Source organism: Lutzomyia longipalpis, chromosome 2 (genome assembly GCF_024334085.1).
Source record: "Lutzomyia longipalpis isolate SR_M1_2022 chromosome 2, ASM2433408v1".
NCBI lineage: Eukaryota > Metazoa > Arthropoda > Insecta > Diptera > Psychodidae > Lutzomyia > Lutzomyia longipalpis.
In genome coordinates, this window is record NC_074708.1 from 23,099,389 (window position 1) to 23,160,336 (window position 60,948).

General features: G+C 35.1%; 4 protein-coding genes across 8 annotated transcripts; 2 read left to right on the forward strand and 2 right to left on the reverse strand.

Moving 5' to 3' along the window:
* The first annotated feature begins 10,055 nt into the window (after positions 1–10,055).
* LOC129789733 (tRNA (cytosine(38)-C(5))-methyltransferase) lies at positions 10,056–11,275 on the forward strand. The gene is made up of 2 exons (XM_055826756.1): positions 10,056–10,237; positions 10,307–11,275. Exons 1-2 carry the CDS (start codon positions 10,168–10,170, stop codon positions 11,236–11,238), a joined length of 1,002 nt encoding a protein of 333 aa, XP_055682731.1. The 5' UTR covers positions 10,056–10,167; the 3' UTR covers positions 11,239–11,275.
* A 150-nt stretch (positions 11,276–11,425) lies between these two features.
* LOC129789783 (histone H3.3A) lies at positions 11,426–12,734 on the reverse strand. Its single transcript, XM_055826834.1, has 2 exons — positions 12,615–12,734; positions 11,426–12,320 (listed from the first exon to the last, which is right to left on the reverse strand). The coding sequence occupies exon 2, from the start codon at positions 12,300–12,302 to the stop codon at positions 11,892–11,894; it is 411 nt and encodes a 136-aa protein (XP_055682809.1). The 5' UTR covers positions 12,303–12,320; positions 12,615–12,734; the 3' UTR covers positions 11,426–11,891.
* Positions 12,735–14,344: 1,610 nt separating this feature from the next.
* LOC129789571 (espin) lies at positions 14,345–60,572 on the reverse strand. Of its 5 annotated transcripts, none has more exons than XM_055826449.1 (15): positions 60,196–60,572; positions 59,945–60,027; positions 53,129–53,419; positions 52,342–52,659; positions 40,550–40,738; positions 29,736–29,919; positions 28,128–28,310; positions 27,537–28,041; positions 25,656–26,309; positions 24,709–24,972; positions 20,314–20,566; positions 19,922–20,144; positions 15,207–15,464; positions 14,941–15,149; positions 14,345–14,860 (listed from the first exon to the last, which is right to left on the reverse strand). In XM_055826449.1, the coding sequence occupies exons 3-15, from the start codon at positions 53,347–53,349 to the stop codon at positions 14,557–14,559; spliced, it is 3,765 nt and encodes a 1,254-aa protein (XP_055682424.1). In that variant the 5' UTR covers positions 53,350–53,419; positions 59,945–60,027; positions 60,196–60,572; the 3' UTR covers positions 14,345–14,556. The 5 variants fall into 5 exon arrangements, with proteins under 5 accessions (XP_055682424.1, XP_055682425.1, XP_055682426.1 ...); XM_055826450.1 differs by having other exon boundaries at positions 52,507–52,659; positions 60,196–60,275; XM_055826451.1 differs by lacking the exons at positions 52,342–52,659; positions 53,129–53,419; positions 59,945–60,027; positions 60,196–60,572 and adding an exon at positions 42,457–42,473.
* On the forward strand, positions 53,852–55,652 carry LOC129789758 (uncharacterized protein C9orf85 homolog). The gene is made up of 3 exons (XM_055826804.1): positions 53,852–54,083; positions 54,150–54,379; positions 54,445–55,652. Exons 2-3 carry the CDS (start codon positions 54,165–54,167, stop codon positions 54,908–54,910), a joined length of 681 nt encoding a protein of 226 aa, XP_055682779.1. The 5' UTR covers positions 53,852–54,083; positions 54,150–54,164; the 3' UTR covers positions 54,911–55,652.
* Positions 60,573–60,948: the final 376 nt, after the last annotated feature.

A 60,948-nucleotide genomic window follows, 5' to 3' on the forward strand; every position in this document is an offset into this window, starting at 1 on the left:
ATGGTGGCAATTCATCCCCAATGCAAGTTAATATAAGAGGATGGACCTAGGAGCGAGAAAAAGAGTCACCACGACAAATCCTCCATTGGGGGGTGGAACATTGCAAATTTGCTCTTCGACTGTGTGCTCATGTATGGAAATGGCACACACACAGGGTGGTCACACCGGCCTTTTAATTACTCATTCGTCACTCTCATGGATACAACAACCTTTCAATCAACTGGAAAATACCATCACTTTTCCGAAGCACTATATGCTGGTTCAACGGCACCTTTAGTTCAGGAATTTTCCCACACATTTATGGAAAATTTTCACATAGAGACAAATCTTTACAATCACCCAGTCTGTGGAAGGGGGGTGGAGATGTGGGAATGAAGAAGAGTTGAATTCTGGAATTGACTGAACGAACCCTTGGCCACTTCCGGTCGGCCAATTTTGTCCACATTGACTCACCACTCGGTCCTGAATAGAGTAACGATGAAAGAAAACGAGAAAAATTCCTACATGCTCCACATTTCTCATCCTTATCCCTTCTGCAGAATAATGTCAAATCAAACACATTCAAATTCTATTCGCACATCTACTTGTGAATTTTCTCACATTTGATGAACTTTCAAGGCAATTTCTTCGGAGTAGAGCAAGGGGTGATTAACTATGGTCTATCTAAGGTGAACCAAAAAACGCAATGCAATGCAACAATATGTATGGAACCTGCACTATGAACACATCATTCCCTGGTCTAATATGATTTTAAGTCTAAATGAGATGATTTTATGTAGACTTGATGAGATAATGACAATATTTAATGGAAATCTGACATTAATTCTTGGATGGATGACATTACTTTATGGATGCGTGACTGGTTTTTTTATGCATGAAATTGGATTTTTCGATGCATGACATTAGTTTATAGATGCATGACATTAGTTTATAGATGCATGACATTGGTTTTTGTATGCATGACACACATGACATTAGTTTTTTGTATGCATGACATTTTTTTTGTATGCATGACATCAGTTTTTGTATGCATGTCATTAGTTTATGAAGCATGACAGTTTTTCGGTGCATGACATTGGTTTTTTGGATACATGACATTGATTTTGGATGCATAACTTAAGTTTTTGGATGCATGACATTAATTTTTGGATGCATGACATTGGTTTTTGTATGCATGACGTTGGTTTTTATATGCATGACATTAATTTTTGGATGCATAACATCAGTTTTTGGATGCATGACATTGGTTTTTGAATGCATAACGTTGGTTTTTGTATGCATGACATTATTTTATGGATACATAACATTCGTTATTTTGATTCACAGAATCAGTCAGAAAGAAAAACAGAAAATTTCTAAGCCACAATTTTTGCGAAAAATGTCTTTTGTTGGGAAATTTCCCCTCAAAAATATTTTTGCTAAATTGGACTACAATAGATTTCTTGCGGTTCTTAAAGGGTTAACATAGAGGTAAAAAAATATAAAACTATGTTATTACACATATCTAACTTAAAAAATTTAAATAAAGTCCGGTGTTTTTTGGGTCTTTCTCAAATAATCTCCAGATTTCCTAAATGAAACATTGGATTCGAAAAATATGCTTTCTCCTAATCCATCTTATACGTAATTACATACAAAAGCCGTCCAATTGTTACCAAATAACACACAACTTGTGTGCAAATTGGGCGAAAAGAAATGGTTCGAAATCTCGTGGAGAGATTGTGTAATTATGTGTTAAAATCTGCCTGTAGGATCAAATTACTCCTTCAATATACGAGGATTTCCTTAAGGAGCAAAGGAGAATGCAAAAAATCGCAATATTGCGTGTATGTACTGAAAAAAAAGGGAGCGAACTGTGAACGAAACCAAGAGAAGAGATTTATTTAGGAGATATCCGATTTGTGATAGGAAATTGAGTGGACAAGGATTCTTTTTTTTTCTCCTTTGTTCGGGGCGAGGGAATTTGAAATTGGAAATAGAAAGGAAAAGAAAAAAAAACGTAGCAGCAAATATACTCGTTGGTTTGTCCCTTATCTGGCCACTTTGCTCAAGAGAAAATTGAGTAAGATCATGTCGATTGATACTTGAGCCCTCAAACTATTCCTCAATGCTGGGGGAGGAGAAACCAAAAAAAGGGACACAACTCAAATAAATCTCCTGGATTTTGAATGCAGCGAAAACATTGAATCATATTTCATCTAAAATATGAAAAACTTTTATTTAGGCTTGTTTTGCATTGACGCCCTTCCTTGGGATTCTTATTAAAGCTTTCTCCACGATGGAAGCAGTAGAGTTGAAGAAAAATGCGAACAAGGACAGGGTTGGTATGTTATCCTTAATCATCGGTTGAATGTTGTTTTTACGCTCAATTGATTGCAACATTTTTGCCAGACAATTGAACAATAAATAATATAGCATGATACAAGTCATATTTTCATTCGCGCTCAACTAAATTCCCCAACGATTTTCCACCCAAAACACATTATGTTGGCAGATTTTTCCAACCAATGAAGTATCCTGCCTCTCTTTATATACAAAATAAAATATGTGTCTTTTTCATTTCTTTAATGAAAAGTATTTAAAAAAATTAATTATTTAAAATTCTTTTATATTAACATAAAAAAAAAAGATTTCTTTTATACGTCATAGTTTTCCCTGTCTTTTGTAAATAATCTTAATAATTGAATAATTTATCAAATTTTTTTTTAGGAAATTAGAAATTGTAGAAAAAGAATGTATATAATCACGAAAAGGATGTGAATACGATGAAAGCAATCACTGGTGAATGTGCATGAGAAAAATTTTCCCCGCGGAATCGCATTTTGTTCTTCCTCTGTCTCTCCCTTTTTTCCTGGAGTTACATCCGCCACATCATACCCAAAATAAACCCCCGGCACACGGAACGGAGAGAGGTGAGTTAAATCCAGATTGTTTTGGCTTTACTCCTCATCCCTTCTTTCCTATATACCAACAGCTCCATACACCATACCCCTTGCATGTGATCGTTCACCCAAATCCGGATATATTGCACAAATATGACGTTCCCAAAAACGACTGCAATCGCGGATGGACCGTGCAAAGGGTATGGGGGTAAGCGAGAGACACCCATTCATTTGAGTTTGGTGTTTTGTGGATTTTCCTGTGTGCGTTGTTATCCGGATTTAGAGGCTTGGGGTGGGTTTTTGTAGCTATATAAAACGCTACTCTCTATGGTATTGCGAAATGTATCGTGTGTGCACCTTTGGCTGGATTAATGCACAAAATCATACATATAACTATATATGTATGTATATCCCAAATGGGAACAAATACTATATAGATACATAAAGTATAAGTAAAAAAAAACTAACATCCTCATTCTGATGGAGAGAATAGAAAAAAATAGAACATGAGAAATATGTTCCGGTCTTTATACCTATCATTTTTTTTCAAAATATTGTATTTTTTGTCCACCCTAATCTGAGCTAATAAATATATATTTTTAACTAAAAAATGCTCTCTCTATTGTTAAAAAATTATCCGCACTCGAGGCCACATTGGGGTAAAAAAACGCACACACATTTCTGGCGATTTAGTGGAGGAAAGAGGCAGAAAAAAGTGAAAAATAAGGGAAGTAACAGAAGCTCCGGGACAAGGACTAGAAGAGATCGCATATCAATCGAAATAGATCCGATACCTATGATAAAGTTAATCCCTCCATAGAAAATGGACCCTTCTCTATTTCCCTTTCTCCTTATGTCCTTCGTCTCAATTACACGGCAATATTGTACAATTTTATTGTGTTAAAACATGCTTTTTTGCACCCTCAATTCTCTTTTTTGCCGCTCAAAAAAATTTGAGAAATTCCAATGAAAGTAAATCGATTTTTTTTTAATTTCATAAAATTTTTCATGATTTTCACAAATTCCTCATATTCAAAAAAAAATTGATCAATATATGTTTTTTTTTTCAAATAAACAAACGAAAACTTCATAGACAATATCTCACGTAAAACAAAAAAAGGACACATAAAACTCACTCAATCCTTTTAAGCTCCACCTCCATACTAAATATCCCTCAATTCTCCATACTATATACTGAACTCCAATCCACCCCATTCTCATTCGCAACTAACTAAGCAGTTTAAATCGCAAATTAGCTCTCATCCCATAATATTGTGGGGCCTCTGTGGCCATAAGGTTGGCTCGGTTGGCTACCACATATACCCAGCTTATGCTTGGGAAAGTTCAGTAGGAGAAAAAGGTCATCGCTACTTGAAAACAGTCAGAGGCTCGCCTTTTTTGCAGAGTGCAACTGAGAAAAAATGCCAAGCATAAGGGTGGCAAAAAAGTGAGCAGGAAGAACATGTGATAAAATTACCAACCCCATTGAATGGGGTTTAATGTGGGTGGATTGGGGAGGTTAAAAACATGCTAATATCTTTTGTTAACACACTGACGACGGGTAAAATACTTCCCAAAGATTTTTTACGCGACATGTAACAATTATTCACTGGCGTCCAGAAATGTTACCCGGTGGGACCAGTGTGCTTATGTTCTTCGCACGTTATCAGAAAATATTTATTTGAGAGAATACACACTTAACACTCGGAGGACTTTACTGGTAATTGGTACCAATTGAAACCTTAATATTGTCACAGAATAAAATCTATTGGACTTATCTCGATGAATTTAGCATCTATGTGTAGGGAATTTTAATTACTTTAAGATAGCAGAAAGAAAATCTCGAGAAAAGTCTTTTCTTTGGAGGATAATTGAGGTCAAAGTCAGAATCCAACGCGGAGGATCAAATTGGTAATCATTACCAGTCAAATTCCCATACATTTTTGGCATGGTTTTGAGGTTATGTTTCCCCACATTTCCCAAATAAAGTACTCTTGTTCACTTTTCCTCGGTAAAAAACATTAATGTGGACTAATTTTATTGCCGGAAGTGATTAAAAAGTTACTTAAAGAATCAAAGTTTGTGATTATTTAGGCGCAATAATAAATTATGTAAAATTGTAGCTAAAAAAGTCGTTTCAATTGGCAATTTTGCATCGATTCTACGTAATTTTTTTTCAGTGACGATTTTCTAAATTAAATATTTAGTAATTCGGTGTAGGAATGCTTGAAGGAGATTGAGAATTAGTGAAACTTTCGATCCTTGTTCATTAAACTGATTAATAATTAATTATTGAGCATATTTTATCAGCTGGTACTTATTACCAATTTGATCCTCCGCGTTGTGCCAAATGTTGGGTCCTCCAAGTGTTAAGTGAAACACAAATATTCTCTTAATATAAAATAATCGAAAACAAAACAATAAAAAAAAGAATAATATTCAAATTAAAATACAATTTAAATTTCAAAAATCTTTCTTTAAGATTTCACTAACTGTTGTATGTTGAACATCAAATTCAAGCTCACAAAACAGTCAGAGGAATAGTTTAAATGGTATGATATTGGTGAAGAGAATTTTTTGGACATATTTGGCATTTTTTTCTCATTCCAACATAACCGCACTTTTATATTTACGTGGGAAAAAGTCAGATTTATGGGATAATTTCAGTGAAAATCTCTCAGACGAGTTCCCTTTTTGCTATTAAACATTATGTAGCATTTTTTTATCACAAAAATTAAATTGAGGTTATGTAAAAGGAAAATTTTCTTTTCGCAAAATATATAACCTAACTCACCCAAAAGTTTTAAGCGATGAAGATTTTCCGCTAAAAAACACTTAAAATTAAATTTAAATGTAAATTTTCAGCTGAAACTTAATCAATAGCATAAAAGCAAACTTCTGGAAGCTTTTCTTTGCTAATTTATTCCATAATTCTCACTTTTTTCGGGCACCAGAATAAAAATTAGGTTATGTTGAAACGAGAAAATATACCAGATATGTCAAAAAAAAATGCTTCGCCATCCGTTCTGAACCATTTTGAGAATTTTCTTTACATTAGGTACTTTATATTAAAAATAAATGGTAATGATAACGTGAACGAGCAGGTTGATTTTTTTGTTCTAAAAATTCTGAAAACTTCACAATACATGTATTTAGCTAAAATCTAATCTGTGACAGAGCAATTTAAAAAAAAAAACTAGAATATTCTAAATATCCTTCTACTTATTTCTTGTTTTTTTTTTTAATTTTTAAAATTTTATTTCTCCTGACATATTTTTCATATTTTTTCTTTATAGGATAATAATATCTAAGAATGTTTTATTCGTTCTATTGTCAATGTCAAGATTAATAGAATAGAATATTCTAGATTTCCATTTTCTTGTCACTATCAATCTCAAATAATTTCAAATTGATTCCAACACATTTCAGAAATTTAATAAATAAAAATTTATTAGGGGAGAGCGGGGTTAAAAAAGTCACTTAAGGGTTTAGAAAAAGCTCAAAATATCATATTTCCCAGAAAGATAAAACGAAATGAATATCTCATTTCTTTAGGAGATTAACTGCCCTACAACTCTTTCTCAGATCATTTTGTTCTATCTAGCTAGGAAATATGATATTTTAAGCTTTTTCCAAACCCTTAAGTGACTTTATTAGCCCCGCCCTCCCCTACATATATATACATAATGAACACCTTACGAGTCAGCAATCAAAATTGGCTGAAAAAATGTTGGAGAAGTTTTCCTACCGGGTAAATGTCAAACGCAAAAAGAGTGGCAAATTGTTACAGCGTACAGAATTGAGAACTGTCAGTGGACGCCGATGTGCGTCAAGCCGTCCTGGATGTGTTAAATACCCCCATTTAAGTAACCTAAGTACACTCAGGTAATATAAGAACCGTGATACACCCAGGAGACGGGAAAGTGAGACAGGAGATGGTGGAGATATACTGTGGAGGGAAAAAAAGAGGATAAAATACTCGAGTCATTCTCCCACACAATAAAGGGGTAATTCAACCAAAAAGACCTTTTGTCAAACAAAGGGAAAAGGAGAACACTGACAGGATTTAAATTGACAGTACAGTCCATTAAAATTAACTTATTTTTAAATAGTTTTAGTGAACTTCGATGACTAACTTTGAACTTTCTTTTAATTCATTTTAAAATTTATTGTATAAAATTCCAAACCACTTAAACGTCGCTGTATATCCTTCTGAAATGGCTTAAAATTCAGATCCTCGAATGAATGCATAAAATATTCCTTTCACCAACTGTTCGTATTGCAAAGTGAAAAGAGGATGCTTCGAATTTTCAAAGTGAAGCTCCATGAAATTCTCTCCTCTTGACAATTTTCCAGCAATCCTTCTCGTGAATAGTCTCTCTTGGTATTTTCCATGGCAAAAAGAACACACACACCATGCTTTTCTCGTGATATGTGGGAGTTTTGTATTTGAGATCACTTTTATGCACAAGAAGAGAGGAGATTCTTCATTTTCTCGAGTATATTTTAACAAAATCAAATTAAAATACCGTTACACATCCGAGGGAAAAGTGGTCTCACTTTGCACACATCTCATTTTCATGTTGGACACACCGTAGGGAAAATTAATGATGAAGTGTGTGCTAAATTATCAATGAGATGGATGTAAAAACTCACCTTCAAAAGTTTTTGTGCACTTCTCGTATCCTTCCATCCAAGCGGGTAGAGGGGAACCCTCGTGCGTTGGTGCCTGTGTGTTAAAGAGATGGCGAAGAATGAATGCCAAAGCGACATTAATAAATTGACACCGTGTCGAACACAGCAGGAGGAACAGGATTAAAAGATGATGACAATCCCTCCAGGCTCTCTGACCGATGTTTGTTTAATAAAGAAGCACCCGGCGAATTTTTTTGCCATTGTACGCGACGAAGAAATTAATAAGTAATTTGGCATTGGATGGGTTTTTCTGAAAATTTTGAAAATACAGGGGGACATAAACAACATTGCATACTTATATAGCTAAACTTTTATGATTTTCGTTTTATATTCACTTTATTGTTTGATTTGAAATTATTAACCCTTCGGCGTTCATCTATTTCACATTTGGGTCTGCATATGACGCAATGGACGCGAAAGTGTTTACAGGGACAAGAATTGCAATGGTGACGTAATTCTTAATATTTTTGCTAAAATCTCACTGAACTTTTTTTAATCTAGTTTTAATTTTTATGGAAAATCTGTTTGATTAAATCTTTTTTTTATATTCTCTTGAAGCTCCCCTATCTTAAAATTATCGTTTCATATTTTAATTAGAAAATTAATCATTTAAAAAATCAGTTGTCTAACATTGGAATTATTAAAGAATAAATCGTAAGAAAAACAATCAATTCTCTGTGCCCTGTCTAATATATTTTCACGTAAGTAATTTTCAAAATCAAGTTCAACTGGTTTTCCCCTCGGGCGTATCACCTTTTCTAAATATATACATATGCGCCTTTGTTGCCCAAATGAGGGGTTAAAAATAATAGAATTGTTTGTGATATCATCATTGAAAATTGTGGAAAAGGGTTGACAAATCCTTTGTTACCCCTCCCTCCTTGAAAGGATTCAATTCGCAACCTGGGTTGAAAAAAAAAGTCCGCCTCGCTCCCAGGGGATTCTTTAAGAGTCTGGTGTGGCCACAAAAATCTCTGCCAAACCAAACAACACTTCCGTCTCATTGTTGCGTCTCTCCAACTCGACATTTTGCCCCTTGGAACAGTCATGGGATTCCGTGTGCATCTAATTTCCCTGTGCTCTATTATCATGCTAAATTCTCCCATTTTAAACTTCGCCAGCAGTTGTTTCAGCGCCCATTCTCGCGCCTGAAAATCTGTCTGGTTTGTGAGTTGAAATTCAGTTGACATCTTAATATTTCTCTCGACCGTGACCATTTGAGGTACCTATACGTGGCGTTAATCTCGACAACACGCAGAAATGCACGATATCACTCCCTCTGCCACCAAATCCGCAGGTGATTAGTACGTCTTCTTCGAGCTCCTGGAATTGGTCAATTAACTGCTATTATTGCGTGAAATCATCACCAATCTTTTCATAGATCTTTTCAAATTTAACAAAGCCCATATTAAAGGGATTCTCAGGACAAAAGTCTGTCACACGTTTGATGGAGATTTTTTAAGGGCGTCCGGATGAAATAAATTAACTTTCAATGAACACATTTCTGAAAGAAACGTTAGAGAAGTGATTCAAAATATTGGCGGGAAATTGTATAGTAGTGCCATCTTCAAAGCGATTTAACCATTCTGTTATATGCATTACGAGATGGCATGAGAAAAATACTTTTCTCTCACTCTGGCATTTTGTGTAGGTGTGATAGTGTGCGTGACGTTTGTTTGTAGTTGTGAGGAAAAATTTAAAAAAATTAATTTTTCTGGGAAAAACTCATTTTTGGGGCGCCAAAAGTTGGCGGGTAGCTCAGGGGGGCCCAAAGTATGTTCAGTAAAAATTTGGTGGCGCAACTCGCCGGATTTTTTTGGGGAATTTGCACGACTTTTTCTGGCGCGGATTTTGAGAGTTTTGAACCAGGGGTACCAAACGACGCGGCGTCGCTTCCTGGTCACAAAAAACGCACTTTCGCTGGGAAATTCGGCGGAAAACGCGAGAAAACTGCGAAAAACTGAATGTGGGAGGGAGACAGTATCAGTGACGTGCACTGTCTCGTTTTCTCTTATACAAAATGTACCAAAAAATAGTAGTGGTGGCTTTAGGAACTAAATTTTTACCGCGCCAATTTCAAAAAGTAGTCAAAAAAGCATGAATTTTATATGGGGGCTATGAGAAGGGGGGCTCTGGGGGGGAAATGAATGTCGTTGGTAAAATCCGCCTGGTATCAGGAGTCTCTGTACCAAATTTCATCGCGATCGGACCAACGGTGTAGATTTGTATAGCTGTACAGACACGAAATTTTTTAATTATTAGGGGAGACCGGGGTTAAAAAAGTCACTTAAGGGTTTAGAAAGAGCTCAAAATATCATATTTCCCAAATAGATAAAGCGAAATATATAGCTTATTTCTTTAGGATATTTACCGCCCTACAACTCTTTCTCAGATCATTTTGTTCTATCTAGCTAGGAAATATGAAATTTTAGGCCTTTTCCAAACCTTTATTTACATTATTCCAAACCTGACTTTATTAGCCCCGCCTTCCCCTATATAGATAGAATTTGTTTATACATTTTAGTTTTCATTCTTTTTGCATTTTAGCGCATCTATTCTGCAATAAAGTCATCAAAGTTACTATATAATAATGGAAAAGGACAAGTGGATAGTACTGGAATTATTTAGTGGCATCGGAGGAATGCACCGGGCTCTTGAAGGTAACCATAACCTCAATACATGATGATCAAAGACCTAAAATTTAACATTATGTTAATTTTTTTTCTTAGAAGCTAAGGTTGATTTCACAGTGGTGGCAGCTGTGGACATTAATACCATTGCTAATGATGTCTACCAGGAAAATTATCCTGAAACATCCGTTTGGAACAGGAATATCCAATCAATTAGGCAGGAAGAAATTGATTGCCTGGGTGTGAATACAATCCTCATGTCACCACCATGCCAACCCTTTACGAGAGTGGGTAAAAAGCAAGATCTAGGTGATAGGCGAACAGATGGTTTCATCGCAGTTTGCGAGAAGCTTATAAGTTCTCCAAAAGTTGAGAGAGTTCTCATGGAGAATGTGAAGGGATTTGAAACTTCCTGCGCACGAGAAATGTTCATAGAAAAACTGCAGGAATTAGGATTTCATTGTAGAGAGTTTCTTCTCTCCCCACATTCTGTTGGCATTCCAAATTCTCGAACACGATATTACTGCATCGCCAGAAGACAGAGCTTTCTTGGCCTCATCAATGAAGAGATCACAACAGAATTACCCGGAGATCCTGGTATGAGAGATTTGGTGGATTTTATTGATTCAAATGCAGGAGAAGAATATAAACTTCCTGTGGAGAGCATTGGAAAGAATTGCTGGGTCCTGGATATTGTAACGCCTACGTCGAAAAACTCAATGTGCTTCACAAAAGCATACACGCATCTACTTCGAGGAACAGGTTCAGTTTTTTGTCCAAAAACTGACGAAGAAGTCCGGAATACATTTGAGTGTTTAAGTAAACTTCCACCGGAGAGGGAAGAGTACAAAAAGCTTTTGGAAAGTCTGGAGATGAGATTTTTCACTCCGAATGAAGTAGCTGAGCTCATGGGATTTAAGGGAGGCATCAAGTGGCCAGACAATGTATCAAATCGACAAAAGTACAAACTTCTGGGCAACAGTCTCAATGTTTCCGTCGTACAGGTGCTCATCAATCTTCTGGCCATGTAGCTGTTAATCTGTGATAATAAAGATTTTTGAAGATAAATTGGCTCTTGTATCAGCACTTGTCGTATAAAACGTTTTTTTTTTGACGATCATGTTGCTCTTTTCATTAAATAGGAATATGGTTCATAACACTTGGGCTCAGCGATTTGTTGGACTTTTTGTCTCAGGACCTCCAGTGATAAAACATCCCTTTGGACCCGAACAATAATTTATTGTCCAAAGTCCGTTTTTTACAGTTTTTTTTTTTACATTAAATGCCTACGAAATACACTAAATATTGTACCACACTTACATCTAAGATGAAAATAAAGATAAGATTATTTAAATAAATTTGTCTTAATCGAAATTCCAAAAGTAAAATGGTTAATTGTTATCCAGTTAAAAAAAAAGATATTTATAATGAAATCCATCTTATTTCTACGATATTGAAAAAATAAAGAGAAAAAATGTAATTTAAAAACGCCACTAAATCTACTTGAAATGATTGCAATAAACGCGATTCTTGAGAAAGAAATTCTTGATTTTTCAGAGAAATAATTAATGGAAAAAGTATCAAAATGTTCGGTATGTTGGCTATTATGATGTAGTATACTAATAATGTTTGGGTAAGAAATTTCGCGTGGACATTGATTAAAGGTGCTGATGATGGGGTGTGCTTAGGCGCGCTCGCCACGGATACGTCGGGCCAATTGGATGTCCTTTGGCATGATGGTCACCCGCTTGGCGTGGATGGCGCACAAGTTGGTGTCCTCAAAGAGACCGACAAGGTAGGCCTCGCTGGCTTCCTGGAGGGCTCCAATGGCGGCGGACTGGAAACGCAAATCAGTTTTGAAATCCTGGGCAATTTCACGCACCAAACGCTGGAACGGCAGCTTGCGGATCAGCAATTCCGTGGATTTCTGGTAGCGACGAATTTCACGAAGGGCCACAGTACCCGGGCGGTAGCGATGGGGTTTCTTTACGCCACCAGTTGATGGGGCACTTTTACGTGCGGCTTTTGTCGCCAACTGCTTCCTCGGAGCTTTTCCTCCTGTTGACTTACGAGCTGTCTGCTTAGTACGAGCCATCGTTAAGTATTCTTCTCACTGTTAACAGAAAAAAAAGAATCACAGCTAAAAAAAGTAGTCCCCATGAAGCGCCCCAAATAGAGAACGAAAACAAAAATATGTTTACAAAATATTGAGAAATAGTGACGTCACGGATTCGTCACTGCGAAATACAAAATGGCCGTCATGCACTCTTCGATGGTAGACAAAGCAAAGCTCGAGGATGCCCAAAACTTTCTCGCAAATTTCCCCCCAACCGCCCCAGGTGCGAGCTCCAAAAATATGCAAAAACCCACCACGGCATCCTTAGCCACAAACCCCATGCATAATTACCTGTCGGTGTGCGATATTTCCTGCGGTTTTTCACAAAAAACTCGGGAGCGCCTGATTCACAAGTTCTTCCTGGAGCAAACAAATTCTAAAATGACTAGATGCGTCAAATTGGAGGCAATTAGTGCATCCCGTGGCACCCAGAGATGCAAGAAATTTCCACATTTCACCCCAATTTCCCTCTGGGTCAACTTTGATGACCACCCAAAAAAATGACCCCCATGCTGGGGCTCCTTCAGGGGCCCCATTTGCAGGGTAAATCATCGGAAATCTGTTTAAATGTGCAAAAATATGATTTTGGTGATGAATTGGAGACAAAATTTTTGCATTAGAATTCCTCCACATCCTGTGGATCCTTAAGTGTATTTGCCCCGGCAATCGATGGGGAATTTCATGGAGAAGAAAATGGCATCCACAGATTTTCCCGAATAAAGTCCATTTTCCACAAAATTGGCATTTTTCTGAAAAATTTTCACCTGGAATTTTTTTCATACAAATTTTTGCCCCTTCATCGATTCGTCTATTAGATTCATCGAACTTATCGAACAAATCGATTCACAGTGTATGAGATGCAAGATATGTGATTTATATGTGAAAGAATGAAAGAGATTACTATTTTCTTCTCTTTTTTACACACAAAATTCTTCGTTGCATTTCTCACTCTCTCAAAATATGATTATTTGAACGAGAACGATATATATTTTTGCTTCGCTATCTGTCTCACTCATACTTATTGTTTTTCCCAATGCAGGAAAACTTAGGATTTTCAGACTTAGAAGGCGGACGCCGCTTCAAATGGCGCTAAAATTCAAAAAAGGTTATTTTAATAAAAGAAAAAATGGCACATCCTTTTTATCGGTGATTAATCTCCCCTAAGCTTTCAAAAATTTGGTGAAATGTGTATCGTCCCCACTCTGAGAAAGCTACAATAATAGCGGGAAATATCCAGAAATCGCTAAAGAGCAAAATAATTGATTTTCGCCGTCGCGTAGCCATTTTGTTCGGTGCAGTACTCCAATTATTTTCGCACTAAAAGCACTAAAAGCTCAAAAGCACGCTTTTCTAAAGAAAGAAATATCAGAAAAAAGCGAAAGAGCACCAGTTAAATAGATAAACCCCAGAAAAGCGAAAAAATAGTTTCCAAAATGGAAAGTTGAAAACATTTTCATTATTTAGTATTCATTTTTTAAAAAAAAATCTTTTAGAAAATCCAATGATTAATTCACACAAGAAAGCTAAACCGTTACCCGGCGCTCCCACGGAATTTGCCACCGACACCACGAAGAGCTTTCTAGTGGAAGGAAAAGCGCGAAAATTATATCAAACTTGAGATGATTTAAAAACATTTTCATAAGATTTTTTAAATATTAAAATTTCATTTTGTAAATTAACGAAACTCCAAGGTTTTCAAAAATTATCATCATTTTATTGCAACAAACATACATACAAACTATGTTGTTCATCTTCTACAAAATTACACATCAATATACTGTACCCCACCCAGTTAATAATAGTTGTTGTATTAACAGTATAATTATTCCAAAAAATATATATTTTTTATCGGAAGCCAGTATTCATATACGCTCTATATTACAATTGCTACACTTTTTTCTCTTTAATCTTAATATTTTCTCCCATTAATTATCACTCCCCTCGAGTCATCTGAAAAATTTTAAATCGCTAAATATTTTGCTTTTTTTTAGTAAGTTTATATCAATGGGAAAATCACATAATATAATAATATAATAAAAATGTTTATAAGATAAAAACGGTATGAATAACATGGATTTACAATGTAAAATCTTTCAATTTTCTCTCTTTTCTTTTTTTTCTAACTTCTAGTATTGCAACTTATCTTTGATTTTCATTCTCAATCTCCACAGCAATATTTTTTTTATTATGTATATAAATTTATGTAAATAATAGTGCCCCAATCACAAAGTCTCTATCCAATAAGACTGAGTCGACTGTTGGTTTTTCTTAGCTGCGCTCTCCATGGGATAATGTTCTCATTTTCATCCTGTTGCACTTGCTCCTTGTGCAGATTCTGCTCCACTGATCCATTCATAGAGTTCCCATTGACTGCTGGGGTCTCTTCGTGGCCGTTCGTATTCTCCTTGTTGTTGCTCTTGTCCTCAATTGCGCTGGGCAGGAAACTGATGTTATCAATGGACATGGCCCTCTGGGCTAATCTCCAGTTGTTCGACAGGCGAGAGCTCTCTTCCACTCGTGGCGTGTAAACGGTAGCCCTGAAAGGGTCAACAAGAAAAGAATCCCAGTTAGTTAATTAATTTCTATACAATTCCTAAAATTATAAGGATCCATATACTTTAGTTTATTCTCCGCTTCCTCACGTCTGGCCAGCAGATCTCTCTTCCACTGCGGAATAGCCTGGAGTCGTCGATCTTCTGCCTCACGCGCCATTCTCTCCTCAAATTCCTTCTTTGCACGCTCTGCTGCCTTCTTTGCCAACATCTGACGCTTCCAGTCCGGGATGACGTTCCCCGCCTGATCCTTCTCTGGCACCTGCAAGAATTTCTGCGTAAGTAGCGACCACGTGTCCTTGCATGGGTACACAGAAACACATTCACCAACCTGATCTACAAAATTTGAGGCCGTAAATTGCTTCGAAATATCCATATAGAGTTCCTTCTCGTGACGATCCTCCATTTTGGCACGTTCCACCTTCATCTTCTTAATCCCAGGGATGTCCTTGCTGAGCTTCAGCTCAGCTATGAGGTCCGTCTTCTGTGACAGGAAGGATTCATTTGTGCTCGATAAGCACTGCATACTCATACTCCTGGTGGGAGCTGAAAATGTCTTTCCCAGCATTTTGTCCGATGTTCTGCGCAACTATATTTGAAAAGAATTAAAAAGAAAAAAAAACGCATGTTAATAATTTTTTCCATTCTTTTATCTGTGTCTTCTAATTATCTTCCTATTAAGTTTTCTTTTTGCAATTTGGGATTTTTCGAGATATTTTCGTAATAAAACCTTTTAGGGACCTAAACAACCTCCCTGGACAAACTCCTTACGCGATCTAATTGCGCCAGTTTAGCATATTCAATCCGGCAATTCAATTCAGACTTTAGGATGAAAAATCAGTGTTCAAAGATTACAGTACGATTAAAAAAATTATAAAAAAGATCAATTTTCGATATTTGGGTTGAGGTTTTAACGGTTATTTAATAGAAGCTACAAAGTGTTAGATCTTAAAAGAATAACTTTAATTTTTTTAGCTGTGATTCTTTCTTCAAAGAAGCACAGCTTCTGTGTACACTCTAAAATGCAAAGTCGTCAGATCGGGCTCAAACTTGGGATGAGCACGAATTAGGGTCCCCACATTCCAAAAAACGTATGCGCCAAAATTTTTTCCGTCCGGCCGGCCGTCCGGCCGGCCGTCCGTCCGGAACCTTTTGCTAAATTACAAGAGAACGGTAATAGATAGAGACTTGCGGTCAACGGCAAAGTTCATATATCGGGTGGAAGACATCCGATTATGACGTCAGATCCGACACCCCACCCCCCCGTCCGCCATTTTGAATAACCCCCAAATTTTGTTTTCGCTATATCTCAGTCACTATTATAGCTAGAGGTCTGAAATTTTGATATGTTGTAGGGGCCATCAAGAGCTTTCCAACGATACCTCATTTTCGAAAATCGGCCAAGCCGTTTAGCCAATATGTCCGCCACAATTTTTCATCGAAAATCGGCCATAACTCGAGAACGGCTTGACCGATTTTGATCAACTCGGGCTCAAATGAAAGATATTAATGAGCCCTACAACTGCTCGGAACATTGCAAGTTCAAAAAATGACCGCAAGTGGTGCTAAAATCGAAAACAAAATTTTCGATGAGTTTTCGATGAATATCTCGAGCACCGCTTTATAGAATTGCTTCAAATTTTGATATGTTATAGTTGGCTATAATATCTTATATCATGCCAAAAATGAAGGAAATCTATGTAGCCGTTCCGGAGATATCGCGTTTTAAAGTTAACATGTCATATCTTGAGTTGCATAAGACCAACGCCCCGCGAAGCGGGGCGTTTTATATATACATATATAAAAGTAAAGTAAAAAATATATAAATATAAATATATATATAACATATAAAAATGCAAGATAAAAATTAAATATAGCATGGATGGAACAGTATAAAGCGAAAGAACGGTAAGTAAAACTTACGGGCTGTGATTCTTTCTTTGTCAGTGAAATGTGAAATTGACTGAAAATTGAGGATGGGCAAATTTTGTGGAAGGCTTTTTCGCGTACCGAATCACAGCCAACGCTCACGATTAAGGTTTTTCACATTATTTCTTCGCGATGGCTGTGATTCGGTGCGCGAGAAAGCCTTCCACAAAATTTGCCCATCCTCAATTTTCAGTCAATTTCACATTTCACTGACAAAGAAAGAATCACAGCCCGTAAGTTTTACTTACCGTTCTTTCGCTTTATACTGTTCCATCCATGCTATATTTAATTTTTATCTTGCATTTTTATATAGTAAAATTTATCATTGGTTTATTTGCATATCAGCAAATAACTAAAGAAATACAAATGGAAGATCTTAGAAGAAGGTCACTTCCATGTAAAATATTATAAAAAAGAAAATGCTAGAACTTGATGGTCAAAGAGTTGATATAAATTACATTACATTTTTGGAAACCCAAAAAAAAAAAGAAAATGCAAAAAAAAACTGACAAAGCATTTAAATGAAAGATAAATCTTTTTGTTAAAAAAAAATTAAAAATTAGCAATTGATGAATCCTTGCCAATAAAACTGTTCAACTCAAAAATAAAAACAATTTAAACATAAAAAATAAACGAAAATTATAGTCATAGAGTCACCCAGTTCCATTTAAACTACACAATATAAAAAGTTAACTGTCTGCAAACTATCATAAAAGCTATATGTTTAAAATTTTATCTCCTTTTGCAATCTCGCAATCAATTACACTTTTAATTAAAACTGATCTCTATCGTTTTGATTTAAGTAAAAAAAAAACCTTTTTTATAAAAAAAAATTTCTCTACGAAATTCTTCTCATTTTTTATTGACTTCCTTCACGAGACATGATTTCTAAGCATAAATCTTATCGAAAAAGAAATGTTCCTTGGAGCGAAAACTTTTTATCACACTAACCCATTTGAAATTGTTTATTCTCTTCTCATATAGAAAAGAAAGAAGAAGCAACATTATACGGAAGGAGGAAGAATAAAAAACACACGATCAATTGGCAAAAATGATTTGCAAAAGCATTGTGAATTACATGCAAGTTTTGCACAAATTTCACACCCCACTTTTCAGCAATCGAGAAAGAGAAGATGGTTGGATGTCCGAAAGGAGGATTGCACAATTAGATTCACTTTTCACGTGAAGAAATTGCGAAAAAAATAACAAATTAATTGCAGCCATGTTAGCATTTTTCATGGAATCTCTGGATATATAGCAGAATTTTTTTTTCGTATGTAGGCAAAGAACTGCATTTTTCACGGTTTTGTTAGCACAGTCAGAGAGTGGCTGCAAGAAGAGTTTAACTTCTTTGTGGAGTCAGAAAAAATAAATAATATAAATAAAATATATCAGCACCATCCAACTTCAGAAGCGAGCGCTGTAACTTTTTGCAATGGGGGCCAAACACATACGCCCATTTCTCCTGTATTAAATTTTATTACAAAATTATATTAGTTTAATGTTTAAAAAAAAATTAAAATGTATTGAAATAAAATTGTGATGAGACGATAAAAAATTTTCCACTCGTAAGAAAATCAGAGTGAGAATTTCTCTCTTAAATCAAATAGAAGCGTGCCTGAGGATCATTTAGAAATCAAGATGATCGAAATATTTTAAATATTTTCTTCTCATATAATATAATTTTTTTGCTTAACGCCATCGTCATTTTAAGACATATCACGAAAAGAGGAGGAGTTCAATGAACAAAATGAGATCTTATTTTCTTTCTTTCTTAACAAAAAAAAAAAAGAAATATAAAGTGGCAAGAGAAAACTCACGCGATCGTTAAAATGACGATCAATGTGATTGTTTCAGCGTTTTACCATTGAAATACCATTTCTACACTCTTCGATCCGATCAATGGGTTAATTGGAAAACTACTGGGAAAATGTCTTAAAAATTTTCAAAGTAATCCATAAAATGAAATTAGGAATGCTCCAGAGGAACAATGTTAAATGAATGGACATTGTTGAGATAGTTAATCGATTTTATTATTCAGTGCGAATTGAGAATGTGGCGGAAAATTTTTACAGTAAACATTGTAAAATGTTTATCAATATGATACGATCATGGAGAATTAGCAGACGAAGAGGTATATTTTAAATTTTCAAATTGTTTTTTAATTATATTTTTCTGTATTTGATATTTGTAAAGTAAAACGTCGCTATCATCCAAAAAAGATTTCAAATGTTTTTGATGTTAAATATTTTGAAAACAGTAGAAAATCTAACAAAAAAATCAAAATTTAACTAATAAATCATAGTGATAAAAATATGTAAAACATGCTCAATAAACTACATGATCACTGATATATCGCTTTTTATATCTTTGCAAAAAAAAACTTTCTTCAGCCCCGAGCACTTGTCGCGAAAATTTATGTAAAAAAAAGTATTATCTCTAGAAGGGATCTCTACTTCAGTGATTTATACATCTTATTCCCCCTGGGGTTAGACATTGTAGAAATGTAAGATTTACAAGATAACAATCAAGATTAAATGGCAATCAGTTGCAGTAGTTTTCCTTTATTAAATTCCAAGACAGTATTTTGGTTTTTTGTTTTCCTTCTTTTTTTCTTTAGAGTTAGAGGAAATTTTTATGTTAAGCGTTTGATTTTAGTAATGTTTCATTTTATGGATCAATAAAAAGGGCAAAATGGAGATCACTAAAGCATTTCTGATGATCATAAAAGTGCTTTAATTTTTCTTTTAATTTAACCGGACAAGATCGGTAATGAGATCGAGCGACTTTCTCCGCAACTTATCAATTCGCTTCACACTGTTGGGATTTTTGAGAAAATAACCGAATAAAATTTCAATTAAAAAAGTGAACATTTTGGGAAACTGAATGGCAATTGCTCGACATTTACCCAAATATCATGCACGTAACCGGAATTTGGAGGAAAAGTGAAAGAGATGTATCTTCAGAGTTTAAAATTAATTCTGATTCAATACGACTCATAGAGGTATTGTGATAGATTTTGTAGGAAATTAAAGATCAAAAAATTCCAAAATGAGGTACTATGATATGTAAGTTTTAAAAGAGAAGAGAAAATGATCATAAAGAATGAGTATTTACCTGTACACTGTTGAGATCCTGAATGGAGATCGCCGAGAGGGGTTGCTGTTGTTTCCTCGTAGCTGTATCCTGGGCTGGTTGCGTGGGTGCCTGCTTTGGGGGCACGGCAACCTGCAGCGGTGGCGCCGGTGGTGGTGGCGGTGGCCGCGGTGGATCTGGGACAGCAGATGGCAATGGTGACGTCGTCTGGGACAACTGCATATAATCCTCTGTGTCCGTGGACCTTGTCAGCGCACAACGTAATCCATAATTAATCCTCAATTGACTTTGCATCACACACCACAAATCAATCAAAAAGCACTCGGGAAAATTTTTTTTCACAAAAAATCACTTGGAAAAAGCACAGCGGGGGTTTCTTTTTCTACTACTTTTACGTATGTTTGAAAACTCACCTCGCTGAGGATGCACTGGACCGTTTATCACTGATAGACTTGAGATACTCGGATGGTTTGATCAGGTGATTTGAGCCATCCAACATTGACCCATTAGGGAAACTGGGCGGCACAAATGGCAGCACAAGCTGTTTATTGACGAGATTTGGTCCACCTGGACGCGAGCTGGGCCGTTCACCGCCGAGATGTGAATAACACTGACTCTCCTCGAAGTGGCTGCCGCTGCCGTTGATCAATTTGGCTTTCTTATTTGCTACACACACAGACAATACACAATTATTGTTAGGTGATCTCAGTGGTGGATTATTCTATATATACAAAAATATATATATATATATATATATATATCAGAGTACATAGCAAATCACGACACGAAAGAGAATGAGAGAAATTGTGGAGCATTTTCCACCACTTGACTCCACATATTGCAAGAATCCCTCTATGTTTCTTTCTTTTGTAGGTATCTTAAATGGGGATTTAAAGTTTTATACTGTAAGATAAATACTCTGTGAATTTTTTATTATTTCGTTAGGAAATCTGTGTTCTCTTGTCGACATTTTTTACACCATTTTTTTTTTGGTTTTTGGATTTTCTTCACCACAATAGGAAAACGAAATAATATGTATGTATATATAGCTTGGGAAGACAAAAAATAATCTTAATATTTACAAAAGTTAGCCAATTGTTATTTAAAAAAAAATGATTTCAAAGAATAAATCACAAAAAAAACATCAAACTTTTACAGAATTGAACAAATAAATTTTACATCAAAGTACATCTTTCATTGAGGAAATGTTGTAGGTATATTATGTACTTCTGCACGATCGGGAGCTTTTTAGTGCCAGACACCCAATGGATTTATGAGAGATTCAGTGAGCTATACACCTTCAACTTCCTTCACAAAACTTCACAGATCTTTGGTTGAAAAGGAGGTGGTGCATGAAGATCTGGCTTTACAATAAATTACTTTGAATTGAACAATATATGTATGTGTTTGGTTCTTTGTTCAGAATTACAATATATGTTATATAGAAAGAAGAATATTTGTGTCGATAAAGTTAACCTTTTTGACATAATTTCAACCTAATTCTTCAGACAGAATAATGAATAAATCTTCTTCTACATATTTTGTTTAAAAGAATCATGAAATGAAGGGAAATTCAACGTGAAAATGGAAAGCACCGTTTAGTATATTTTATATATCTTTTCCACTACGTTGTTTGTGTATCTTATTCAATCTAATAAATGTATTACGCCAATAAACGGTTCAATTAAACACGCGACCTGAGTATTCCATTTTTTTCTTCTTCAACATCATCATCCTCTTTTCACCTGGGCAAATGTTCCTCCTCCTATCATCGCGTCTCTTTTTATTCATTTATCCAGAGTGGAAGTTGCGAGTGAAATAAAGAGGATAAAGAAACACACACTAAAATGTAATTCAACTACAATTTACAGTAAATTGAATCTACCAATAAATTTTACACAGAATCTCTTTTTCATGATTTTTTTTGTGTTTACTCTTTCACCATTTCTCTGAATATATTAAGTGGAGTAAAGGTATAAAATATTGAGGTGAATTTAATGTTTTACGGAGCCTTTCTCAAAAAAAAAACAACACATTTTATTCATTTAACACAAATTTGATACGCAGATGCTATGCAAAATATTTTCGTTTAAAAAAAATAAGGTGAGAAATACCAAATGCTTATAAGGTTATTGAGAAAGTGTACAAAAAATTCTTTAAATTACGTGTAATAAACTTAGATTTTCACCCCTATTTTAAGACTTAAAAGAACATATTATTTGTCAAAAATAAATATGTATAATATGGTTTTTGATACCCATCTAAATAATTTCTGAATGCACCAGATTTTCAAAGCACTTCAAAAATTTAATATAATCGGTTTAAAAATTAAAATTTATCAAGCATAAAATTTAATATTCAACCGTTTATGAGCCAATTGATCCCATTCAGTGTTACTTTTTTTTAATAAAGTATTTAAAATCCAAAGAGGAAATGTTATGAAACTTTTTCATACACTTTCTACAGCTTTATTTTTCAAATATCTATAATGTATTAAAATTTAATTGAAATTGTCTAATACAAGTGATCATAGATAATAGATATGTATTAAAACCATGTTTAAAAACTTGTTTTCTTTCAATACATATTATACATTTTAACATTTTATCAGTGATTTTCATTTAGAAACAAAGGGACGAAACTAAATGCAAATAATCGACCATTCACCTGAAGATTTTCTTTCATAAACATTTCCTCACAGAGGAAAGCTATTTTATCATGTTTAATGTATATATTACATATTTTCTTCCTCTTTTATTTTGCTCACTTTACATTGCATTGGTAATTTTTAGAGCTATTCCAGGGGTGTTTTCTTTTTGATTTATGATACAGATAAACCTCAATATAGTGATCAAAAGTGTTATGTTTTATGTGTCTGATGCGGAGAGAATGTTGAACTAACAATTTAAAAGTTCGCAGTATCGTTAACATGCTGAACTTGGCAAATTTTAATTTGCCCACAGTACCGTAACCGCGTGGAAATTTTCCTCTTTTGCACTCAATGTGAATGCAAAAGAAAAAGAAATAAAGGTATTCTACGAAATTTTTATTTCAGCACAATCATCTCCCAAAAGACCACCACTCTGCAAATAAAATGATCTTGATCTGGTCCTCTCATCTGTGACTTTGTTTGCATTTGCATGCTGTGTGCACGAAAAAACTATTGGTATTTTGCATAAATAGCCATGGAGAGGAGAGAATGCAATTGGAATTTGCAGTGGTACATCTCTTTGGGTTTGCATTGGTGTAAACTCATTTAACACATGTGAATAACACACGTAAGACAATATAAGCCACTTGAGCAGTGAGATTTTGATTCATCTCACCCACCAAGTTTAGCTCAAAAGACTATAATGAGAAAGATGAAAACATTTCCATAACGCAGCAAATCTTGTGATTTGCACCAATTACGATAGAGGTGGGAATTAATTACTTTGCCTTATGTGCCTTCTTTTTCTTCTTAATTCAATTCTCCTCATTTTGTGCTTGATGGGAGCATCGTCTCTACATTATATATTTCACAATTTAGAGTTTATAGAGCTGTGACTAAATCTGCACAAAAAAAGGAATGCAACACTTTGGGAAAAAAATATTGACATAGTGCTGTTTGACACGTTATTAATTTACACAAAAATAGAGAGGAGCGCTAATTATTAGATGCTGGTCGGCTTTTTGCTTTAATAATTTTTGAAAATAAGACAAATAATACGGTCCGATATTTAGTTAATTAAACTTCTCTTTTTAGGACACAAGTGATATATATTTTTAATTATAATTGTAATGAAAGGTGACTATATGAAGATAGCTAAACTTAAATAAATCAAATTTTAGAAATTTAGATTTTTGTTTAATCCTCCGTATTCCATAAGGAGTTAGTTACCAACCTCAATGATGTATTTTTGTTATTGCGCAATAATTATGATTAAAACTAATCTTTTGTAAGTAAGTTGGTTGTCGATACACCACAGGACACGTTTTAAAAGAAATACTCAAAGTGGGAATTAAAAAATGGTCGTCCCTTCTTATATTACATAAAATATAATCTATTAAAAAATAATTAAAAAAAAAACTTTTTCAAAATTATTTTTGCGTGTAGACAGAACAGAACACTTCTTGGAGTTTATAAAAAAAAAGGTCAATAAAGCACTAAGGGATCGATCACCCCTGCGATCACCAACATCATGGCATTGCGCGTGGGTGTTTTGTTCTGTGATCAAAGATTATCACTAGCATCTGAAAATGCGGTTTTTTTTTTGAAAAATAAATGTTGGGTGATTTATCATTTAATTTTTGCTTTAAAATAATTCCGAAATTTTACACACTAAACTCATCCATTCTCTTGTATCCTTAAAATACTCCCAAAAAATGTACAACAATAAATTTATGCAAATGGGAATAAAATGCAAAATGTTATTAAAAAGATGAAATGTTTCACTATATTTAATGAAATTTTCAATCCCCAATGTAGCTATTTATAAATTCATTTTCTCTCAAGTGGGTATTGAAGATTGATAAACAAGAGAAATCACAGAGAGCTACCTTTTGGCATCAGATTCACGCCTCCCCACTCAAAATTCATTAATAATCACTCATCTACACGAATTTCATTGAACACACTTTTACGTACAATCATAACACGAGGGAGGATGTTAAAGAGATCTGTCTCATTTGCTATTGTTGAGAATTAAACGTACTCATATCACTCACTTTAATTGATTACTTCGTGATGAACATTTGAAAGAGCCACTCACAAAAAAAGGTCGTGGAACGCTAAAAGTGAAAGATGGTCACAAAATGGAAGGACTTACCAGAAACTGTAGACATGCTGCGATTGTGATTCCCTCGTACAAGATCCGATGGTCTCAGTGTGGGTTCTTCGACAACCTCCAATCCTGAATCCGAATCCGGAGGGCTCGGGACGTCATGCTGTACCGGTTGGTTATCCATGGAATGTGAGGAGCCCGTGGCCGAAGCAGTCGACATGGTGGATGACTGGGAGTTGTTGCTGCAGCTCGTAGTATGGCTGGGTGCCTTGAGAGGGGGTGGAAGTGGTGGCGGTGGAGGACCAACGACTGCAAAAGAAAAAGAAATTTCGCGCCAATTGTTAGAGAAATGCGCCGGATGTATGCAATTCATTTACTTGAGGGCAAGCCCAGAGTTGTATTGTTAGTTTTTTTCTTTCTTTAATGTTTGATATATTACTCATAAACTTCACCATCTATTTTAAATAATTTATTCATAAACTTTCCAATATTAAATTTGAAATTTGTGGTGGAAAAAAAGTCATTGACTTCGATGAGGAAATCAAGCAGAAATTTTAATTTTTCCACCTCTGATGAGACAAATATGCTTAAGAGATTTTTTTTGCATTATTTCCCAACTTCATAAAGATCATTATATTAAATTTTTCGTAAGAAATAATGGAGAAAATTAAGGAATTTAGCTCTTATTACAGGCAAATTAAGTCATAATTTGAAACTCTGAGTAGAAAAACAAAAACAAAATATTATACGGCCTTTAGAAAGGCATCATTGTAAGAAGATTTAAAACATAAATCAATGATCTCTCATTGCATAATTTAGATTATGCCTGTTGGACAAAAAAAAACAAAATACCGAATTGTTTGTCTTGATAGGAGCTAAACTAAATAGGATTTTTTAAACAAACCGACAATCAAAGAAAAAAAATGATTGAAAATCTTAAGATTTAGGTACTAAAGAACTAAAAATTAAAAATACTACTCTACCTAACTCACCTTTATTTTCATTATTGGTAATTGGTGCCGAGACAACCCTTTTCAGGAGTTGTCGTACACCGCTGACATTCCCATTCCCACATGTAGACGCCCCCTTGGCTGCTCCTGTATGCCTCTGGGCCACCTTTAGGCGCTCCTGGGTATCTTCGGGAGCACAAACGCTCTCGTACGTATCATTCTTAAGTACAGGTGAACTGCTATTGCTGCTACAGTAATTCTTAGAGTTGTACACTTCTGTGGTCTTGCGCGGAATATCATACTTTCCCTTGGCAGCTGTGGAATCTTTGAGGATGTTGCGCTTCTTTAGGATATTACTGACCCCACCACTTGAGTACTGCACTACAACATCATTGCTGTGATTGGAACTTGCACTAGCTGATCGGCTGTGTGATCCACTATCGCGTGAACGACTTCTGCCCTTGGACTCCTTTGGGCCATTGGGGCACTTTGTGGGTGTGACCCGGGCCTCCTCTCGCACCAAATAAATATCCTCATAATCATGGTCGTGGCCACTGGCGGCTGTGTTGTTGGCTCCGCCGGAACGATTCAGCGAAGGAATTGCGGGAGCCGTGTCTGAAGCAGACGATGCCACTGATAGACTCTCCTCGGACCCACTTCCAGCTCCACTGCTGCTGGAGTGGACTTCCACTTGGACTGTAGAGAGAAGAGAAAAAGAAAACAATCCAGTATTAGATTTATATTAATTTCATAACGGGCTGTCTGAAGATTAAGAATGGAAACTAATTCAGTGAGGAATTGAAAACAAGAGATGCACATTTGTTAGACTCAAATCACGAGATAACCCATTGAGAAAATTGTACAATACTGTTAACAATTTATTAACAATATCATTATGAGTAATTATGTAAAAAGAAGCATACTTTTGCGTTATTTTATGATAATTTTGAAAGATCTTGAAGTTGTGAGTATACGATCTATCACCAATAATCGGAGATTGATAGAAATTGATAATAATATGATAATTTGCATAATTTCGTAGATTCAATATATCACCACAATCTCATTTCCGGACCTTTTTATTTGCTCACAGGGACTTAGCGACAGATTACAAAATTTGGAAAGTTATAAGAGTGGTTATTAAAGAAAATGTGAATATGTGATAAAACTACTTTTGCTTTCATCATGATTATTTTTATGTTTTACCCACGTCAGTCAGCAATATTTTTTTTTCTAAAGCAATTCAATTTACATATTTCGCTTGAGTCAAATAAAAAAAAATAGTAGGTAACGTCTCTGTTATTTATATGCAGTACATCCATACTTTTACATGGGACAGACGATTTATAATATTTTCAAAACAAAAATATTTAAATGATTTCTATAACATTTTCCTCGTAGTTAGATCTTATACTCAGATTAGTAACTATACATACATAACAGTTTATTTTGACCAAAATAATTATGTTACCTACATAAAATTATGTACCTATTACAAAAAATTAAATCAAACGTAATAGGTGGTATCTCTTCTTTTTGTAGGTAAGAATTAAATGACAAATTAGTTTTTTGAAAGAATTCCTTTAATTTCCATCTTACTGCATATTAGCTCTAAAAAAAAAATTCAACAATAGATTTTTCCAAAATTTCATATTTTCAAAAAGAGTAAGAAACAAACAAAACCCAATTAAAAAAATACAATTTTCTGAGTCCCAAAAACCTCTGTAATAATCCCTAAAATTTCTTTTATGTTCCACTGACTTGCTGATTTTGATAACATGATAAATGTATCAGTTTTTCATATCCGAAGACTAACAAAAACCGTGAAATTTTCGCTAATTGGCTTTGTTCTTATTTTCTTCGTGTGGTCTACATAGAGATGATACAGGCATTTATAATTGAGATTTCTATGTGCTTGCTTACCTGTCAGAGCATTTGGGTGCGTTCCTCCGCCGCCTGTACTGCCATCTTTGTTACTACTGTCCGAATCAAAGAGATCCTTGACTCTGTTGTAAATGACTTCTTGTGGATCGTGAAGGTAGAACGATTCACCAGAAATGCTACCGCCTGGACTGGGTGGTGTGAGGGAGCCATTGCGCATGGGGTTGACGTAGAGACCATCATTGGGCACAACGGGCCCATAGACGGATGACTGATCGGGTGGTGATCGTGACCGCGTATAAACACCGTCGGGACGCACCGTGGGTGGGTGCAAATAGAATGGTTCTGTGTCGGAGCTATGTGCTGATGAGGACTTTGATGTGACTTTGTGGCGCTCCGCGTGATTCTGGCTGCTCGCCATGTGATGTGACGACTGCTTGGCACTGTAGTACCCATTGTTGTATTTCTTGCTTGCTTTCGAGCGGTAATTCCCCTCCGAATTGTGATGATCCGGTGTTGTGCCATGCTGCACGAGAACATTGAGGCACTGCGGAAGAGGAGGGCACCAATGTTATTCCAAAAAATACACGATTGTGGTGGCGCAAATATAACAAGAGAAAGCATTTGACTTACCTCCACCTGCTGATTCTCTGCAGCATCATTAATTGGACTCTTTCCATATTTATCGAGTGACAGACGAGCACCGTGATTCAGGAGCCATCGGACAGCCGACAAGTGACCACGAGAGGCGGCAAAGTGAAGTGGTGTAGCCCCATCTCCATCACGTAAATTTGGATCAACTCCTTGTTCCTCGACCTGTAAGTATAAGCAAAAAAAAAACGATCAAGTTGATCATTAAAGAGACATTTCTGAAAAGTCAAACATAACATGCTTTCCCCGGCTTTCCCTCAATCGTGCATTCTAATCCAGATCAAACGGTTACCAACCCAGCCTGACGTTTCCAATTTGCATTCAATGCATCCCATTGAATGCGATCGCGAGGTGGCAGATCAGCGTACAATCGGTACAATGCAAAACCATTGGTGACCTTCAGTGATCAGCAAGGCCTGATCGAAGATTGTTGCGAGCCGCAAAGAACGGTGAAGTCGGCTTAGAAATCTTTCTCTATCTCTTTAAGTTTTTCCCTCGTGCCGCATTGAGTTAACAAATCGACATATTCCCGAGACATCTTACTAACGGTCCTCACAACATCTTCCTGTGCACCTCTCTCTGACAAATTTCACGCAAACAGCAATAATTTCCCGCGCCTTTACCTAATCCCCCAAAGAAAATCTATAGGTGTATACGCAGTGGGATGGAGTCATCGATATAATTGTGCCAAGAAATAGAGTAAAATACAATGTAGAACAAGTTTTTCCCTCGTTCTCCAATCACCAACCAATCATTTTATTGTCCGTTAGTGTTGAAAGAATTAATAAGATTTTCTTTATGTACCATGGAAAGACGATGAGAGGCAAAAAGCGATCATACCCAAATACGAACATTTTGCACGAGCTTCAAATGCGATTATATCTTGGCAATGTCACGTTCAATATATACGATAGGCAATTGAAATTATCGTTTTAATTGATGATAATTGCTAATCGAACAGAGTACTTCATATCGGATGCATTTCACCTCCTCGAGGCAAATATTTCTGTGAGTTGGTCAGTAGTATTAAAGATGATGAAATGCATAAAGAGGTTGATAAATCTAACAAATTATGCATGTAGATATTTTATAAAATGTATAAAAGTATTGAAAGTTTAGGAAATTAGAGAAATCTCTGAAGAAATAATTAAAGTCCTTAAAAGCAATCAATTAAAAATCAGTGAATAAATGTTGCTTGAAACTTCCTTAATTCGTTATAAAATAAGGGTTTAAGCGTGACCTAAATTTTTTATTGGTATTATACATAAATAAAAACTTACTATTAAAAAAAACTTGTAAGGAAAATCGCATAGGAAAGTGTTGCGTGTCACATCAGAATCTAACTATAAGAAATGTCGCCCATAATTTAATTTATTTCAAAAATAATTTTTACTGAATTCAAATTCATAATCATACAGAATAATTAGATATTAAAATACTAAATTAAATTACAATATAAAAATGTAAAATTCTACCAAGTTTCTACCAAAAAATTGTACTTATTAGCCCCTTTGTGGAAATGTATGTACAATAATATAACATTGATGTACGTACATGGAATGTTTATAAATCACACAATAAAACACTCACCATCCATTTGAGGCAGTCGAGGCAACCCATCTGAGATGCTGCATGAATGGGAGCCATACCATCGCGTGCACGAACATACAGTGACCCCCCGGCTTCGAGAACGAGAAATTTGAGCACCTCCAGGTGACCCTCCTGGGCAGCTAGATAAACAGGAGTCACATCGTTGTCCATCTGTGTATTGGCACTGAAAGCAAAGAGAGATCCATACAGGGTGAGATGACAAGCCATACTGAACATATGGAGCGCAATACTGCCTTGCGATGATTTTATTATGAGAAAAAAAAGAACGCACTTTAAATTTGAGAGTCAACCTTTTTTCTAATTATTAGAGCGAGCAAGAATAAGAAGAGATAAAATGATTAAACTTTTCTGTTTTTTTTTTTACTTCTCTCACTATGGAGCATTTTTGTAGTGTGTTTACTGTTGTAAAAATTTAAAACGAAATTTTAGCCTTGTTTTGTTGAAAATTGATACATGGTTTACTCTCATACAAATTCACGAGATCATCCATGTGGAGAGAAAGAAGTAATAAAAGACGTTTAACACTCTTTCTGATATAAATACATATACCTACAGATTTTTAAGTTATATTTTTGCAGTGAGAAAGGTGAACAGAAAAGCGATTATCCACTGATTTGCCTCAAAAGAAAAAAGTTTAAACTTTAAAATGATCCAAATCTTAATTAATCTATGTGTTACACAAACTTTCACATTAGAATTCACTTTTTCTCATTTCTTCTAATGTCCACATGTCATAGTTTTCCCTCCCCGTTTTTCTTTCTTGAATAGCTTTTCCTGCGCGCAATGTGCTGCAATTTCCTTTTAATTAAAGACCCACCGTGCTTGGCAATTGAGATCACTCAGTATTCCTTTCATGAGCGAAAAGACAAGAAACAGAACACTTTGCTACACATAAATCAATGTCACGAATACAACTCGAAGTTACTGCAGGTCATTTACTAAGAAATGGCTCATACAATAGTCTTGTCTTTAAGGAGGTTTTTAGGTTTTTATAGAATTTTATATTTTGTTTGAAAACTTAGTCAGATGAGCAAAACCAAAATTATCCAAGAGATTTCTTACTCTTTTAATAGCTATACAATAACAACAGGAATTAAAATCAATGACTCCAAAGTCGTACATTTCCATAAGGAAAACCCAAAAGCATATGTGTAGTAAGATTCATGTCTCATCAGCTATATTATTAAGAGATAAATACCAAAGTCAAGCAACTGGATGGCGGCAACCGTTGGACGATTGAGGAAGAAAAAGAACTTTACAGCACTAACCTACTTTGCGATGGACAGAATTTCTTCCTCCAGTGCGCGCAAACTGGAATTCTCAACTTGTCTATCCCGCTCGTTTGCCACATTTTTGATACAATTCTAACCATTTGGCAAAAAACTCAACATTTAATTACCATAAAAACCTATGCTACAGACGCCACAGACGAGTGACGTTTTTTCTTTGCTCACCCAAAAACCAACAGAGCACATTTATTTCTTTTTCTTTTCTCACACTCTTTACAAAAAAAAAAGTACTTTCAGTTTCACGTGTTGTCAATTAAAATTAAACCCATGCAAATTGTAACGAAAAAAAATTTTTGTTTTCTTTCACATAGAGAGAAAGAAAAAAAAAGTGTGCAATTGATTTCTTGTGAATTTCACAATTAAACCGGGGAAGGTTAGTTTAATTTTCATTTCATTCAATTTACACTTTCTTTGAAAGTCACGAAAATATTTTGGTCAATTCCACGCTTAATTGACACTTTCGATTAAAAACGCCATTCACGAAAATAAAGCTTCATCTCACATCCTTGTTTGATCCACATATCGCATCTTTAATTTATAATCCAGGAAATTCAATCGAGTATTCAAATTGGATATTTCACGGACATTTTGGCAAAATGTCAAACTAAATTAAAACAACTTTGTCGTGATCTACTAAAAAAAACAAGCTCATAGAATTTTTATGCATTTTTTTTTGTTGCTCAGTGAAGAATTTAAATAGCCTGGGTGTCTATTGTTAAAAGCGCGAAAGTTAGAAGGCTCGTCGCTACCTAGCGCATTGAAGTCTTTCGTTTCCGCCAAATTGACTTTGTACTTAAAAAAGTAAGAGTTGGTGCGTCTTTTCCTGATTTATATGACTTGTTCGCTATTTTTCATATTAAGACACAATTTTTAATTGCGAATTGTAAAGTGCAGAAAAGGTGAAAGTCTTCTTTTTTTTATTTATTTTCCTCTACAAGACTTTTTATGTGTGCTCTCAAAAAAAACTTATGATTAAAAATCAGGGAGGTTACGGAATTATTGTTTCGATGAAGTTTTTTCAACTTTATTATTATATTTTTGGGAGGGCGGGCAAAATGAAAACGAAGAGTTTATTAATTTAAAAAAAAATGCACGTGCTGTGCTTACCGTGAATTACCTCTTTGTGTGTACCCATCAACACCCTGATATTTGCCTCACATTATAATGCCCACCCATTGAAGACTTCTTTTATCTGACCGTGGCTATTTGAGAGTAAAGCGCCGTTTCGCTTTGATAGTTCCAGTAATCGCGCATAATTAAGTTAATAATAAATGGCTTAAGTAGGAGGAAATTGGTACCCCGTGGGTTCAATTATAAAATTGTTGGTTTTGCACAAAAAAAAAGAATCGCCTTTCGTACCCTTAGCTTGCGACGTGTAAGTGAAATTTGTCATGGAAAGTGCATTGCAGAAACTACGAAAACATGATAAAATTCATGCGGATAAAACTTTTTTTTTTAAATCTTCCAAAACCATCAAAAGGATTGCAAAAGAATGCAATTTTATTAAGCATTGAGTTTTATTGAGCAAAAATAAACTAAACAATCAGAAAATTAAATTGCAAAAATACGCGGCAACATGACGTGACTTACTTTCTTTATTCTCACTATATGGCTTGTATATTTTCATCGCACTTTGATGAGTAATAAAGCCTGCCTGTTTTTTTTGTGTTGTGCGCATCTTAGGGAATGTGTGTAGAGTGAAAGATGTGCGAGAAAAAGAGTCATTTATTTGCTTTTTTTATGGCTTTATGCGGATTTACATTAAATTTGCATACTCCCCTAATTCGAGAGAATGTTGCTGAATTGTTGCAAATAGCGCGCACATAGTTGCTATCACACAATCTCACTGTATTTTCTCAACTTTGAACGATATAGAAACTCCATTAGATGTGCTCAATTGAGGTGACTCTCAAAGAGAGAACGCCACATGCTTTGCTTTGTCTTTAGCCATATGTCCTGAATTTATTAATGATCACGCGTGATTGCTAACAGAAGTATGTAGCTGGAAAATGCTGGAAATATCTCAAAAAGAATGCTTTTGAGATCATTCCAATTTAATTCCATCGCGCAGAAGAAATTCAATATAATCATCCAAAAAAGGTTCACACATTCACCCAAGAAATGCAATTGAGCTTCGATGTTATGTATAAAATAAAGATTATAAGTATTTTAACCCACTGCCTTTCAGTTTACAAAATAACAAACACATAAAAAGAGTCAGAGTTTAAAAGACAACAATATAATATCTTGCATTGCAATAATCATCAATGAGCAACATTTTGATAAAATAAATTGCTTTTCATTTGATCTCACTTTCCAGATATTCTTGCCCCAAATTAAGTGATTAACACAAATTTCCGCGATATTGCAGTTTTTTTTCCTCTCATAGCCTCAAGCATAAAATAAAATTAGCAGCAAAAGCTCCCAAAAAAAAATAATCCTTGTATGGAGAAATTTCCAATTATTAATGCGATTGAATTTGACTTTTTTTTCCATCATAGCACTGGGTATAATATTGTTTTATACTGGTGCAATATGAAGAGATTTTATAGAAGTCAAATATTTACCAAATTGAATTGCATAACGCAAGCTTTTTTGCTTCCCATGCTCACACAAAAAGCCTCCCAATGAATTCCCATGCGAAATAAAAACAATTTTATATCATTTTTGGAGCCGAAAAAAACACTCAAGGGGCACACAAGCGATAAAATAGCTGCATTCGAGCAATTATTATATTTCGCTTTCTTGCCGAATAAATTCGCATGAATTTGTGAAAAGTATTTAATTTCACTTTTTAGTTGCGCAAATATGGATCAATTTTCAAAATATTATTTTTTTTATATCCAACGTTATGTCATGTATCACAATGTGCGGCATCCGTTTTATTATAAATGGCGTTTCCTCTTTTAAAATCTGATTCATATTGTTAAATGTATTAAGGATTACCGACTTTTTATACATTGAAAATTTAAATCCTTAAGACGTAAAGGCTTTTTAAAGAAATCTTAGCTAAATTCTTATTATCTTAATATGCCTGATTTGCATTAATCACAATTTTTCTTAGTTTTCTGCCTTCTAAAATTATTGGTGGCAGATTGAAAAATTGAGTAATTTAAATGAGATAAAAACTAAAAGTCACAGCAATTTTCGGTGGATGGCGATTTAAAGTGAATTTGTGTTTTAATAATGCATTATTTCTTTTTTCCATCTCTCTCTTCCTTTTCTTATGCAAGTTTTGTTTTAATCACGAAGCTGGAAACACACTTTCGTGTCTTTCACTTGAGTGAGAATCGCCGCTTTGGTCTTTTTCGTGTAGAAATACGCGTTAAAATCGTCTGAAAACATGAAATTCCAATTTTATTGAATGATGTGCACGGTGTATTTTATATGTACCCATAATTATCAATTATTCTAATCATTGCAAAAATGCAGTTTGCAGTACCAAGTGAACCAGATAATAAACGCACAAGCCCCCCTACACTGTTGCTGTGTACAACAATTAACAAACTATCCGGAAATGTTGTTATTTTTGTTAAATAATCAAACATGGCGCGATGCGAAATACCACAGAGGTTTATTGACTTTCTATATGGACTTATTAACATTTTTTCTTTGCATTTTTTTTTTGTAAACTATATGGATGTCTCGGTCAGTTGAGAAATTTTCTCCATTCCTTACCTGACAATGTTTGAGACATTCTTGAGTGATGGATTGAATTTATCTTTGTCACCGCTACTGCCAAAATATCCTCCGCGCATTGTAACATTGCTGTTCTTTATACGTCGTCCAGCAGAAACATTTGATATCATCTCAAATGACCTCTTTGGATTATTTTAAACCCCCAATCGGAAGGAACACTTTTTTTTTTTTGGAAGTAATACCACTTTCAATCACACCAAAGCACAGAGTCTCACCCCTTTCACTCATCAAAGACCATCCATTGATGGGAAATGGTGCAAATTGAGGCAATTTTTCACAACGAATCTCAATTTCTGTTGCATACATTGGAAAAGAAAGAAAAATTCTATTGGATTTTTTTTTTATATTGTATAATTATACACCTCTCCTGACATTGTAGGGAAAAGTGCTTTCTCTCTGCCCCACAATCTTTTTTTTTTCTCCAATGTGAACACCCGCGGTACATCGAAAGCACAATGCGGAGAAAAAATGGAACAGAAAAAATGAAAATTTTCAATAGAATCGAAAAACAGAATGTTTATTCCCAAGAGCAATACCAAAAAGATTGTAAAAATTGTTTCATTTACGCTGATGAACACAATGCGCTTTTGCTTCGCCGCAGTGCATCTCTCACAACTCATTTTTTCATCTTTCACCTCCTTCGAATATTATAAATCAAAAGAACAATGAAGATTGCGCAGAGCAGAAAAAGCAGTCCATCACAGAGACCTTGCAGTGATTAACTTTTTTTTTCTTTCACATTTCAAGCAATTGAGTATTGGGATTAGTTATTAAATTTGTTATTAAACGATTAAAAGATGTATATGAAAATAAAGAAATCTTAGATACCTATATTATAAGATGTGGCTTAAAAGATATAAAGATAAAGATATAAAAGAATGTCTATAATGGATAAATAAAATTATTTTTGTAGTTTGTAAATTCTGTGTTTGTTTAATTTTTATATATTTTTTAGTTTATGCATTTTAAAGTCAGTCAAGCAATTCTATATTTAAGTATCTATTTTAATAATTCTTTAAAGATGGTATAAAAGGTCTGATATATTACGAAAGATTTGAAATTATTTTTAAAAAGCTGTGTCTGAAAGAAACACAACTAAAATTAATTTTCTAAAAATAACCTTTTAAACGTCAATTTTGTTTTATTTATTTTTTACAAAATAAAAATAAAAATATTTATTAAAATTGAAAGAATTTTGCCAAATATTGAAAAAAATGTACAAAATTATTTTGAAAAGAAAAAACCGAAGTTTAAGAAGCAAGTTAGGAAAAGCCTTGATTTTTTGTTTTTTGAAAGAACTATTTCCAAATTTAAATAAAATGTCAAACTAGTACAAAAAAACAGAATTATTCAATTCTAATAAGTCATAGCGTGTATTCAACACCTTTTAATATTAAACAATTAAAAAAAAAAACAAAAAAAAAACACACGGGATGCGTGTGGGAGGGGTTTGTTGCAGGCGGTAGAGATACCCAACGAAGGTCGAAGACTCAAGTTCTTGTTGGATTCACCGCATTAGCTATCTAAAACTTGAGGCTGTGTATTAATTAGGGTTAATAAGGTAAAAGAAGGTGTGTTAAATTCTGTATTGGCAGCATGTTTGAAGCTCTCTATAAAAATTGATTTTTTTGTTTCAATTCACTGTGGCCTAAGACTTTAGAGTGCATAAATTGGCACATAAGGTGTTCCTTCTTCTTAAGAACGTGAAAACTAATTTCTAAGGAACATAGTTTATTGGAAAATCTTGGTTTTTTCCTCGAGGCTTTGCCTTGTAAGTGTGGTGGTGTATAAACAATGCCCCAGACCAGTGGAGCCAAAGCTTTGGCGTACAACAAAAAAGCTCGAAAGTGTGATGTTTGTAAAGTTGATGATCAAAGTCTTCAATATATGGTTTGTGAATTTTGTGAAGCCATCTCTCATACAAAATGTCTTAATTATGGCGACAGAGAATACAGAATTTGGTCCACAAAAAATGGAATGTGCTTCATTTGTGAAGAGTGCAGAGAAAGCCCCCAACTGAAGCAGTTTAGGGAGCTTAAAAGGCAGAGTGACATCATTGAGCAATTTATTTACAAGATGGATGAACGCATACAGAGTAATTGTGCAGATACGCTTGTCGTTGCGAATGGTTCAACTTTTCTGTGTGACAATATGAAAATTGCGCTGAAGAAAATTACTGAAGTTGGCGATTTGTTGGCAATCTCAATGAAGGAACTAAAAGAGTGCATCCAATCTGTAGCAGAGAATTCGGTTAATCAAAACAACCTGAGTGAAGCAACGGCATCTTATGCAGGTGCAGTCAAGGCAAAACCGTCGAATAAATCTTTGTGTGTGATTGAGCCAAAAAATGATAAGCAAGACCGTGCGACCACAAAAACTACCGTAATGAATGAGATAGATCCAGTAGACGCAAAAGTATCGGGAATTAGAGGTGTTGGAAAGAGTGGAATTGGAATAGTATGCGAAAACGAGAAAGTATTGGAAAAAGTGAAAGAAATTGCAGAGAAAAAACTGGGAGAGAAATACAGCATCACTGTGCCTAAACCCATGTACCCGAGGCTTAAAATAAGTGGTTTATCTGAGAGCATTGCCAATGAGGAGCTTGTAAAAATGTTGATTGCGCAAAATGAGCTAAAAGTGCAGGAAAATGAAATAAAAGTGGTGACCATACATGCTACAAAAAGGAAGATTTTCTATGATGCTATTGTGGAAGTACCCCCTCAGCTTTACAAGGAATTGTTGCAAAAGGAACGTGTCTACATAGGATGGAGCGCTTGCTACGTCTGTGACGGTGTGAGCGTGAGACGCTGTGTGAGATGCTGTGGCTACGGACATTTAGCTAAGGACTGCAAGGAGGCAACCTACATCTGCCAGTTTTGTTCCGGAAAACATAAATCGGACGATTGTGATGGTTCTGGAATGTTGTGTATAAATTGTAGAAGAGCTAACACAAGATTTCATCTTAAACTTAGTACTAATCATTATGCTGATAGCCCAGATTGTGGTGTTTTTCAAAGAGAGCTGAAACGCTTGAGAGAGAAGATTGTTTTTGTTTAGAAAATTTGAGCATGCTGTTGAAAAAATCTTTGTTAATTAATTTTGAGCATCCAAGGACCCGTACAGCCATTTAGGGCTTGGGTATCCTTTCCTCTCTCTTACTGGCAACCTATTTCTCGCTACACATTGTATTTTTGTTGTACGGGGGGTGGGGAACCATTATGAGATGAATAAACTAAATCTAATCTAAAAAAAAAGATTTGTAAGTGAAATCACGAAATTTCCGACCAAGTGCAAAATTTTCCCTGGCCGAGTGCAAGAAATTGCAGATTTATGTCACATGATTTATCAGAATGGAACAATCGTGTGCCATTGCTTGAAATGTTTTCTTTTTTTGTAAGAGAGAAAGATGCACTATCAGTCTATCTCTATTTTAAGATTTATGATCTTCACACCTACTGACGAAATGTGCGCAAAAAATATTTCCTTTGAAATGTTGGAAAAATATTAAAAATTAAATCCAATAGAATTGTTCTTGGTGCACACAATAATCACACACAAAAGGGAAAAAACACTCTCGGTGCATTCAGAAGGTAATCACAACGGTTTAGCAGCTTATTAGTCAGTCAGGTACATCACAATGGATTCTGGGAAGAACACTTGAAGAACTTTCCACGCTGCGGTGGTGATCTTTCTGCACAAATTTGCATTGAGAGAACACACAGAATGATGATTGGCAAGTGAATGAAAACGTGCGCGCGGTGTTAACGTCTCAAAACGCGAAGTACGAATAAAGGTGGATTCTTCGATTGGGTGCTGTGAGTGAGGTAAACGCGGGAAAGACCACCACTTCTTTCACCTACTGGCTGAAGCGTGTGTCTGAACGTGCGCGCGATCGCAAGGTGATCATCGCTCAAACTCAAGTGCTCCACCGGTGCTCTTGAAAATTTCTTTCTTTGCCCATATTGTGCAAGAGTGTTTGAAGGCAATATAACTACGCGGAGATCCCCTTTGTGGTGGTATGTGGATAAAAAAATGCGATTATTACCTTTAATTTTTAATTCCTCTCTCACTGTGTACACCACCTCTCATATCGATCGAAAAACCACTAAAGCGTTAATTTATTTCTCCATAGTGTTTCAATTTCTTCCACCTTCTTTTTTTTGTTCGTCATCCAATCTTTCTCCTCCTTTCCTGCACCATTTAAACTCAACATGAATCTTAATATATAAAGCTGAAAATGTTTGTTTGTCTGTCTGTGGCACATGAACTCCTCCGAAACGGCTGGGCCGATCTTGATGAAATTTGGTAGGGGGGTAGAGGGGGTCAATACGAGTTGCAAGCGCTATATGGGATTCCGCCCCAACCCCCCTTTATAGCGCCCCCACAGAAAAATTGATTTTTTCCCATTTTCTACCTGTTAAAGGGTCAGATAACGGGAATTTTTTATTTTAAGAATTTTTCGGGGTACCGTATTATTCATCCCCCCTACTAATATACGCCCCCTTTTATAGCTTAAAATGGAGTTTGCTCACACATGATTGGGGGCTCGGGTTGACTAGTTAATTATAATCGAGTTTGTATAAAATCCCAATCGGCACACTAATTAATTAGCAAACACAAAAAAGTACCGAATTATCCAAATAAATTCATGCTATCGCACCACTTTAAATGAGATTTTTCTTTTTCTTTTTTTAATTCCTCCTCCAGAAAATTTAGATTCTCTCTCGCAATCTTAATTCCAGTGACCTAGAAATGCGCGTTGTGCCATTCGTTCATGGTAAATAAACATGGAGCATAATCTAAATTCTATATATTGACTGTGAGTGCTCGACTTATGCCAAATCCCGCTTTGGATGCTTTAATATTCTTATATGTGCAATTAATGTGCACCACTTGACTGTCTTCCTCTTTGTACATACCATGGTCAGCTATATTCGCCGTTACCTTATTTTACAGAGAGACGACTCGCGAGCAATGAGACAAGAAACAGGACTGCAAGAGCCGTTTTCTTTGCATTTTACTTTGCGCGATGCACTAGATAAGAATCTTGCTAATAAGTGTACCAGATGCTGAATTAGGGCATGAAGAAAATTCAATTTAATCCTTTTTTTAAATACTTTTGAAGCACTCTTAGAACGATAAAATTTAATTAGAATTGAAATGAGACTTTGCATTGATAGATCTGTGTTTAGTCCTTATTCGGAGTATATCCAGATTTTTAAAATAATTTTTATGAAGTCTGATTTAAAAATTGTCTAAAAAAGTCAACTATTACCCAAAATTCGAGAAAATTTGCGGAATAGATTCTCAATTTCTTCCTTTAATCGAATCTGTTTATATTTTGGAAAAAATACACTTTTATGCCCATTTTATGCATTTAAAGGCAAAAAACGAAATTTTCCTAGCAAAATAAATAAGTACAATAGACTAATCCAAGTTAAAGGAATTTACATAATTTTGGTAAATAAAGAATAAAAATTACCCCAAGCTTAGTTTGCTAACTAAAAGTCGAAAATTCATCTTATTATAACGTTCAGTTTTAACGCAAAAAGTGCATTTAATGCGAAGCCCTGCTGTATTATCTATGTATCTCCTCTACATACATAGTCGTGAAATAGCGATCTCGTCGGAAAATCTTCGCATTTTAATTATTACCATCTCATCGCGAGACAAGAAATGTTGGTCAATGTGATTACTTGAGGAAGATGGAAAATGGAGAAATTAGACTGACTCGTCTCACTTGACAACAATGTGCGAGGCACGACATTTCACGCTGGAATTTAGTGATTAATGTGCATAACTCACCTGATATCCGGAGTTGCTTCCACGAGAAGGCGGACGCAGTCCAGGCATCCACGTGCCGCGGCATAGTGAAGGGCCAGGGCTCCTCCAGCAGGTCGCTCCACGGACGGCATGGTAGAGGGGGATTGGGATGTTGAGTCCAGATGGGAGTGAGCTCTGGACTCAATTGGTTCGGTGCACCCCACCGTGGTTCTGCAAAGCACAAGAAAAGCAGAAAGCATGAGTAATCGAAGATCAAAGAGTTTGATCGTTGGAATATGATCACAAGTAAATGCCGCGATGTAGGCAATATTGAGTGTTCAAATGCATCAAAGGTAGTATAAATCAGATAATAAATCAGCGTTTTAGTTCCTTCTGCTAAAAAAAAATTAATTGAAAGAAATTAAAACATTATACTTGGTTTTTGTTACCTCAAACAATTATCACATAATTTCCGAATCACTGAATATCCTTCCACTAAATCACTCACTTCCTCAATTTTGAGTGCACTTCCTGCTGCCATGGCGAAAGTATCCACTTTCCATGGAATACAATTGAGAGTCTTTTCGCTATTGAGCACTTTGCAATCCCCACCGGACGTCTGCCACTTCCAGTACTTCTGGCGTTGGCTAAAATACCCCAAGTGGTGGAGGATACGTTTCTCCGAGGATGCCTCCGACCAGGAACTTTCAGACGATGTGTGCTTCCTGTCGAAGTGGCGTGGTTTAATTCTTGCCGGAATGGGAATCTCCTTGGAGCGATTTCTCAACTCCATGGCAATCATAATGCGAATCCGAATGTGTCTCTTAATATTCTTCTCATGCTGCAATCGTCGTTTTAGCTGCCGATGATTGCGTTCTTCCTCAATCTGGTGGCATCTCTTTGCGTGCCGCCGGTCAATCTGGTGACTCCACTCGTGCCCCGAGGAATTCCCCAGCGGTGGCTCCCACGCGATTGTCCTCACAATATCCAGTCTCCGGCGCGTTTGGCGCCAGGGCACGAGTTCAAAGTAGCAGAAACTCTCTCCCGCGCGCCAGGGACGAAAATTGGCCTCATGCTCCGAGTAGCGAAGAATCCAATCGCCATCACAGACTGCCGAGGTGGTCAGCACATTTGGACATCGCACAGCTGGATTTCTGGCACTAGCACGCCTTCCACCGTAGTAGGTGAAGCTCTTACTGTTTTCCTCATTCCATCCACTACCCGTTTCCGTGTCATTTTCACCAAACATCGTGGAATTTTCACTGCTGTCGGAGGCACGCATGCAAATCCTCAACAACACGGTGAAGCAACTCATGCATTCCATTTTCCTGACCCACACACATCACATCCATGCTGATAACACTTTCAGCACTACTTGCGCATATTTTCCCCACAAATTCACAAAACACCGCCGAAGAAATTATGAAATATCTGGGCAGCACTCATTTGGGATTGAATCGATTGAATACACCAAATTCCTCATTAAACTCTCAATGAAAATTCCCAACGATTTTCCTCGTGAAATGCGGATTTTTCTTCCTTGGTGCTTTCACAAAGTTTATATAAAATTTTCAATTAGAAAGAAGTGCACCCAATCGCTGGACAATGTTTATGGGAGACTGTGCGGTGGTGGACTAAAAGTTGGAAAAATGAAAGAGAATAATTCTATGAAAAATTCCACGAATATAGCAAAAAAAGAGCCCACGACAGAGTTGGAGTGAACGTAGATTGTCGTTTAAACTAAAATGTGAGTCTTTGAATTACAAAAAAAAATTGCCGATGCATAGCCGTTCAATAAAAAAAATTATCGAAAGTCTTGCAATAACTTGCCGCTGGTTAAAGAAATTCAAAGTGTTTTTAAAAGAATTAAGAAATGTAAAATTTTTACTCAGAGGTATAAAATAAAATGCATTACATTCACTGATTAAATTATAAATTGGAATACATACTGATGCAATCAGCCGGAAGATAGCATCAAATTAATGTGAATTTATCGAATTACGCATGAACCGAGAAGTGAGAGTCATTTTACAATCTTCCCAAACCCACGTGCTTGTTAATGAAACTGAAACATAAGAAAAGCCAATGAAAGAATTGCATCAAGTTAATTACTTCATAATAGTTAAATACTTTGTTGGATTTGATGACAATGATTTCAATGAAAAGGAGAGAGTCAGAAGGAATTTCTTGGAAAAAAATATTTTATCTAGAAAATAAATTAATTTGCAACTCTCAAACACTCTTTTGCAGAAGAGCGACGCTTTTCAAGTGCCATCAACCATGTCGAGTTCCAAATGGGGGGACTTTTTCCAGTGAATCTCTTTCCAATTTGTATGATTAACTGTGACGCTGACCAGCAATGAGTCCAACTCTGGTATTTATGCGGAATAATTTAGGATGTCCGGCGCATTGAAAAGAAAATCCCACAAAGGGCAGTTTGCATTGAAAAAAAATCGGTGACATTGTACCAATATAGGCTGTGTGAATTGATTTTCGTTGTGCGCAATGGGAAAAAATCTTGGTGCGAATGGTAAACAACAATCGGCAGCAGAAATTCCACTCTTTTTTTCACAATATTCAATTGAGCCATCGCCTGTGTTTGCTTTGTTGAAATTGAAAGGCCGCGAGGGTATGGAGAAAATTGCTGGAAAGTGCATGGTTCAGGTGACTTTTTTATCTTTAAATATAAATGCGTGAATGTCTCCAAGAAGTTTTATTGCTTTTGTATACAATGTGTACATACAAAAGACATTAATGGCAATTTTCCCCTTTTAGCACCCACGTTCATGACATGAAAATTTTTTTGAGCTTCAAGTGATGACACATGGAGCAAAGAAACACGGAAAAGAGAAAGAAGTAATTTTTGCACAAAAGATACATGCAAAATTTATTCACAATTAGAAAGAGCGCTCGCAGAAAATTTCACGGATCGTGAAGTGTGATCATGTAGATGTCAATTGGTAGCAGAAGCTAAATTAGTTATATTTTTCTTTCACTCTCTCACTACAACATCAAACTTTCGCATCATTTGAAAATTGAGTGGATTTATAAAAAAGCCACCTGGATGTCTCTGAAATTACCAGTGTGGTGCTGTGGCTGGAAATGGGAATATTTTGTCTCTTTTATGATTAACAACAAGAAAAAAGAATGAGCAAAGCACGCACATTGACCATGAAGTTGCAATGTTATTAACTTTCTCTGCATATACCCCATCCTGTGTAAATGAGTTGCATTATAAAATGGCAAAAAAAATATATAGTGTGAGTTAAATATAAATACCATTTTAATATCACTCTTCATGTGAATTTCCTCATCATGATGACCTTTCTTCGCATCATCTCATTAGATGCTTCTTATTCAATCATTAAGCATATCTTGAGTAATTTTCTCATCCAATGTTAAATGAGATGAATGAGAGAAAATTCAATGTGGGTCAAGAAGAAAGCATCTCGTTTTTTTTGTGTATAATTTCAATAATTTTTTAAACATTTTTCACTATTCATATTTTCGTATATAGCTGCTCTTTAATTTGAATTTCAGCACGTTAGGAAATGCCGCAATCTGGTAAACGTGAACCATCTGTATGCATTTTCACTGTGTGGAATAAATTTTACGTTTGAAACCTCCACCAAAGTTTGCGTATATTATGTAGATCGTGCTCATATCAATTTTCCAAAATAACTTTCCCATCCATATTTTTTTCCCTAACTGTCGCGTAATTAAAGCGGAAAATGAGACACATTGACCTTGACCTCATTGAAGGAAAGTTGTCGTTTTCCATTTCCCAACAAACTCATTTGCTTAATTTCAAGTGAAAAGACTCAGAAAAAAAATGAGGCAATGCATTCTTTTTTCTTGAGCATTGTCTCAAGTCAATGATGACGAAAGACACCTCCGAAGTCGGTGGAGCGAAAAATTAGGAAAATAATCGACCGCGAAATCATTTGCAAAGAAAAGTGCGGAGGTGAATGGAAATTCTAAGGAAAATTCAGGGAAATGCGTTTTTTTTTTATGAAAAATATAAAATTATTTATCATTTAAAAGAAATGATAAATAAAATGTATTTCTGTATTTTAAATAGGTAAGTTGTGTCCTCATTTAGGAAAAAATATAATGAGTTCCAATCAGTCATTTTAGTGTCATTTCTCCCTCAATTCGATAGAACTCTTAATTTTGCATAAAAAATTGTTTAAATTCGGGGCAAAGGGTAAAGTGTCTAATTTAAATTTTCAGACATAACTTTCTTCGATTTGTCGAAGAAAGATCTCTCAAGCATCTTAAAGTACCATCATTATATTTCATTCTCTATCCTGTGAAAGGTGTAACATTGATTTCGTGGCAATATTGATTTCCTATCTTTTGAAGCTCCTATTATGGTGACAGCTGGAGAAATTGGCAAGACAACCAGACAATTCAATTACATTCATTCCTCTCAATATAATATAAGAAAGAGAGGTGAAGAGATCGAAGACCCTATCTCATCAATCAATCATTTCCACGGCTATTAAAATTGCTTCAATCCAATGAAGTTCAATGTCGCTATTAGTGATCTTCATCTTCCAGCAGTGATTTCTTCTCGCCCACTGGTAGAGGCGGCAAACGCAATTTTCCTACACGTGTTATGGTGTGTCTCTCACAGCGCACAACGACTAAAAATTATCGTTTTGCCAGTGATTTATCAATAAAGCGCCTCGAGAGCTAGCAGTGAAAGTTCCCTTGTTTAAAAATATCATTTCTTTGGATGGCAAGATCACATTAAATATGTACCAGCTGGTTTTCAATATTCAACTTGCATATAATATGATATATAATATATGTATAAGTATATGTATAAATATATGTAGAAAATTACAAAGAAGAAAGTTTATCGATAATGCGACATCAAGAGTTCAACCATCAACTTGCTTAACACGTTTGATAACAATTTTTCCCCACGGCTTTTCACATTTATGTATAAAAACTTGAAATTTGAAAATGCTAAATTGATGAATTTCCTCGCGTCCAATGTATCACCTTTTGCCCAATAATGATCACAATTTTTTGAGAGTGATGGCATTCAGTGTGGATTGCATGTGGTCATTTAAGAAATTTCATATCATTTGAGAGCCCCATAATGAGAGGTTTCCCAGTAATTTTTCAATTTTGCACCATTGTCACTATTTGGGGCTCATTTAGTAGAAAGTCCGCTACATTTTTTCCCGCGTGCAGAAAAATGATTCTCATCAAAACTATAGCAAATGGAGCATTCAAAAAGTCATTTTCATTTGTGGCAATTTCCAGTAAGATTTCCAATGTGGTTTCATCAAGCGAGTATCCCAGTGTGGATGAAATTAAAATCATACTGATTGATGAAACTAGTTTTCCAATATATTTTATGATAATTATATTCGCAAAGCCACACGCATTTATGTTCCATCCACGTTCTTTTTCTGTGCTCTTTTAGGAAATTTATTTATAGAATGTCTTTTCATTTTGTTTTCTGGTGATTTTATAAGGTGATAGACAATATTTTTTTTTCACAAGAACCTAATTGGTATAGAATGTCAATGGAATGAACCACAAAACAACAGAGCAAAGCACAAAGTGGGTCAAAATGAGTAGTGTAGTTCTTTCTTTCGTCATTTTTGACACCATTCTCAACAACAACTAAATATAACCACTGCACTGAGGCATTAAGAAGGTATTTTACATATTTCTTCACGTCAAAAGTGGACATTAAATCATCTAAATGATAACAGTTAATCCACTTGAACGTCTCTTCTAATGTTTTAATGGCATTGCCTAAGGACATTTAAAAATTTCTTCGAATGTAATAGATAAAGTTTGATTTTCAAAAGCTTTTTTAGCTTATCGCAAAAGCTTAAAACACCAAGTAAATAATAAATCATTTTTCATGATAAAAAAATCACAACTGTGGTGAATTTTTTTTTATTTTATGTGTTCTATAACAACAAAAGTAAAAAAGCTTTCCTTTTTATTGGTAATGTAATTTTTTACGTTACATGGTTTGATTTTGGCCATCCTCCCCTAATGATAATCTTCTCAGAGCATTATGTTTCAATAAAAAAATAGCTCTTAAAATCTTAAATATTACCTTTCCATTAACTCGATTTAAAGATACATAGCACCTGGAAAAGACCATCTTAATTTGAGCTAATTTCATTCAATAATTTCTTTGATGGCGTTTTTTCTCTACTATCGTTAAATTTTCTTCTTTTGTCTGCTCTCATACAGTTTTATATCGTTTTTATTTAGTACACTACCCAGAAAGAAAGACATGCTACCATTATTTGTAATTCTTCACCTTCGTTTTATAAACTCAAAAAAATTGGCACAAAAGAATGTTTATAGAAAGACAGAAAAAAAGTACAAACGACCATTGAAAAAAACACACAATAAATTTTATATTGTCTGCACTTTGAAATCCATAACAGGATTTTACATCTTGATGGTTTACTTGATGTATTAGAACCACCCATTTTGCTGTGCTTGTGAATTTTCTTCGCGGGGAAAACTTCTTTTACCTTTTGAAAAGCAATCAAAGAAATGACAGAGATGAGCTGCAAAACAGCTTTCTTCCCCATTTGTGGCAGTATAGATGGAAAATTTGTCACAAATCACCAGTGTATGGCTTCTCAAAGAAAAGCAATCAAGCAATTAAATGGTAATTATTTTCATGTCATAATGCGGTGGGTACGAAAATAAAAAGTTCTTCAGTTTATTCTTTGCGTTTCAAGCAAGAACATCAACAACCGAAATCGGGTGAAGATGCGGTATGAAGAAAATGGCAATTGAAAATTGTGCTTACCGTTAATTGAGAAACTTATGGGTGAGAAGAAGTACAAAAAATGTGTAAGAATTTTAAATCCAAGCGCGTGTTCGGGGTTTTGTATATCAACCACAGTGTTTACGTGTCTTTCACAGAAGAATCCACCAAGAAAATATCTCTTTTCACAGAACTTTTGATTACAACGTGTTTTTCTTATGGGTGTCTTTTCACCTCACAAACCAATTCGTGATCTTCAGTTATAACCGCGTGCTAAGCAATATGAAATATCTTTTTTTCCTTCTTCACATCCAAATATTAAAAAAGTAGAATTTGAGCTAGTTTCTAGCTTCTTTTTAGATGCAAAACTGTTAACACAGTGAGCGCCACAAGAAATTCTCAAGATGCTCACAGAGGGAGATGAGTGAAATGATGGAGAAAAAGAGTTCAATTGAAAGACACACACGAGAGTTTTTCACCTGATTTAAAATGTGCACAATTAATATTTCCGTTTTATTGATTGAGTCTTCCGCCTTCGAACGGAAGCGCACTTCACTCTCAAATGCACGAAAATGCTGATTTTTCTCGATATAAAGTAATCACATTCAATTGCAGCAATGTTTTGCTTCTTCGGGTTGAGTCCCCGCACCTTATTATACGACACTCAATCTACCAACATTGATATATACCTTTTCAATTGCAAACCGCCATCCACAGAGCAACATACAATTTGAGGGATTTCCATTAGCATGGAAGCACCGAAAGCTCCGTACTCAGACGGAAAATCAACACACAATGAAAGGCAAAGCCGCGGAGCTCGAGTGAGGAGCGCTTACGAGAAATCCACACCGTGTTGCCGGAACAATGGTTGAATCGCGTTTAACGCATCGAATAAGAACGGAGGAATCTCATGCCGCGCTTTTGGCTTCTGGAAAGAGTTGTTGGCTACTACAAAGCCCAAAGACTCACATCTTGCGCGCGCGAGAGAAATGGTGATGGAGAAAAACTCTCTCTTTTCATCCACTCCAACTACCTATAATACCGAATCTCAGGTGCAAGAGAGAAAAGATGTTTACGTTGCTCGTGGTTATTGTTGACGCAGGTCCGTAATTAGGTTGAACAAGCCATACAAGCTTAGAAAATCCCCAATCACATTGACATTCATAAATTTTAAGCATAATTAAGATGTTCACGTTATTTGCATCTCACTGCAAACAGTCTGTTTAGGTAGGAAAAGCCACACAAAAAAACCGTCAAGATATACCTTAATTAATTAAAATGCTCAAAATGTGACCAGAAAGCCATTCTACTGGAAGACTAACTACTTAACAGCTTTTAAGATAGATTGATAAATTTCCAATCATAGCCAGAAACACTTTGAAAGAAAAGACGAGAGATCTTTGAGAGACTTGAATAGAGGTCCAAAAAGTGAGGGATTAATGGGGATTAAGTGATAAGGCACTCCTCATTAGTTTCTTTGGTGCATTTGGAGAAATCTTTTTCTTCTTGTAAATTATATATGTGTAGCAAGAAACGTGAGATTATGTGGAAGTTTTGAAAAGCATGAAAAAAGAAGTTTCATCTTTCAGATTAATTCAAAGAAAATTAAAAGTAAAAAAAAATATATCATAGCGGGAAGTCCAAACAGCTCTAAAAAGAGCCCTATAACTCCAAAAAGATCATGACCACGAACACTTTTTTGTGAGCGAGTTATAAAAAATTGATAAAAATATGTGTCAGCATTTTGTAGAAGTTTAAAGAACGATTCAATTTATTCTTTAGTGCAAAAATCAAGATTCAAGAGACGATTTCATTCAATCTATATTTTTGAAGTTTATTTTTCCAAAAGCTGCATCTTGTTGATTTTTTTTTTATAATTTGATGTATTGCCAAAAATGCCAAACACTTTCATTTTTGTCTCTCTTTGCCGAAATGAATTTTAATGTGAGCGCACCAAGATGATGTAGTTAAATATTTATCAAATTGTGATCTTTGGGAAGTTTGGGAACTTCTTCACCTTGAATTTGAGAAACTCCATCGCATATATACATGTGAAAATATAATGGCGAACCGAGTGGCCACACCATCATGTGCCACAGTTTCAAGTTAATTAATCCAACTGATCAAAACAAGTAAAAAGAGTTGTGGAGAGAGAAAAGGTGAAACAGCACAAAATTAAATTATATTTGCAATTTACAAAAGAAAAGCTCCTATATAGTGGTCGTCAGTTGGAATAAAAATGACTCACAATATTCCCTCTTTGGGCTTTAATAGGGACGATTGTATGGCTTTTTGAAGAGGTAATAGAGAAATAAAATTAAATTGCATTACGAGGTCTTTGCCGTCCAGCAGAACTCTCATTTTTCAATGAATCTCTCAATTGCTTCGCATTACATTTCCAACCGAAAAGCCAAGCGAAAAAAAGCACTTGCAATCAGCGTGTAATTTGCTGCAAGAGAGCAATTGAAAAGTTATTTGCACTGCAGATTTATTGCATTTGATTGCACACAATTAACAGGAAAAAAAGGCTTCTAGCATTCTACCTCCCGCTCTGAAATTCATTCATCATCGACCGAAACTCTTTCACCTCCCATCGCCGAGAGATGAGGCAAAACATGGCATATACAAGAAGTAATTCACTGTGAAAGTTTATTCTTCTGACCAAATGATCATATTAGAGGGAATCTTAAATTAAAAAAAACGGTTCCCGCGCGGAAGAGAATATTCTTGCGCTGATGCTAAGTCCGTTAGCAATATCATAAATTTTTCCTTCGCCACACCATTTGGATTTCTCGGGAGAGAAGGCATGGAAGAAGAAATTAAAAAATAATTTATTGGTTTAATTGGTCACAACACAATGATCTTCATATGGTAATTTGCAATTCCTCCCCCTACACATATACTTATGATTTTCCGTCCATTCCCGCACCTCTTGAGCAGCAGCCCCGCGCTCAAGTGCATTTGAATTAATTTTTCGGATCAATGAAAAAGCTCATTAGTTGAATGTGCAATTTACTAAATAAAAAAACACACCTCCCTCGTGTGCTATTATGCAATGTTACTGCAGATGGATAAATTGAGAAAAAGTTGTAATGCTACAAACTTTTCCACCGTACTGTACTCCCGATTGTTGGAAAATTTACCCAAACGGAACTCAAGCAGTTCAAGTGATGCAATCATACTGTTTTTTACCGATAACATGGATGGAACAATAATATAAACATGAAAATAAAATTATCGTGCTTTTAAGTTCCAAATACATACATACTTTCCATGCTTTTTGTACCCCATCATAGTGCGATAAAAATCAAATGCTTGTAAATTGGCAATAATTTATTTGTAGCCCGCAGTGATCTTTTTTAAGAGCTCTCTTAAAGTCAGATCACCATCTTCCATGGATAAATACTTTTCTTTGGTAATAACTGATCGATTTTGATTGCATTTCCAATACGATCACTTTTTCTTCTTGTCGTTCAATGCGGAGAAACAGAGAAATTGAGACATAATCCACGCGCTTGATTGACATACACGATTGTAGAAAGTATATACATATCTCTGCATGCTGTGCATCAAGATTGGATTTCCTTGCCATTTTTTCCATTAATTTCACCTAGCACTTGGTATATCAATAAAGTAAATCCTTTTATAGAGGTTGAATGAAAGAGAATTTGTCCATTAAGAGATCTTTTTAAATTCATTTGAAATGGAATGAGAATTAAATTTCTTTAAAATCTTGATTTACAGGTTGAAGATGTTTTGGAATCAATACTACAAAATTAATTGTAATAATTTCAATTCAATTAATCTTGTTTTACTTGTTTTCTAAATGCTAAAAATCGTCTAAATATTGAACATTAAAATAAATAGTAATCAACGTGAAAAAGTTGTAAATAAAAACATTTCGATGAATTTTATGATTTTATTTCTATTGAAAAATCGTAAAAGGGGTTCATTAGCTACTTCCATAAACGAATTATAGGTTGTAGATTACAACTTGATTTGTCATAAATGAATAAACAAATTAATGAATAAAATCATAATCTTTAGAAGTACATATAGATAATTTAATTATTTGTTGAATTATTTTTCTAGAAATACTTCAAATATGACGCATATCAACAATACTTATGATATTCAAATGAATTATTAACTTTTAATCAATAAAATAAATTTTATTTTAGTATTTTTCTCATAGTCCTTAAAAAATTCACAATAGTTGAAAACAATATTCCATTAATCTTTCTCAACACATCAATGCTCCATAAATGGATAATAATTGCAATTTTTTTGGGTTCAATTGCAAAAAAAAAGAGTTGAGAGAACTCACATCAAAGTGATACTTTCATTTAAAAACAGCAGCACAGAAAATTCACTGAAATTTTGTGCTTATTTTTCACGTGATCACAATTTGAATTGAAAATTCTTTCAGGTAATGAAATATTTTAATTGATGATTAATTGTTTTATTGTTGTTTATTAGTTAATTGCTAATAATTCATAGGTGTAATTGCTAATTTACAAATTCAGCAAAATTAAAAACATTTTTCTGCACAAGCTGAAAGTGTGAAAACACCCGGAATAAGAAAAAAGTGTTTGATCTCTCAAATAACACTGGTTTTTATGTATAATGTATATCCCATCCCTCTCCAAATGCAATTTAACTGCAACACTGTTTTCACCATCGAGACACTCGTGTGAAAAAAAGGCATAAATACGTGTAAGTGATGTACTCACAGAAATGAGGCAGAAGGTGGAGATCAAGTAGAAAGTTTAATACGATAAATTTAATCAATTTACAGAATTATTCTATGCCGATCAGGCCGATCTATAATTTCTCAATAAAAATCCGCCCAGTCATGATTAATGCTCTCTTACAATATCAGTCTTTCAGTGTTTTTCAATCTTGTTTCAATTTCAATCCGTTAGATATATACACGATCGCATGCAATTCATTTTATGTGATCTCGCGCACGATCATTTGGTTTGCGATCGTGAAATTACATCTCTTTTGCCTACATCTTGGCGTAAAGCAACTAAAGGTAAAAAAAATGGCGGGAAAATCAACTTACCTGCCAACACTGCGATCGAGGCAACAGAAGCAATTGCTGTCGGCACTGCATTTGGAGCTACAGGCGCTCCCCTCGCAAGCATTGCAATTATTGAAGCTAAAGCTCGAGGTACAAAGCGTGCAAAAGGACTCCATGGGACTGGCTGTGGCTCTCGTGTCACTGTACCTGCCTCCGTCTTCACCATCATCCGTGTCCTCTGTGCACGAGGTGAGGGTGTCATCCGTGGCGCGATCATCGGAACTAAATTCATAGCAAGCACCCTCAAAAATGCTTCCAGTTTGGCTGCGATTGGAGAAACTATTGCTGATTGGACTGGTGCTGAAGCGAAAGCCAAAAATTTACTTATTGTGTAAAAGTTCTTTCCTTATATTAAAATCTTTTCAGTTATTTTTTTCTTGGTCACAAATTCTTTTTTTTTTTAATTTGACTGAAACATAAAATTATCACAAAATGGAAATTATTTAACATTATAGAAATTCCAATACTTCCCCAAACAAAAACTGTGATACATTAAATTGGGAATGCAAATAAAATTTATTGAATTTTCTACGGAACTATGTTCAAGTGGAAAATCATTATACAATCAATTTATTTACTGAAATTTCCAACAAATTTACGAAATTATGAATTTCTGTTGAAAATAAAAAACAAAAAAGAAACAAACACTTTCTAATTACAAGCCTCCAACATTTCGTGAAGGAAATCCGAATAATTCCCCTCGCCCAAGAAAATTGTTGTACATTTTTTTGGTGATGCAAGAAAGAGGAAAAGAAGGTACAATAGCTACCTGAAAGCCCCGGGAACCCGGCAGCGTGGTGAGAACTTGAGGGTACTCCCCTTGCTGGCCATGGACATGTTCTCGTTGAAGTGGATAATGTTGATGTCGTTGTATTTCTGCATGAAATTGCTTGAGTATCGCGTGGACATTTCTTTGAGGCTCTTCTTCGGCTTGGGGCTCACTTGGGCGCCACGAAACAAATCCAGGAGGCAGGTTTTGAAGTCAAACATTATTGGCGTACCCTTTCATCTCCTCTGTTGCAGTGCATTTCTTCTGGTGTGTGGTTGCGGGGCGGAAAATCTGCCGGAAAATTCACAGAAAAAAAATTAATGAACTTGAAGTGCAAGGAACACGGCAATTTATGTGTTCAAATTTCACTTTCTGCACAGCATAAATAAATTGATAAATTATTTTGCATGCTCCACTGGGTTTCGATTTGTATTTATTGTTGGAGAGAGGACAAAAAACGCCGAGCTCAGAATGCAATTATCGTGTGAAATCTCTTGGGAAGGTTTGAAAGTGTTCTTTAAATTATTTTCTTCCTGGCAAGACCCTCCGGTTACCTTAATTCATTTATTTAATACACTTTTCACTGAATTTAAATCAGATTTTCTAAAATGATTGCACTAAAAAAATATTTCAACGTTTTTTACACAATTTGAAAAGAGCGCGAAGAATGAAACTTCCTTTTCTCCTTCTTCTTTTTCTTTTGGGCCGTGCATCCACACAGGCAGAATGAGACAACAATAGTGCCGTGAAGTGAGAGATTGGGAAAAAAGAAACACCAACCTACTTATGCTTCAACGAACATAAAGCAAGAAAGCAAAAGTCGCAAAACAAACCTCCGCATAACCTCACTTTTTTGTTGTTTTTCTCAAAAAGTGAGGTGAGAAAATCAAGTAAAATTTATCACCCAAAATTCGATGAAAATTGTGTTAATTCTTTAATTGAATACTTTAAAAATGTAAGTATTTAATAGTGATTTGTAACTTGAATCAATTTATTAGGAAAATCTCATAAATTTTTGCAGTATTTCGTGAAAAACATGAGCACACGACGTGGGGAAAACAACCGCACGCGGCCACAGAAACACAAAAATCACACAGCCTTCCGGAATGATCTCCACGACAAAACTCCCAAGATAAAGATGCTGAACTCCCTGCACGTGTCAGAGGTGTGTGAGCATTGCCGTGGGGTAATTGAATGGAAAATCAAGTACAAAAAGTATAAACCACTCTCGCAGCCAAAAACGTGCATAAAGTAAGATTTCCGGATTCGCCCAAGCAATCGGCAATGCAATTAATACGTGGGCATTTATTTCTCAGGTGCGGCAATCGCTGCGTGAAGAAGGCTTATCACGTCATGTGCAGAGATTGTGCACTGAAGCTGAAAGTCTGTGCAAAATGCAACAAATCACCAGAGGATGGGGGTATCGTGCCACCACAGCCATCACCCCAGGAACAGATGCAAATGGATGCGGAGATGCAGCACATGGTCAAGAGGCTCACAGAGAGGAAAAGAAGGACATTCCTGAGATTCTTGAAGAAGGGAAAGAAGAATGCAATGTCTGATGATAAGCAGGAAGACGATCAAACAGAGGATGAGCCGGGTAATTCCGGTGGGAATACAACCAAAAATAATCCCGATACAGTACCCCATACACGCGAGGAACTTCTGGAAAAAATCCAATCGCTCAAACTGTCGGAGGAAGACGATGAATTTTCTGGTAGTGATTTCGATGATGATGAATTTGACGACTCTGATTCCCAAAGTAATTGCTCCCTAGAATAAAAACAGTTCTCCAGAGAGGAGAACCACCAATTAATTGAACTACACGATCTGATAGTAAAACTCCTCTGGGTCTGGGAGAAGGGGAATGTGTGGAGTGGAAAAAAAAGTCGGTCAATTCGCTTCACGTTGATTTTTATCACACACATGGTTTAAATTGCATTTTGACGACATGGCAACATCATCCACATATAACCGAATATAATCTGTGAGTATCTTCATCTTCCCATTACCTCGTGACACTGTGCAACAAATAAATCAGTGTGGAGTGGAGACGAAGATACGCAAATTGAAATGGTAGAAAGTAACTTTTGTTCGCGTCTTGTTTATCACAACCATTTCTCACTGTTTGGCATTCATTCACATCACCAACACTCGTGGTGGCTTCCTTCTCTGGGTTAATTGAATAATTATTTTTTCTGTGCACAGACTCCGCGAGCCCTCAAGCTGAGCGAATGTTTGCATTAATATTTTTTTTTATTATTAAATTCAATATAATTATGTGTCGATTGCAACGGTGAATGCAACAAAATCAATCCCCTGGAAGAACTTTTTTTTTGCAATTCTTTTGCATGACCTCATTTAATTGCTCATCATCCCGCAAGAAGTTCGATGCACTACTACGAGCAATCGAGGGGTCAAAAACTGAATGAAAAAAAAATGAATTCAAAGAATTAAATAATTCAACACGCCCCCTCTTCCTTTTAAAAGTATAAAAGCTTCAAATAAATTAAAATTTATCAGATTTCTTTTGATTTATTGCTTCCATATTTTGAAGTGTGATTTTAATCGAGCAACTGCAAAAAGTTTTATCAAAATTATTTATTGAAAAAAAAAAGAAACATTCCTTTGTATTTTTTTTTACATAAACATATTTTTGTGTAATGTACATACAGTCGTGCCTTGGCATAAGATAGTTTAGGATATACTCTTCACACTCATTATTTTCAATACGCGAGAGCAGTACATCCTAGACTATCTTATGCCAAGGCACGAGTGTATCTACAATTTGATCATTCACCCATCCACTTTAGAGTGGTATAATTTATGCATAAATTTTAACAAAATCTCTTAAACAATCTCAATCATTCATCTGAAATATTTTTTTTTAACAAAAAGCCTAATTTTTTGAGCATTTTCAACTCTGAGTGTTTTCTCTTTAGCAAAATAAATAAGAAATGGGCCTTTTGAGACATGGTTTTGTTGGGTAAATGTGGAATTTCCACGGTAATTATGCGAAATCTCGGCAATGAGCTCAGTGTTTGCGTGAGTCTACGATCACTCAACAATTGCTTTTCAATCTCCGTGCGTCGCTCTTGCAAATTGCAATGTATATTGCCAATCTTTTGGACCATTTTTCATCTTCACGCTGTGAGACGCAATTTTTTTTCTTTCAATCCACATTTTCAAAATTATTATTTTTTCTCTCTACGCTTCGATTTTCGTGTTTTTGTGGTGAGACAGATGAGCATAAATTTTCAATTTCATAATTTTATCGACATCGATTTCGTTAATTTTTATCCAATTCCTTATTTCATAATATTTCATGTAAATTGAAAAGTTGAAAAAAAAGCGAATCATGTTGTCTGTAAGAGGAGAGAGCCATTTTGGTTCTCTTTTCTAATAAATTACATTGTAGGTACATCTTAAATGCCAAGAGATGGTAATTTTTAATTTATAAGACAAATATTTCTATTCAAAAATGAATTGTGTGTTGCTATAAACAATAAAAACGAAGGTAAAACAACCTGATATTTGCGCTCTAAATTTATTCATCAATTGTGGTACTTCCTATACAAAACTTCCTTTAATAATTTTTTTTAAGACATTCCTCTTTTGGTACAAAAAGATGAATTCATATATAAGAAAAAACAATGTGGAAGAAAATCACAAAGCGTGAGAATGTAAATTGAACGATGATCGCGAAAATTCTTCATTTAGTGTGTGTGAGTGGGGTATATTTATATACAATTTTATTCAGCATCAACCGGCAAAGGTTGTAATTAATTTGCTGTGAGAGTTCCAATTTTTCAATTAATATACCCGCACTCTCCCACCGTATAAGATTTTGTCCCATTTTCCCATATTCTGCGATCCGAAGAAAAAAGGTTGTGGCACGCAGAGAACCACAGAATTAATTTACATACACGACGATCTTCGTCAGCATAACCATAAAACTGTTTTTAACGTTCTTGTCTCCAAATTGGTGCATACTCAATATATTCTTTTCCCAGTGATCAGAAAGAACGGCGAGAGAATCTTTGTGGGTCAGGGAGTCAATATTTTTTTGGAAAGTAATTTGTTTAAGCGACACTCCAAGGGGTCAAAAGACCGCCCAGTTGTTGTTAATAAAAATATAATTATTAATAATATTTTTCCCTGTTCTTGCATAAGAATAAATTAATTACTCTCTGAATTTTTTTTTTATTATAAATTCAAGTAATTAGTAAACTAAAATTAATCTCAAAAAAATAAGAAGAAAATTTCTTATTAACTGTTAATTTTTAATATTTATGCTTTTACATTATTATTTTTTTCAAACAGTTTACAAGAAGTAACAGTTAGTATTTTCATATAAAAATTATCCGCACTTATGTATATTAATCTGATTTTCATTTTGTAAGAAAAAGGCAAATAAATCTCAAGAGTGAATTACATTTTTAATTGTTTAGAATTAAAACAGCTTTACGCAGAATTATAATCATTATCTATCCCGATTAAAGCTTATATTGAAGAGAATTTATTTTTGCATTTCAATTGGAAAACTTATAAAGCGAGAACTTTGAAATTCATTGCTTGCATAACATGATTCGTAAATACATCTTCCTTTATAGTGATTTACTCATCAACACACTGAGAGTACTTTTCTTGATGCTCAAACGGTGTGTGCAGAATGTAAACGTGCTATTGACCCCTCGATTATATTCTCAGAAGAATTCTTAGTGCCTCTCTATTGACTTACTTCCAAAGGGTATTTGGGAAATTTAAAATTACATTAATATTTAAAGACACTCGGAAGCCACGAGAGAAATGGATGAAATGTGATAATTTACTAAAATGGTGTCAGTGGTTTTGTAATGAAAATTTCCCAGTGTAGTTTTTTCCTCACGTGTGCATTACAACGTGTCACACGATGTTTGCACGCATGGCGCGTGCGATTTTTAAGTTTTAAAAAAAAATGTGTAAAGGGAAAAGTGTTATGAGAAGTTCTGAATCTCATTTCCCGAAACACGAAGAAGCTATAAAATTGATGAGAGAGAGAGAGAGATAAGTTGGTAATTTAAGGAAATGAAAATCAATTGCGTTTGCGTGATTGAGATACGTCTTTTTTAAAAATTATTATGTTTTATCAACAATATTGATGATAAATTCATGAAAATACATACAAAAAGAATTAAAAGCTACCTACCTATTTTTTAACAATACAAATTCCAACGGATTTCTTCATTTATCTTTCGATTGTTAATTTATTTTTGTAATGAAATAATTGTAATTTTTCTTCCGAATTACAGTCGATGTAATAAGAGGTTTTTTCCTAATTGTTATTATATTTTTTTTTTTATTAATTCAAGGTTTATTTCAATCCTAAAATCTTTCATAAAGGAACCGAGGGTTCAATTCCATAAAAATATTTTTATTTTATACGAGACATATAAGGAGAAAAGCTTGGAAATTTACACATTCCCAAGAGAAAAGAAGTTTGTTATCGTCACATAGAAAAAGTTCTCATTCGAAGAATAGGATTAACGGGTAAATTTCAAAAAAAAGAAGCTGAGAAATTTCGGCAAAGATTTTATCAAAAATGTTAAATTTGGCGTCACTATTATGTTTTTTTTTGTTTGAAGCAAAAAAAATCTTTGTCAAAACTCACCGATGAAGCATAAGCGTGGATGTTTCATGTTTTAAATGATTTAAAGAGACAAAAAACACAATAGTGACGTCATTGTGATCATTTTTAGCAAATCTTTGTCTTCGAGTTTAAAAAATAGTATAACAAATACAAAATAACTCTATCGTATAAAACAGACTGTTTTGAAAATTTCCCATTCTTTTTGCATCTCGTTGGCGTGAAATCCATGAATCTGAGAGAAGCAATTTTTTGTCCTCCTACCTGTTTATTTCGCTCTTTCTTTTCACCGCAATTTTGGTGAAAATTGATTTTGTGCTCCGCGCGATGATTGACATGTGAGTGAATATTGAGTTTGTAACTAATTCAAATTATGAATTTATAATTTGAAAAGTATTAATGACATCATTATGTTACCATTCGTCAGGGCGATTTATTGGCCTCCACTATACATTGCATCCAAGCGAAAGTTATTGTTTATCCAAACGGCTGCTGGCGGACTTTTTTTTTGTCTACGAAGCAAAGAACATATCGCGAGAGACAAGGCAAAGAATAACGGAAGACCCACACGAGCACCTAGCTTGTAATTTTTCATGATTTATGTTGCTTTTTTTCAAGCGAGGGAGAAAATTCTGGCATAGAAAATTGCTAGATGTGCAGGGATAAATCATTTTGCAAAATTATCTGTAATTTTGTCCATGATTTTTTGGCATCGCACACTTCCCTGGTGCTAAAATCGTGTTCGCGCGACATTCTCCATGTGTTTTGTGTGACACGAAATTGGTGGGAAATTAATTTTATGTATACGATGCCAAAGTTGCGGAGGCAAAAATAAAATAAAAAATATATATAATAAACTGACTGCCGCAAGAAACATTTTCACCTAACTTTTGCATCCAAAAACTAATGAAATACTAAGTGGTTGGTTGCCTAAAAAAAATTCCACATATAGGATATTATAGCGAATGGAATGAGTTTGATTTCTGAATGTTAATATATTCACTTTGAATAAGACAAATCGCACAGCGATGTCCGCGATGAAATAAAATGTAAATTCAGCACTAATGTATGGATGATTTAATTCACTCTCGATTGAAAATTGATCCACGAAGATCTTGGAGATTCATCAAAATGATCTCATTTTAATCACATTATAAATTTCCCCGTGCTGCGTCCAATTTTCAGCTTACCTTGAGGTTTTTTATTGTTGCTTGGCTTCTGCTCTCTAAATATCCATTATGCGTATATTGGAGATTTTCACTTGTCGACAAATCTTTCCATGAAAAAAAAGAGGCCAAAAAAAAGCTTTTATAATTGTGTCTCACCATCGAGTAAAAGAATCAATCAACATTCTTTTATAACTTGGTGAAGTGCGAGAAAAGTTTTTTGAAAGGTAGAAAAGCACATCACACGAGAAAACACCGGAGAAACTGTTACACACCTTGGATTATGTTTTATGCAAACGCTGCTTTTATTGTTCTTGAATCTTTCATTAAATTGGCACCATCTCCTGCGTGGAGAAAAAAAAAGTGATGAACACCTCCAACACAGACACCTCCAAACGTGATCACCGTAATTTGGCGGTAAAAATTTTTCACTTTGCCACACGCTATAACCACCAAGAGTTTGATGCACCCGCGCTTCTGCTCCGTATTCACCCCCACCTGGGGATTTTTCAATTCAATCACGCACACGGGAGAAATGACGGAATAAATTAAATAATAAAAAACTTGATTTTTTTGCCTTTTTGCACTGTGCAAGGCGCGCGTGCAATCTCATACGGATGAGATCGCGAGATGTGTGCGCTTCTCGCTGCGGCTCATGGAGAAATGAGGGCCCAAAGCACACAAATTTCTTTCTGGAGCCACAGACCGAAGCATAAGAGTGTGAAACTGTTTTTTTTTCTTCTTCTCTTATTATTACTTCTTTGCTCTCTTGGCGGTTGTGAAATGCTGAGATTATGGAATTAACATCTCTCACGTTAAATAGGAAAAAAAGTAAAGTACAAAATAAAATGAGAGACACAATATAAATGCTCAATCGTTTCAGTTCATGAAGCTGCTTAGAAATTTTGAGGTGAGTCAGTGTTAGAATTGCAGCTATTGCTATTGAGATTTAAGACTAAAACTGTGATAAACATCGATTAGAACGATCATGATGAGAAATATATGATTAATGACAGTCCACCGATACC

Coding starts and splice junctions, on each gene's coding strand:
- LOC129789783 (XM_055826834.1), bottom strand. CDS start 12,302: ATGGCTCGTACTAAGCAGACAGCTCGTAAGTCAACAGGAGGAAAAGCT.
- LOC129789733 (XM_055826756.1), top strand. CDS start 10,168: ATGGAAAAGGACAAGTGGATAGTACTGGAATTATTTAGTGGCATCGGA. Junction 10,238..10,306: donor AATGCACCGGGCTCTTGAAG/GTAACCATAACC, acceptor TTTTTTTCTTAG/AAGCTAAGGTTGATTTCACA.
- LOC129789571 (XM_055826447.1), bottom strand. CDS start 41,831: ATGGAATGCATGAGTTGCTTCACCGTGTTGTTGAGGATTTGCATGCGT. Junction 29,920..40,549: donor GAAGCAACTCCGGATATCAG/GTGAGTTATGCA, acceptor CTTTGCTTTCAG/TGCCAATACACAGATGGACA. Junction 15,150..15,206: donor CCTCAAATTTTGTAGATCAG/GTTGGTGAATGT, acceptor CTACTTACGCAG/AAATTCTTGCAGGTGCCAGA.
- LOC129789758 (XM_055826804.1), top strand. CDS start 54,165: ATGAGCACACGACGTGGGGAAAACAACCGCACGCGGCCACAGAAACAC. Junction 54,380..54,444: donor CAGCCAAAAACGTGCATAAA/GTAAGATTTCCG, acceptor TTTATTTCTCAG/GTGCGGCAATCGCTGCGTGA.